At 31.5% G+C, this 66,867-nt stretch overlaps 5 protein-coding genes and 2 long non-coding RNA genes across 9 annotated transcripts; all 7 read right to left on the bottom strand.

The window, feature by feature from the left end:
• Positions 1–531: 531 nt before the first annotated feature.
• LOC111398997 (zinc finger protein GIS3-like) lies at positions 532–1,614 on the bottom strand. Its single transcript, XM_023026193.1, has one exon. The coding sequence runs from the start codon at positions 1,384–1,386 to the stop codon at positions 712–714; it is 675 nt and encodes a 224-aa protein (XP_022881961.1). The 5' UTR covers positions 1,387–1,614; the 3' UTR covers positions 532–711.
• Positions 1,615–10,286: 8,672 nt separating this feature from the next.
• Positions 10,287–21,502, bottom strand: LOC111398995 (chaperone protein dnaJ 15-like). Of its 3 annotated transcripts, none has more exons than XM_023026192.1 (12): positions 21,371–21,502; positions 20,816–21,010; positions 19,975–20,098; positions 17,930–18,012; positions 17,748–17,859; positions 17,566–17,670; positions 17,381–17,431; positions 12,201–12,290; positions 12,011–12,119; positions 11,748–11,896; positions 11,372–11,425; positions 10,287–10,812 (listed from the first exon to the last, which is right to left on the bottom strand). In XM_023026192.1, the coding sequence occupies exons 2-12, from the start codon at positions 20,926–20,928 to the stop codon at positions 10,600–10,602; spliced, it is 1,203 nt and encodes a 400-aa protein (XP_022881960.1). In that variant the 5' UTR covers positions 20,929–21,010; positions 21,371–21,502; the 3' UTR covers positions 10,287–10,599. The 3 variants fall into 3 exon arrangements, with proteins under 3 accessions (XP_022881960.1, XP_022881959.1, XP_022881958.1); XM_023026191.1 differs by having other exon boundaries at positions 20,816–21,073; positions 21,371–21,495; XM_023026190.1 differs by having other exon boundaries at positions 20,816–21,496.
• Positions 21,503–25,631: 4,129 nt separating this feature from the next.
• LOC111399274 lies at positions 25,632–26,360 on the bottom strand. The gene is made up of 3 exons (XR_002703618.1): positions 26,153–26,360; positions 25,876–26,046; positions 25,632–25,696 (listed from the first exon to the last, which is right to left on the bottom strand). It is a non-coding gene; the product is annotated as an uncharacterized LOC111399274 (long non-coding RNA).
• A 12,009-nt stretch (positions 26,361–38,369) lies between these two features.
• On the bottom strand, positions 38,370–40,191 carry LOC111398366. The gene is made up of 2 exons (XM_023025280.1): positions 39,609–40,191; positions 38,370–38,482 (listed from the first exon to the last, which is right to left on the bottom strand). The coding sequence occupies exons 1-2, from the start codon at positions 40,189–40,191 to the stop codon at positions 38,370–38,372; spliced, it is 696 nt and encodes a 231-aa protein (XP_022881048.1).
• A 54-nt stretch (positions 40,192–40,245) lies between these two features.
• Positions 40,246–42,615, bottom strand: LOC111398365. Its single transcript, XM_023025279.1, has 2 exons — positions 41,577–42,615; positions 40,246–41,450 (listed from the first exon to the last, which is right to left on the bottom strand). The coding sequence occupies exons 1-2, from the start codon at positions 42,613–42,615 to the stop codon at positions 40,246–40,248; spliced, it is 2,244 nt and encodes a 747-aa protein (XP_022881047.1).
• A 10-nt stretch (positions 42,616–42,625) lies between these two features.
• LOC111398994 lies at positions 42,626–45,272 on the bottom strand. The gene is made up of 2 exons (XR_002703495.1): positions 45,224–45,272; positions 42,626–43,806 (listed from the first exon to the last, which is right to left on the bottom strand). It is a non-coding gene; the product is annotated as an uncharacterized LOC111398994 (long non-coding RNA).
• Positions 45,273–48,348: 3,076 nt separating this feature from the next.
• LOC111398993 (zinc finger protein BRUTUS-like) lies at positions 48,349–62,948 on the bottom strand. Its single transcript, XM_023026189.1, has 14 exons — positions 62,528–62,948; positions 57,304–57,513; positions 54,631–54,825; positions 54,179–54,546; positions 53,580–53,802; positions 53,055–53,223; positions 51,715–52,941; positions 51,408–51,579; positions 51,098–51,319; positions 50,878–51,015; positions 50,031–50,265; positions 49,882–49,941; positions 48,898–48,969; positions 48,349–48,822 (listed from the first exon to the last, which is right to left on the bottom strand). Exons 1-14 carry the CDS (start codon positions 62,819–62,821, stop codon positions 48,691–48,693), a joined length of 3,717 nt encoding a protein of 1,238 aa, XP_022881957.1. The 5' UTR covers positions 62,822–62,948; the 3' UTR covers positions 48,349–48,690.
• Between the last annotated feature and the right edge of the window lie 3,919 nt (positions 62,949–66,867).

Genomic DNA, 66,867 nt, shown 5'->3' with positions numbered 1-66,867 from the left:
TTTCCAATTTTTTACCAAGTAATTTTCTTGGTTTTTGCTTATCATAGTTGTTTTAAAACTTTGCAAAACACGCGTTATTAGATTCTGTATTTCTAGCAATTAATCAAATAAAGTAACTTATATCTGGCCACCACTCATATTCTGTATTTCAAACTCCATAAGCTGCTGCTTTCTTTAGTATATGTAGAATTATTCTACGTTAGACATTTTCTTGTATAACCTAGTCATTTTTTACTCACAAATATTTGTACGTGCTGACTCAATATTTTACATTTAGTCCTTGTCTGAGTCCTTTTTTTTTTTTTTTTTTTTGGAGGGGGGGGATGATTTTTTGAATAGTTTATTGATGGAAAATGTGCGATTAAAAAATAAAGAAAATTTTTAAATTTACGTGTAATATTATTTTATTGAAAAATATGTGGTTGAAATGTTGTCAAAATACTGTTTAAAAATGTATTTTTTGTTCCAAAGTATGGAGCTCAAACAAGGGCTCGGACTTTGGAAATTGGAAATAATTGAATAGTTCCCTTGAAAAAAATATAAAATAAATGAATAACTCTGAAAATGTACAATAATTGGATAATTGATAAATTTACACGGGCTTGGGCTTTCCAGCTGGTTTACCAAGCCATGTAATACAGCTTCGGTTCATGATCCTCAAGCCATGGACCGTGGTGAATTTAGCTAAGCCAAGCCTAGCCTAACGTGATGTCACGGCGCGGCTGGCGCAAGGCTAAGATGCAAATCGAGTCCAAGTCCATCATCTAAATTGGGTCCATCTTCTGCAGTAGAGAATCTACTTAATGAAGGCCCATCTAACCTTCCGTTATGGGCCTTGATCGCCTGAGGCCCAATACCTGTCATGCTGGACTCACTTACACTGACGGTACACGATAAGTTCCCTACACCCCTCCCGGTTGACCATGTGGGGAACACGCACCCATGCGACACCTGAAAGGGCTGCGCGGCGCGTGGAACGTAATACCACGGCGGGGATGAAGGCGCAGCGGAAGGAACCACCACGGAGCCTGGCGGAGCGAGGAGGTGGGCTGGCGGAGCAAAGGCCGAGACTATGGGGTTCCGCATGTAAGACGCGGCAGCATTTCTACTGGCTTGCATTTGTGCTCGTTTCAACTGTTGCCTCTCTTTCTTATGGGCATTTTGGTGACCACCCAGTGCTTGTGAATTGGCAAACTCCCGGCAGCAGTACTGGCACTCGTATTTCCGTCCGTCGGGTGCCGGAAAACCGCCGGAATCCGGCGAGCCTGATCGTGTTTTAGTGGCGTCTACTTCTTCTTCTTCCGTTACGTTGAAACCGAAGAGCTTTAGTGGTCCATTACTTGTATTATTATTGCATGGTTTTCTTTGATACTCTAACTCTTCCATGCTATATAATTATATGTATGTATGTATTTGTGTATGAATATTGAAGAGAGAGAGAGAGAGTAATTAAGGGGTGGTTTAAGATAATTGTTGCATGTGGAGGGTATTTATACAAGTTCAAAAGAGTTTGAAGTTTTCTTGACGGTGTTGGAGTGAGAAAGAAGAGAGAGAAGGGGGGTGGCGTGAGGGGCTGCGGATATCCCAAGAAGAAGATAGTGGGTGTGAAAATGGGAACACGAACATACAACACTTGGGCACCAATAGATTGCACTTGCTTTCTTGACACCATCATATATCATTTTCTCACTAGTTGAGAATTTACTCAAGTATCATGTTTTGCACAAAAATATATTTGCCACGTAAGCAAAAATAAATAGTGTTAACAAAAAATTCATTTCCACTTCAATTTCACATGGATTTTGTCAAGCTGATGTGACAACATGAAAATATGCAATTGTTAAGAGTTTCGTTTAAATTTAGAAATCTCGTGAAATAGAGTCACTTAATTAGAAATAGGTATATTCATGTACATCATTGGGTGTGATTTTATTTTTATTTAAGAAAAAAAAAAAAAGAGATTAGTTGTGGATAGAATTTACTAGAGATCAATTATGAGACTTTGTTATCTATTCATTAGACTTTAATACGAGATTAATAGCGAGGTTTTCAACTTTTATTCACCTAGATAGTAATTTATAGAATGGAGAATCTTCGAGGTAGCCAAAATTTTGAATTTGGAAGGGTCTTGGAAATTCATTTTGCTGTTGAGCAGACCTTGATGAAGTGAAGCATTGATGCAAATTTGTAGGGTTGGTTCAACTATCAAATGATTCATTTTCTTGCAACCTTAATTTCTTGCTATTTGTTAGGAAGTGAAAACCATTTAAGAGTGTGTTTGATTAACATGGAAAATATTACCTAGAAAAGAAAATATTTTCCATCTTTTGTGGAAAATAAAAACCATCTCTACCCAAGGAAAATATTTTCCTTAAAAACAAGGAAAATTAGGCATATTTTCAAAAGTTGGAAAATGTTTTCCATGGAAAAAAATAGCAATCAAACACTCCAAGTAGAAATTTAGGTGAAAAGCTGATATTTTCCATGAAAAATAAATGTAATCAAACACACCCAAGTGAGCATTGGAATATGGAAAATATTTTGAAACAAAAAATAGGAGTGCTAGTTTAGTAGGTCAAATGAACATGATAACTGATAAAGTTGATGAAATGTGTGGATGAAAAATTGTTAGTCCCATAAAATGTGTGGTTAAAATTAATTAATAACTTTGATTTAGATTAAAATCTGAATTTTAATTTCTACCAAACATGAGTTTAGTAAGTTCAAGGTATAATATTGTAATTTATTATTGTACTTTCACGACTATCTAATCTCAATCAATAATCACCATCAATCATGTTTCATGTACAATTTTTTTTGAACATTTTGACAACATGCCACGTGATGCGTTATTATTGAACAGTTTAAAAAATAATTTATCTTTCTAACCAATAATTTTTTTTGACACATACAATATTGTCAAAAATCATTGTACAAATGGCACTGTCCAATCACCATTAACGAAGAACAATTTTTTATAATAAAAATTCAAAAAGATTAAATTATCCGCCACTTCTCTTGGTTGAGATTAAAATAGGCTTCATGTACAATTTTTTTTGAACATTTTGACAACATGCCACGTGACGCGTTGTAATTGAACAGTTTAAAAAATAATTTATCTTTTTAACCAATAATTTTTTTGACACATACAATATTGTCAAAAATCATTGTACAAATGGCACTGTCCAATTATCATTAACGAAGAACATTTTTTTATAATAAAATTTCAAAAGAATTAAATTATCCTCCACTTCTCACGGTTGAGATTAAAATAGGCTACGAAAAATATTAGTAGGAAAAACCAATATTAATTAAATTATGACGTCCTAGAAAACCAACGCGCCCTCCAAAATGATCACACTTTAAACCTAGAAATAGTTAGTACCATAATCAAAGTTTATCTGGGATTATTTTATTTAGCATTCCAATGACAAATCGACACGTAGGGACAAAAATAACAGATCTTCTCTAATTCTATACTAGTCCCATGTTCATGTAGCCATTTCAAGGCAAACGTCACGTGGCCAAATGGTATGAAATATTATCAGTGTTTTAAATGGCAACATCAAGGCGTGATGCTCGATCAAAACGTCAAGTCAAGTGGCTTGACGTCTTATTTGGTGGTCAACGATTGCCGTAGACTGCTAAGGCGCACCTAAGCGCAATTATGCTCGTATTATCATCCTTTTTTAAATTTTGTGTTGTTAAAAAATTATCAATGGCTAATTTCTTCATTTTTGCTCTAATTTAAAACAACCACTTGTATCGGAAGACACGGATTACGAATTAAATGAAGAAGAGGATATTGAATTAGAGTCCGATAAAGAGTTAAATAAGATTTAAGTTCCTATACTATGTATTTACTATTTTGTATTTAAGTTTGAAATTTAAGTTTGAAATTTATCTTTTTAAAAATTTAAAAAAAAAAAAAAAAAAAGTATAACGTTCCTATAAATCCATTTTAAATGTTTAGTAAGTATTATTTTTAATTATTAAATAATTTTTTGATTTACTAAAAATGAAAATAATATTAAAATAAGAAAACGCCTTTTTATGCATTTTTACGCCTAAATCTCGTCTAAGCTTGCGTATGCATTAAGTCTTTTAGAACACTGAGTATTATTGGTGTTTGACCTCCCAATACAGTAATATTAAATTATAGATTCGATAAAATAGATCTTATATTTCTAGTTTTTATTCGGCATTGTTCTTTTATTACAACAAAAACACACGATTGAAGTGGGAATTGGCAAATGTGGTTTGGTGATCTGCTGTGGAAAGAAAATCCATCTCATAACAATGGAAAAAACTACCCTTGTTTTATTTTTAGGAAAAATTGAGAAGTCTCGTGTAGTAAATCATAGCTACTTGTCAAATTTTTACGTTAAAATCTTCCATTTATCATTTTTATTATAGTCATCATCATGCTTTACAGCCATACAAGTCTTATTCTCTTAAATTTCTTTTCTTTAATTTTTCTCATTCAAACGCCTGCATTGTCTCAAAAGGTTCCTTTAAAAGGCTCTTTCAGTCAAATAAAATATTTTTAAAATATTATTCAAAAAAATTGAGAAGTAATTTTCTACTTTTTAAAAGCTTTCTCAAACGAGCCCTTAATGTTAGAAGTCGAGACAAGCCAACTACCATTCCCTCTCTCTAAATTTACGAAGCCCCAACTTGATTTAGCTAAAAATTAATTTTTTAGTAAAGTTTGATAAATGCTGATAAAATGTACGGTTATAAAATTGATAAAAGTTATGTATCTCATGAATATGTGATTAAAAATAAGTTCTATTAAAATTGAATTTTAGAAAATTGAGGCCAAACTGAATCTAAGGGTATAAAAAAAATCCATGCAATATGACTTTTCAAAATATTATACACATGCTAATCAAAATATACATATATAATGCAAACAAAATCTAACATTAGATGCATTGTTGGATTTGGATTAAAATTTGATTTTAATCTAAATCAAAGTCAAATAATCAATATTAACCACATTTTCATAGTCCCACAACTTTTTAACTACACATTTCAAAAATTTTGATCACAATCTACTAAAAACTTAATTTTAATCCCCACCAAACACCCTTTCGTAAGTACCTTTGACCTCTTAATCTGCAGTTTTGCATGGCCGACGAACTGCTTTACGTAATATCACAAATGTCAAAATAAGTAAATGAAAATACATGAACCTTCATCTTTAATTACTATTGACATGTTTAGTACGTTGAAATGACGAAACTCGACAACATGATCGAATCACATTTGTATCTTTTACATTTTAGTTGGCGAGTTCGACGTACCAATATGCGTATTACACGTCAATTCTACACATTTCATGAGATGAATATAGTGACATGTTTGAAAGAGGTTGAAAGTTGAGGTGTTTACAACTTAGAATGGAGCCCACCATTACGTGCTGATGATGAATTATTATTTAGGATGTTTGCGTGATTGACGTTGAAATTCATATTGTTTAAGCTTCGCTTTCTATGGGAGAGATCTCCTCGAATCTTACTGACTACAAGAGATAGAGAAATAATTGATTATATATAATTAATTATCCATGAAAGCATACTAATTAATCACAGAGTTTTTCACAACTCTTCACCACAACTCCAAGGCATGGCCCACCATGTCTCCCCTTTAAGTGTTATCTCTTTTCACTTAGTCAAATTAGTTTTCTTATATAAAACAAACAAACGTTCATTGTCTTTGGATCATACTTCATGATCTTTTCCGCCGTTGGATTAATTTATAGTTATTTTTTATTTATTGTATTTGATTGCACTAGTAATTATATCAAACTAATAGTCAGTGGTAGATAGTGATTCAAAATCAACAACCCACTTTTCAATTAATTATGAACTTTTTTCTCTCAAAAATCAGACATACATAGGCATAATTATTATATACATATGAGGAAAAAGTCAATTTGATCCACCAAATTGGGTTTTCGGTGCATTAGGGGTTGTTTGGACAAATATTCAACCTAAAAAGTAGTTTGTATAAATTTTCTTCCAAACTGTCGTTATAACGTGTTAAAAGTATGATTTGTGTGTCATGTAACCCTATCGAGTGACCTTAAAAAGTATTAAATAAATCAAAAAAGTTCATTTTCAGGGTTGATTGTAAATTAATTACAAATTTGCAAGTGCAAGAATGAAACAAAGGAGCTGAAATTGTGGACATAGATTTAGGAATGGATTAGGATCCTATAAATAGAAAAAATGTTAATGATAAGACATTGAAATCTACCCACCTTTTGACTTTGGGGCACTCACTATCTTTTTCTAGAGGCCCCCAAGAAGTTGGTTTGAAACCCAAAAAAATGTAGTGAAGCGAGCCACTTAATTTAATGCAAGTAGTTGTGCCCTTTAAGGTTGTAAGTTTACACAAAGTTGTTAAGACTTGCATTAAGTGGCTAATTGTACTCATTCTAAAACTTCATTAATACTTTAGAATTTTTTAAAATTTTGGGTTTGATTTGCTTCTCTAGGTGTACAAATAGACATATATGTTGTGCATTGTTGGCCCATGTGTTGAAGAAAAAAAAAATCCTTTTTTAGGGTTATTTTCATTAGATTGGCACACAATTTTCAAACAAAACTCCTCTTGGGAAACAGGAATTTGTTCAATCAAAATCATGTAAGTTTCAAACATGAAAGGCTCAAGTCCACAACACTAAGGAAGAGATAGAGGAGCTAAAGCACATGGTCGAAGTTAACGAATAAACTATTTCGTCTAAAAGTATAATCTATCACAAATTTATTTATTGAAATTGCATACTCAACAAGCTCCATCACCTATAGATTGACTTTATTTCTTCATCAAGAGTTTGACTAGTGAATGGAAGATAGGAAGATTTGAGCTCAATATCTTTATCGATTCTGATACCATATTGGACTACCTTGAAAAGTTCAAAACAATAAAAAAGTGCCAAATTTATTATCTAAATTTTGTATTGAACACGCTCCTGTAAGTTTAGAATTTCATGTGGAGTGTGTGGGGAATGTCCAATCAACTTTCAAAAGCTTGTTAATTAATCAAGTGAAGTCCTTAAACAATAAGTTTTCGTGTTAATGATTTCCACCACCCAATATAAAACCCTATTAAGGACATTAATCATGGTTTCTTTATTGTTGATTGAAGTGATACGGATATTATCGTTTGAGATTGCCTAAATCGTGAGCCGGCCCCACTAAGATGTGTTAATCAAGAAAATTAAACCAATGGGAGCTTATTAAACGTATTTTACATTAGATTATTTGGCATAATCCTATCATAATACAACCGCATTAACTTTCTAATCAACTTTGTTCCCTTTACTATAAGATTATTTGAGACATAATTCTATCATTCAACATTTTAATCATCTCTGTTCCCCTTTACAGCCATTACTTTGGAAGGATCCAAAAAGAAAAAAAGACAAACCCCAATGTGACTTAGATTTCAAGTTGTAATCCCTTTTTTGGATATGTTTCAGAGTACATTTAATTAATCCAAACTATGTGGGGGTGTAACTCAATAAGCCTCTCCTAGTATTCCAAGTGACACTACCTACTTCATTTTAAAACATAAAGTTGCAGGTTGAGTGGAGTTTGCTTTAAGTCATGTGAAGTGACACACACCCTAATACACATTATTAAATAATTAATTACAAATCTTGGCCTAGATTACAGTTTAGCATCATACTTAAAAAGTCTGGTTCAATTAAAAAATTAAGTAAAATCTAAATTAAAATCAACAGTTAATTTAATCGCATATTTCATTAGATTCATAACTTCTTACTTACACGTTTCATTAATTTTTATTCAAATTAAACGAGGCCATAATTCTTAAAATAAGATGTGTTCCTAAATTGAGAGATTGAAGGGGGAAAGGGGACTTGGTCAATGAATGAGACAAATTAAATGTGATTTGTGTAGCCATTAGAGTGGACACTTAGATGGCCACATTAACATCACATAACATATAGTCCAAACACATTAGTTGGAAGACACATTCACATGTATTAGGAATATTAAATTATGTATTCATTAATTTAAATTGGGAACTAAAATTTTCTTCCTCAAAACATATGTGACCATGTGGAAAGGTTTGATTTGATGTAGTAATGAAATATTTGATAAATGCACTATTTCATGTCAGCATGTATATTTTTTTTTATCTTTTTACAACTTTCTTACATTTTATAATAAGAAAATTGATGGCGATGTAAATAATGTGAGTAATTAAATTACTTTTCCTTCACAATGATGATATTAGTTTATTTTTTACCTTTTGGTTTATGAAGCCTTCTTTACTCATTCAAGTTCCAATCATTTCGTAAAAATATGACTTTTGATTAGAGCCAACTTTAATAACTTGAGAGCTTTATACAAAAATTGAAGGGATCTTGTCAACATCGAATGGAGCGTATAATATTTAACTTTTCTAAAGAAAATGAGAGTTTCAGGCAATTTTCTAACTCGTTTCGAGGTTAAATCGCCTTTTGGTGTGCCTTTTTTTCATTCAAATCCTTTAGTAAATTATGCAATAATATTAAGATCGAATATTGAAATCAATATAAGAAATTCTTTCACGTTATTTTATTTAGCCAACTTTAGAAGTGGAAATTGCTAGTGGATGGGGCTTATATGAACAATCTGCAAAGTTCCATGATCCATTTTCGAATTCCTATATCTTAATCGAAGTATAATAAAGCTCTACTATATTTATCTTATATAAGAACATGATGGTACTTCGTTTAAGGAAAGAACCTTAGATAAACAAATCTTGAAATTTTCAAGGTACTTGTGATTTGTACCAGAAAACGTTAATGTAATGCAATGCAGTTGGTCTTAAACAAATTAGTCTATTTCACGTAGTCAAGACAAGAAGATTTCCAAGAAAATAATTATATTTTTTTATGTGAATTGTTCAAGTGCATTAGGTCATCTCTATATTTAAAAACGTAGCTAAACCTTGTTGATGAAAAAATAAAACTTTAATATTACGTTTTCTTGTCTATTATTTTGCTAGTTTATTTTATTAGCCGGTCTTATGTAATTATGCCACCATTTTGGGCAACCAAGACAACTTATTTATTACTGGGCATGAAGCAAATATGTTACATTGGCCGCCACAATTCATTAATTATATTTTTCTTCATTATTATCAAATTTTAGTTGTAACCTCAATTATTGGAGGTTGGATTTTATGTCCCTTCGAAGTTTTTAGTTTCAAATTCAGTTCATAATTAACCAAAAATGAATGCAAAACACTCGCAGGGTAAATAAAATAAGAGTCATGCAACATTAATTAATTTTAGAACGGAAAAAGAAACTACTTAAAAGTGATGGTGAAGTTAAACATACTTCATTGTGAGTCAATTAAATTATTTATATATTTTTTTCAAACAACATAACATTTGAAAATAATCCAATATATTATTATAAACGTTGCTAAATTTTCATACTTTGAAAAAATTGTATAATTACGTCATTATCAAAATTTTCAAATACATTTCTTCTTGACATTTACAATTAGACTATCATTCGACCGTCAAATTTTCAATGCAATTGTGTGTTTCCAGCTGTGAGTTGAGGACTTTGGTGTTGACGTGACCCAACAAAAAATAAAGGTACGGTCATTCGTCGACCTCGATGCATTGAACTGATTATCATTTGGTAAAAATAGCAAAATTAGATATTAAAAGAAAAATGAAATTCAAGACTTGAGAGAAATCGAGAGACAAAAAGTGAAAGAAAAAGTCATTCAAATAGTGAAAAAAATAAAAATTAAAAAAAAATTAATTCGAAAATTTTTGTAGGATAACGAACCTCAAATGACCCAATGTAAGCCTGCACACGCTTCAAAGTTACTTAAAATTAACTTTATTTATTTATTTATTTATTTTTCCTTTGGAGGACAATATCAGATGCCAACCCTGGTTTTCATCCCAATTAAAACGCACTATACAGAGGTAAACTCATAAACAAGGACAATAACAATAAAAACAAATAGAGAATAGTAGGAATATTATTTACAATAATAAAAGTAATTGAACATCTAGTCAGTTACCATTAATCTCAACATTAAACAAAATTATCTGTCTAAAACATAAAGTAATTGATAATTAAAAAATAAAGATAATATTTTATCCTGACCATGAATACACATGCCCCCACTCCAAAACATCCGTATGTCGACAGATAGAAGGCGAATTAAACCGTACTTAAAAAATCAAGGAAGAAAAAGGAGTTAAAATCGCATCTAGTAACACTTGGATCACCAGCTAAAACTCAAAATATAAATTACAAATGTCCATAAAACAAATAGTGGGGAAAAAAAAAAGTAAAAAATATTATGCTTACACAACATGGTGCCTAAGTATAGAACAGGCCCAAAATAAATAAATCTAATTACAAAAATCCTCTATAGTTTCAACATTTTACAGCAGTGAAATATCATAAAACAGCCTCGAAAATAAACATACCAATCACACAATACAATGGGAACCATATGTAGCTGGTAAAATTACTTTGCCCAAAGTTTGCATGCAAGAATAAAATTTCATACCTTCGGAACAAACAGGAAATTATCTACCACTCACTTTTTATCAGATCCTTTGAGGTTGAGATTGAACCATTTCTTTTTTGAAGATTTGTCCTTCAAATCTGAACTTCCCTCTTCTTCCGGACTCTCGGATTTGAAATCACTACTTCCATTACTAAAATGTCCACTTCCACCTGTAGTAACGACTGATCTTGAAACGGTAAAAGAAGAGTGGACGCTGTCTCGTTGTTTTAGCAGCTCATCAACCTGTTTGGACGAAGAAGACAAGCAAGATAATTAAGTAAATAACAGCAGCAAATTAAGGGAACCAGCAAGGGAAGAATCAGAAATCAGATGTATAAAACAATAGGTTGAATTAGTAATTATCTCACGTATCCAAGAAGTCAATTATAAGTGAAGCTGACATGAATTTAACAATTTTACTCCAAAAAAGAGGAAGTTTGGCGACCATAAAAACAAAAAATAAAGATAGTGAACTCTTGAACATGGATTCCCTATACATTACTTTCGAACTCCTTAAAATAACATTATACAGAAGTTAGTAGTTGGCCAAATAAATTGGTATAAATAATGCGAGCATGACACATTACATTTAGCAAAATGACAGAGAATATCACAATCTAAACTTTCAACTCCAAGATGCACGGAACACTAATTGTTAATATGTTAATATTTGTAATTATTTATTTTCTTCTTTAACCTTGTACAGATTTAATGGAAAATGAAATCCAAAGAGATGGAAACTAAGATTGATGGCAAGGGTATTTTGACAGTGGGCGATTCAAAACATGAGTAGTAAACTTACAGATTGCTTTTCCTGGTTGTATCTATTGGTGACTTCTTGGAAGCGCGCCAAAGCCTGCAGATAACAACCAAACAGAATAAAAGCGCAGTAAGAAATATGTGCATGAACCTTCAATAGAAAACACCGGTAACTATTGATTAATAAATTTAAATAAATGAATTTGCCCCCTCTCTAACAGGGTAAGCATTTAGATGAAGTGGTTCCACATGGTATCACAGCAGACAAAAATTCTTAACTTGCCCCTCCATGAAAATTGTGCACGTGAGGGGATTGTTAAAGACTAAATTAAATAAACAAATGGGAAACTCCCTAACAGCGTGGGCTTTTAGATGATGTGCTTTCACAATAATTAACATGGCTGGAAAAGGCAAGAAACCTTTCTGTATTCTGTTTCGAATTGGCGTATCTCATTTCTCTTCCTCAAAATCTCAGCCTCAATATCCTTCAGCTTATGAGTTGTATCCTCATACGACTTTGTACAGAGCGCCTCAATTGTGTAGGTTGCAGGTTTGAAGAAGTTATCTCCTACATGCATCAGGCACAGGTGAGTTTAAATGATTTTAATCTGTTTTGTAATAATTACTTATACTATAAGCTCAATATTTATAATAATAAACACAATATAAAATCAATTCGGACCATAAACAGCAAATATGTGAGTGCCAGCTTTTAGTTCTGAGACCTCACAAGGTTGAAGGCCTTCCAATCTTTTGAAGAAAGCAGCGTCTGGATCCTTAGCCATTGCCAACTACATCACCACGTACACATTATTCAGTGCAAGTAAACATGTAAACCCTCTTAGTTGAAAAGGACAAGTAAACTGACATACTGCATTTACAGTAGAATCCATCCTGTACACTTGAAAATGCAAGAAATACATTCCAGCTGATGTAGCCTTGCCTGTCTTCTCACTTTCTTCCTGTATAAGTTAACAGTGTCACAGGCTCATGAAATAATATGCATCAATAAATTACACATGTAGAAGCATTCAGTGCCAGGGGAACAAAGCCATAGATATATAAACATAATGAAATATTTTACAATAGTAAGAAGATTTCACATCCAGCAAGGAAACTAAATTCAGGCCCAAATGGCGACCCAAACACTTAAAGAATCTATTGAGAACAGAAATAGTGCTAGGTTCGAGGGCGAAAATTTTCAATAGGTTCATTTGAAAAGAACTGCACATTTAGTTATATCTGTAGGCATGAATCAACTACTAGAATCACGGCATCAAATCAAAAGGTACGATTACATAAGCCTCCAAATTAGGTGGGATAGCACTGCACTGCCAGAAATCTTAATCCATAGGCATGAAGATCTCAGGCCAGCAAAATAACAAGATTCTGATACCCAGCCAACTGGAACTAGATACTCAATACTAGGCCACTACTAAATCGAATGGACTAGTAAAGAAACTAAGTTAATAGCAACCTATAGAACGCAGACATATTTGTCCAAGTATAACTGATCAAATTTGAACCTCGCAAAATGGGAAGTTTAGAAATGACGATGGGACAGCAGAATATTTTCTATTTGGTGATTAGCAAGTGATGAATTTCCTATTATTGTAAGCTTGCCCTACGGTTTTGCCTCTGTCATTATATTTTTTGCTTTAGCATACGTTTGGCAAGTGTTTATAAACGGTCAGAAGCTGGTCAAACCAACTTTTATCCACACATTTTGTAAGAGTCACAAGTAATGCACACTTATCCACCGCTTGTTCTTATCTATTTATAAACAAAACTGTTTATAAACATTTCCACAAACAAGCTTTTCATCATGAACGAACTTACAACTTATATTCAAGATGAGGTCCTTCGTGAACATTATTCTTGAGGAAATCCTTTTGTAGGTCAGACTAGGATGGGATAAATTGTTAATTAGAATAGTGAGGAAATACTTTGAAATCTAAATGCTTTAAGTAAGCTAAGATGAATGAATAGAGTGATCTTTTATTCATAGTACAGGTAAGAATAATGGTGAAGTCATAGATGATCTTGTCCCAAACAATAGGTGGTTTCGGTGTTTTATGGTAGTTTCTAATTGTTGGCATGGGTTTTTGAAGGTGGCATTTAATGGCGGGTTTGATGGGCCGGGCTTTTGTGGTGATTTTCAACGATTAAGGGTGGTGGCAAAAGGTGACGGCAGTTTTGAATAGGTTGGGATGTCTACTGCAAAAAAACATTTCCAAACATAATGCATGTGGGAATGGTCATTAAGGATAGAGCGTCAAGCTCTGATACCAATTTGAAGTAGAATGCAATCAAACTAAAACTAGAGTCATAGAAGATGAGAGGAGAGAGAAAGAGGGAGAAAGATATGAAGAGAGAGAGAGAGAGAATTGTGGTTTTCATTCAATATCAATTGTAACTATTACAATGCATAAGCTTCCGTTATATAGGGATTAAAGTTATGATGCATTGACACTCCGACATGTGACTTTTTTTAAAAAATTCTGACATGACATGTTGTCGACACGTAGATTAAATTATTTACAATTCTTCATTTATATAGTACAAATTTAATTTTATACTTATTATTAATTTTTAGTTATTATTTAATTATAATTTTGAGTAAAAATATATCGAATATTTGATAAAGAAAGAAAAATGATCATGGTAGAATATCTGAAAAGTATTTGTTTCTGACATGTATCGAATACGGACATGCTAACCAAATTGAAATGTCCATGCAACATAGTTTTAAAGTTACCTAATCCAATAAAGCATTTGGCCATAACCTTGCACCCCTCATCCCTGCCCCTGGGCAGTTTTGGATGTCCCCCTCAAAGTGAGCCCTAAGGCAATCCAGCAGAAACTAAATATCCATCATAACTGTAGTTTCATTCTTTTAACCAAATTTGCAACCTTTAGCAAGCATGTGTAACAAGTTGAACAGAGAATGAATCTTGTACAAGTCATTCCAGCAAACAACTAAGATTTGCAAGCTCCAAACTTAAGGAAATGAATGGATATGGCTGCTCTAATATTCATTCAGTCGGATTAGCACAAGAAATAATCATTGAAGTGCCAGGTTTTGAGTTAAATCTAAAGTCGGACAGCTGAAATTTTTCACAAAGATCAAATTACTCCCTCTGATCAGAATCTGCCCACTAATTATAACAATTGAGCTGGAATTTGGTGTCTCAATATGTAACTTAGGGCTAAAAAGACATAATATGAGCCACAGATCTTGATCATTCATCCTCAGATGATCTTGATTACTCAAAAGGGATGAAGTAGAAAAGAGATCCCCTTTCCCGAACCTGAAAAACTATGTATCATCAATCGTCCTTGTCGATGTCTAGATTCACCACAGCTAGCAACAGAAAAGGGGAAATCTACCATGCCTGCCTGACTACCAGCACACACTCCATCCCTCCTTCAAAACCACAAAAAGTGAAGCAGAAAAGGAAAGTGGAGGAAAAAAATAAAAAAGGAGGCCCCACGGCCCAGTGTGACAGTAACCACTTTGCAATATCTTCCCTTCTAATTTTGTTTCCTCGAAACCATGAGAGCACAATCTCTCCAATCCACAGCATGAAAAATGGTTCCGCCTCTCTTTCCCTTCCATATCAGAGCAATCCCTTGGAGAAAATACAAGAGGGATCAGGGCTTATATATGTTCTGTTGTACATAATATTTTCTTGACGTTTATCAAAGTTGAGATGTTACAAATTTTCCACAAAATTGAATTCCTGTTAAGTTTTAAGGTTCCTTGAGGGTGTTTATTGAACAGTGGCAAGTGGTGATTTTGCTTTATTTCATTCTCTTTAGCATAAATCATCAAGATCAATGGCTTGTGATTTTCCATATTTTTTCAGTTTTAAGGTAGGCATAAAAGACCAAATTACCCATCTAATATTGAATTATGATGTAACATCCAACCTGAGAGGGACTAGTAGTTAGCCCTTTTTTGCTGAAAGAATTACCCAGAGATTCAAATCAAAACTCAATGACAAACGATATTACGGAATTTCAGTGTGACGTTATTTGTTAATTGGAGTGTCTATTTATAAATGTAGTTTGATATTCAATCCAACAACACAATATCTATAAATTTATCATAGACATAGCTTAATTACTGAATGCCAATCATACACAGAGTTTTGACACTAGAACTCTATTAAGTTCATATTTACACCCCCAAAAAGAAATTTGACTTTCAAAAATGTTTAAAAGACAGCAAATAAACTGATTATGGTTTAAGGAACTTAATAGCCCAGAGAGTAAAAACTGCACAAGTTCTCACAACGTATCACTAGATTAACGCAATTAGATAGCCTCACATAGGGGGGCAATGCATGACAAATGTGAACCTATAAAATTCTGGATGATAGGTAGGAATGTTAGACCATAACCAGATCTGTGGATACCATAGAGAAAACATGAAATAAAAGCATTCAAGACTTAAAAGAATGTGATATTAGTAATGTACAAATAAAAAATAACAAGCATAAGCATGTGACACAAGAAGATGGACCAATACTCAGATTGCCTTGAGGTGATTCCACGTAAAGAAGCACCATTAATGATCAAAATTCACATTCAGATCGGGATTCAGGCTGAGGGAGAGTAGAATCAGTCCATAACACAATTGAGACGGATTTTGGTAACCAGAAAAAGGTCTCACCACTATTTCATTAATCGTTTACTGGTTTTTATCTAAGAATCACAGTCCCGGATGAACAATAAGCAATAGATTGAATAAAACAAGGTTAAGTTTAGGAAGAAAAGAAAAAAAAAGTATAGGAAAAGACTAACAGATCAAAATAACTGACATAAAGGGAACATGTGAGCAAATGAATTGTCTGAAATAAAGAACTGTAGAAGCAATTAAAATATGTTGTTATTGTCAGTATAGCAAGTTATTAACCAACATGCAAAGTAAATCAATATGTAAACCATTAAGCAATAGACCATAGGTGAGAGGAGAAGGGAGAAGAATTATTTACAAACATAGCATTCTAAAGGGCATTATAAGTAGCAGAAATGTTCATCCTCAACCTAAAATTTGAAAAGATAAAAGAATAGGAACCTAGATATCAATTTAGAAAATAAGAAAGACAACACTAAGATAGCAATGCATATGTGTGGTGTTTAAACTGAAGTTAAAGGAACACACATGCAATTTGTTGTTATCCCAATCAATACTGGCTAAATAACTAATAGTGTAAACACTTTGGGAATACCTATTCCTTGGCACGTGTAAGTTAACAAGACCTATATGTAAAAAATGTTTTAATAAGTATGCACATAAAATGTCCATAAGTCAAGGCATCCTTTTTACCAATTTGACTTTTAAGGTGGTTTTTTACAGTGTTAAAATTTGAAGGGTTTTTTGGTTGTTTTAAACAGAACTTAGCACTCTGCTCTTACAACTAAAGTACAATCCTCCAGATTCATGCAACTTTATGGCAGTAGATTTGTGGCAAGAGACTTGCACCACATAACTTTAGTCTTTTTCACTTATATTTTTCTCCAAGTTATCCAGTGATTTATCTTCATTCATTAGCATCTTTCCATATGTGGTAGATTGTTTCATTTGTTTATAGCTCGAGTTATGGATTAATGGTCTTGTTTATGCGATTACAACTTTGTTGATTTATAATTTGCTACTTTTTTGATCCATTTTATGTTTCTAGCTGTAAATTAAACTTTTAACTTTGTTAAAATGTGTTATTATTGGTTGTATAGATGATTTTTAGTTTGTTATTAATATAGTTAGTATTTTATACTTTCGAAATTATTTATTGGTTTATGTGGAGGTATAAGCTCAAAATTCCTCAACATATATGTGTCGCATCACAGAGGCAAAACATCTCAATACTAAGTGCTTGTTTGGGAAAACATATAATCACGTTATAAAAAAGGTCAAAGGCAAACTTATATTTTAACGACACTATCCTATACCCACTTATCCACCACTCATTTTTTATTACATATAATTTATGTAGCTTATAAGCGAATCCAAACAAGCACTAAAACTGTAAAGATGATAAATTACCTGCAAGGCAAGGCCATACCCACCATTTGCATCATGCTCAAAGTACAGGAGCTGAAAATCACAAATCAAAAGTTTTCAGTAATCAATTTATTTTGCATGTGCTTTGCACACCAAATTACGCAAAAGAGGCACTTTCTCCATAATTAGTTGTATAATATACTCTACAACAACAAATATGCATGCACCTTAAATTTGCTCTGTGCTGCTGAAGTAACTCTAACTACAATGCCTGCTTCAGCTTGTTCTTCATTAATAGTTACACCAAAAAAGTGAGCACATTGCTTTTCTACCTGTGACCAGAAAAAAAGGAGCAAAATCAGAACAAAGAAAAAAAGAGTCTTCTTTATCCTACAAAAGGAATGTGTACCTTTCCGCTGACTGAAGTTCCAATTGGAAGAGGTCTGACTGTAACAGTGCCATTTAAAGCATCTTCAAGAACATTAGCAGAAATTGTGGTCTTGATAGGGACACCCAGCTTGCTATCCAAATAAAAATAGGTAAACAACCTAGTTCTTGATTACAACAATACAAAAAGATCAACAAGAGTACCTGAATAAAGCAGCAAACATTGTGTTAACAGTTCCAAGGTTTGATAGATCAACTTCCACATCCATTCCTTCGGCATCAAGGGCCTTATTATTGTTGATGTCAAATGTTGAACCAATTGGGAGATGCAAAATAAAAACTAGTCAAAAGGGCAAGCAATTATTTGAAATATTAATGCACAGTCACTACCCACCCAGTTTAACTCTGGTAGACTCGAGACACGATATGCACGAATAATACATGCTAGCTAGGCACTAGACCGCATCATCAAGGCTAAAGTTAATCTAAGCCCCTGTTTGACAACCATTATTTTCAAACTCTTTTTTCTACATACTCTTTGTCAATCATACATTCATACAATAAAATATTTTGCACGTAAACCCAAAATTTTTCCTTACTTCTTAAACAAATATTCTCCTAAAAAACACTATTCAAAACTCCACAATTAATGGTTGTCAAATAGGGACTAATGCTACTAGTGAATTATTTAACAAAAACTCGACAAAACCTCCCTTTTATACAGACTAAAACCAACCTGAAAAGCAACATAAATACTCCATCACGATGTATTAAATAAGCTGGGGACAAGATGCCCCTCTAAATTCATGCTAATCAAATAAAATAGAGACAACACAGGCACGTCCAACTCCATTCACAAAAACATCCCAAAACATGCATGAACTGACATAAGAAACAACAAGCCCATTTGACTATATACATATACAAAATGACTATGATATATAATAAACACATGTACAAACAATAATGTCTACATGCTCTTATCATATAAGTTGTAGAAACTGAATAGCCCAGTTGGCTTGAATCAGAAATCAAAACATGCAAGCAAATGTGCAGGTGGCTTGAGTAAGTGCTTGTTTGGATTTGTTTATAAGTAGCTGAAATTATAATGTGATAGAAATGGGTGGATAAGTGGTTAGTAATTGTGAGTCCTTCAAAATGAGTGGAAAAAATTAAAGTTTGACCTTGACCTTTAAATTATAATTTAATTATAAGTTTTCTCAGACAAGCACTGAAACACAATAAGATGCATGCAAACGTGTGTGAAGGAAATAAAAACTGCAATTGCCAAAAACCTTTTACCGACTGATGTGGCTGCATATGATGTATAGTATCTTGTCAAATTTGGCCAACATGAGAAACTTCAACCACGAACTTGTTAAAATAATTTGACAATAGATGCACTATAACTAAATTATCAGAAAAAATAGAAATATCTACCCCTAACCCGTCAACCAATTAACATGCTTTTCTTCAGTTCAAGATAGCTTTAAATACCGACAAATGATGCACAAAACTATGATGGAAAAGTCAAGGCTCAACTCCATGATTTAACCATTACAGATCCACATAATACAGAAGCATGAGATCAGACATGCGGACGCACAGAGAGAAACAAGTGGCCAAAATTTCTTAATAACGCCTCAAAATATATTCAAATCTATATTGTCCGTAGAGGCATATAAATCCTAAAATTGGCACTAAAAACAACCACGTCATATAGGTTAATCATTGGTAGCATTATTTTAACAAAAATTATTATTTCTTTATAATTTTAAATTCGACAAAAAACTGAAGATGATCAACTTCACCGTGTTTAAACTGGGTTTCAACATCCAAGTTTTTGAACAAAATTGCAAACCATTGAAAAGAAAAATGCAACTCTTCAATCCAGATACATCCACATGTTTCATGAGAGATAGAGATAATATTTTTAGTGTTTTCCAATTTGACACTCCATGTGTGGTTTCGTTTGAACTGTAGTGGTTGTAGAACTTAAAAATATTATACACGGGCAGGCATTCTACCACAGTAATAACCTACAATCATTTTGGTCAAGGTATTTCATAAAATCAAATCCAAGTGTATTTTTGCTTAAATGGGTGGTAATTTGCCTAATTTTAGGATCTAAAAGTCGATTACTTGCCTAGTTCAATACTAGGCAGTAACATGCCATTTCAAAACCAACAGAGGAGTACTACACTACCCATATTCAAAAAGACATGGAACTGATGGAAGATAAGTATTACCACAAATCCTGCATTATCGTATTGTCTCTTTTTCTCGGGATCAGATAAAATGCTATACGAATATGCAACCTCCTTGAAAAGCTCTGAAGCTTCGGGATTACTAGCATTCTTGTCCGGGTGGTACCTGTATATAACAATTGATTATCTGATCCATGAAATCTATATGAGCTTTCCTTAAAGTTTACTGCTATGCAAATTTAGGTTGGAACGAAGAACCATTCACAGATTCCTTAAGATATGTAACAACTTTGCATCACTATGCTGTGAAACTTCCAAAGCAGATTTACCATTCTCAAAACCAGCAATTTCCACATTACCATCGACTGATTGACAAACAAATATAACTCAGATTCAAACTCTCAATATTAAGAAATCTTGAACAAAACATTCTTAATATATCTGGACAGAAACCCTTTCTTTTTCGTCCTTGTATCCTTTTGTAATTTTAAATTCAAGAAAATCATTAACAAATTAGTTAAGCACTTCACCTGCCTACTTGAACACCAATTGAGCTTAAGACCTAACTGATACTGATAGCACTCTCAAACAGAAAGATATAAATCTACACCAAATAAAATAAAAATTCTTGAATTGATCTGCGAACCTTTTAACCTTTATAGTGCTAGTAAACGCAATGAAACACAATTTGACCTTACCACCAACACCAAACTCATCTATTTAAAAAATTGCACCCACAAGCATAAACAAAACGGTGATTCTTAAAAATGAGAATCAAATAATCCAACTTCACCAACCATGAAACACATATTTACCTCAAATAACTGTACGCAATCAAAGTTTAAAAGCTGAAAAGTAAAAAATTAAAAATGTTGAAACTTACTTGAGAGCAAGCTTTCTATAAGCAGTCTTGATTTCTTGATCAGAAGAATCCCTTGACACACTCAACACCTCGTACGGATCCCGGCGCAATGCAGGCGCCGACGATCCCTCCATCTTCGACCCCCTAATTCACCTCTTCTATACTCTGTTTTCAATATTTTATTTCCCTTTCACCAAAGTGTGTTTCTTTTGCTTCCTGCAAAATTGACTTTCTTGCCTGTTAACTATATTATGTATACCAACCAGGCTAAAATCCTGTCTGCAAACAAGCAAGCACAACAAATTTTCTTCAAACAGATTTCATTAAAGAAAAAAAAATCTTCATACAAAAAACGAGCTAGATTTTGAGGCACGAATTTCAATGCATAGGATCACTTTAAATTATTTCTGGGAGTGAACGCAAAATTATTCAGTAATTAATTGGTCCCAACGGTGAAAATGAAAAGATTAATAAATAAGATCTATCACAAAGCGGATTCAAATTATATAACGCACAAATCCGCATATGCTTGGATATATAGAAACATATAATTGAATAAATTTGATAAAATTGCACTTTTATTTTCTTGATTTGCTCCTTCCTTTTTCCCCTTGCAATTTCAGCTGAGCAGAACATAAAAATAAAATAAAAACGGTGTAATATTTATGTACGGATGAGCTTCACTACTAAAAAAATAAAGGATCGTGTACGCGAGAGTTCACGGATAACTGGATAAGGAGTCAGAGATTTTAATTCCATGGGAAAATAGGGAAATTTACAAAACAACCCCTACATTTAGGGTGTATTTCTATGTTTGTAAACTCAATTTATTATTTATTTTTATTTTACTTTTATAGCAAAAATATATATATATTGTAAGGTTTAATAACTTTAAAATGCATATATTACTTATTAATATATTAATATAGAATCGTTCTATTGTACTGAATAATCATTTTCACGTAACAAAATGTCATAAAATAATTTTGAAAATTTCAAACAAAAGTATTTTTTTAGTTTCTATGTTGAGAATTAGTTTTTCATGATAACAAATCAAATGAGTTTTCAACAATCGAAAAAATAATACTCAAAAACAAGTAAAAATGAAAATGAATTTAAAATTCAAAATTGAAAACTCAAACACAAATCATACGGGCCCTTAATTTTGTATATGATGATTTATTAATTAATAATTAAATATACACTACAATTTTTGTTAACTGTAACCCATTTTAATTATAATTAAGGTTCTTAAATTTTGCTCCTTTTTTGCACTTATATCTCCAATTTTTTTTGTTTATATTTTTGTATTTAACATTTAATTAATTATTACATCCAGTATTTGATAACAATATTTTATCCAAATATGATGCCAATATGGGAGAAAAAAATTTGTCAAATTTACGTAAGTATTGTTTGTCTTGCCTATTTAAAAAATGCGAATGACATAAATCTTTTTACTTCACCATCTGGAACAAGATATATTAATTAAAATAAGGTTGAGAATAAAATATAACAGAAAAGTTGAAAATACAACCACAAAAGTTAAGGACTTTCATTTTAATTATAACTTGATGTTGTTAATAAAAATTGTGGTGTACATATATTTACCCAACAAGAAACAAGTTTTGAAAAAAAAAATAATAATAATAATATAATAAAAAAATAAGTTAGTTACATTTGCAAATTTGTCATTATAAATTGTTAAACATAACAAAACATTCATAAGTGAAAATAATAATTCACAACTCTATGCGTTATATTATGTAACACTTTACATACTGTTTGTTAATGATTTTATTATTCTTTAAGATTTACTTACCAGGTGTTATGATGTTTTATTAAATATATTAACTTTTTAGATAAAAAAATAATAGAAATTAAAATTTTGAAGAATAGTAAAAAATATGTGGAGTGTTACGTAATGTTAGGGATGGACAAAAGTCCACGTCATGAACATGACCCGAATCGAGCCGAATGGTTTGACTTGGGTTTTGTTAAGTTAAATTGGGTGATGGATATTAATATCAAGAATCAAAGGAATTATTTAGTTCGATTCTCAAGCTCTGTAAATCAGAATTGAAGAATTAGACCTCCCAAAATTTGTATTATTTTTTGTAATCGAACTTGAAAGTAAATTAGCCCATGGTTACTGTTATTTTTTACTTTTTGTTTATGTATATTTGTGAATGAATTTTATTAGATAACTTGTTGTTTCTATTTTTAAATTCAAACTATTTTTGTCATTTATTAAGATAGAATGTATCATTTGTAAAGTTCTCGTGTTGCTTCAAATACTTGGAGAATGAAAATAGTTGTTGAAATTATGTGGACATTGAAAAATTTAATAGTGATACGAAATTGAATGGTTTAATTTCAAAATTAAAGTTGAACCCGACAGTTCCATTTACAAGATATCCAATAATTCTTAGTTCGATTCGATTCTTTTTAAAAACTGGATTGTGTCCATGCCTACATATATATCGTAACATATATGGTATGATTCGTTATTTTTAATTGAGAATACTTTGGTCTCTTGAGCTATTTATCTAACTACTTATAGAAATATAAATAAAATTCACTGTAGTTGCAATAGTGTTCAGACTTCTACTGTAACTAAACAGTTATTTCACTGTAAATATCAGTCATATCCATTTTTTCTTACTCAAAAGGACGGTGAAGCCATTTCCCCATGCAAACCCAGACACTAGCTTTCTTCTTCATCATCATTATTTTCTTTTTTCACTTCTTCTTCAATTCTTCTCTAATTTTTTTTATGATTAATCTCTTCGTGCAAAATTCTCGTGAATAGAGAGGTAAATCCTGGCATGCCGTTTTTCTCAGATTATGATTTTGTTTATTCAAGATTCTACGTGTAAAATTTTTGATTTCTAGTGAATAGAGAGGTATATCCTCGGTTTTATCTGATAATTATAATTTTGTTTATTAGATTCACAATTTTGGATTTTTGTGTGAATAGAGAGATATATTCTTGGTTTAATGTAAATTAAAATACTTATTAGCTTGTTAATTCATTTATATCTCTTATGTATCTCATGCATTAGCAATCTTGGCAGAAATCGTGAAGTATAGCTTCTTGTAGCAATCTTGGTGCGGAGTCCCTGCACAAACTGTGCGGGGATTTTTTGGATTTTAACACTGAATAATTTTGAAGGTATAGGCTTATCTTATCTTAATCCCTAAATTTATGTGTTAGATGTTGATAATTGTTCCGATGATGCAGTGAATAGACTTTTGATATGTGCTGTAGAAAAGAAGACTTGAATTTTAATTATTATTTTTTTTTAGAGTCAACTAGGGAAAAAATCTGCCTTTTTATTTATTTTCAACTTTTTTTGTTGTTGGACTCTTGATATGGTTTATTCATACTTTATGCATATTAAGAATGTGTGTATTTTCAATTTGTATAGGTCTTTTTATATTGAATTTTTGGTCATAACATCAACAGAAAATAGAGAGGAAAAAACAAAAACAAAAAAATGAAATATAGATTAATTTTTTAGGCTATGATTTGGCACCTGAAGCGGGAAAATGTAGGATTAAAGAAATTAGCAAGAAATCGATGAATGATTAGGTTAAGCATATAAGTTTGGTGAAAATAATTGAATTGCTCCAAGTATAAGGAGTTTTGTTATTTTAGTTAATAGTTGCAAATAGTTTTGGTTAAGTTTTTAGCTATAGGTTTAAGCACAGCATAGTAAGGAAATTGAGCAGACCATTTGAATCTCTATCTATGCTTATAGAATTCCTGTTGCTAAACTTTTTGGTAGTAATTAATTAAAAATGAGTCAGCAGCACAATATGATTATATGTAGCGTGTTTTTTCCTCAATGTTGATGACTGTACATTTCCTTTTTTAGGAAGTTATTTCCACTTTTCATCCCTTGCTTATATAAATACTAGATCCTGGCCATGCAATGCATGGCTTGAATTTTGTTTAAGGTGATATTAGTGTGGTGATTTATATTAGTATTGAATTTTTATTGTAATTCACTATTTTTAGTTTGTTTAATTTACTATACTCTAATAAAGATTTTCATGTAGAATTTTTTTAAAGCTGTTTAGATGGAAAATAGTAGTTATACTTTTCAATAGGCAAATTCGCAGTAATAATTTTGTTTTGTGCGTGAAATAGGTTTTTTAAGTGTATATGAAAACTTGGTTATTATTATTTTCTGCAAATTATGTGAAACGTTTGTGCTGTAATTATTCTCAAAGTTTATGACATTTCCCAATGAGTAGCAAAAATAAGTGCAGCAGCATATCTGTTCATAAATATATTAAAAAGTTATATTTAAGGTATAAAATGAGAAGTATAAATATGGATTTGCTTTTATTTGTCCTAAATGAGTTGGTAAGAAGTATTTCTCTACGATTTCATTTGCAGTAGTTAATAAATAAATTATACTATTATAGATTATTTAACTTAATCTTATAAACATATAGACTGCTAAAGAAATTACTATGAGGGTTGATAAAATTTTTATAAAAATTCATATGATCAATTTTTTCAGTCGTTTTATTGAATAATGATAATACATTTAACGAATATATAGATTATTTACATAGTGATTGTATTTAAAACACGTTGAATTAAACTTGTATAGAAAGAAAATTGAAATACAAATGGGATTATAATGATCACTTTCAAAAGTTGAATTAAGCTTGTAGAGAAAGAAAATTGAAATACAAATGAGATTATAATGATCACTTTCAAAAGTTAATAGCGTTATTACAAAAGGAAGAAAATGAAACATTGATAAGAAATTGTTAAAACGGCAATTCTTTGATATACTTGATATTTGAATACATGATACTTATATGATGGGTGATGAAAAGTTTTTTCTTCTTGGTTTCAACATCAATCATGATAGGGCATACCTATTAAAGCAAGAGAAAAATTATTAGCAGAAGTAGAAAGAAACAAGACTAAAGTATATGTAGAAAAAATTGAGATTGAATTAATTAATGAATATAGACATTTATTTTGGTAATGCTTTTACCTTATTATAACTTTTGCTTTACATGATGGGGACATTATTAAAAAAAAAAAAAGTTACCTTCTTTGTTATGGTTATGATAAATATGGACGGAAAAAATATTCATTTTGACAGATATCTGTGACAATTTTTCATCTGTATAAACGTATTTTCTCAGTTGAAACTGCTTCTAATGGATATCCGAAAATGAAGCATTCAATGTATTTGAGAAGAAGAACTCCAGAGTTTGGCCTACAGAAAAAATAGTTTGAAGTTATTTTATAGTAATGCTATAAATGTAAAATAAAATTGAATAGAAAAATAAATAAATATTAAAGTAAATTGTCGAGATACTTACCCATTATTTTGACAAGGTAGATACGGTATGATTTCCAATTTCATACGTTTATTTCTATGTTTTCGTAAATTTGGCTTCCCGAAGAAAATGTCAGTAGCTATTAATAATGATTGTACTACATCCAAAACTGGGGCTGCACGTAACTTGATTGCATCTAGTGTATGAATGTTGTGGCTACAATCATATACTTGAAATTTCCACTTTTCAAAATCAACAAGAAAAATAAACCAACTGTTGCCTGGATATACGACTGGAATCAATAAATAGTTGTATATTATCCAGGGTTGAGCAAATGTAGGTAATTCTCCTTTTGTGTATTGCTCTAATGCCTGGAAATTATTCACAGAAGCGATTGCTCCTTGTTTGATCGTTGTGTACCAATGAACACATTCATTCTAGAATCGAAAGTCCATGATTGCATATTCTTTGAAAACCAGGAAAGATGTATCATGAATGAGTCTTCGCAACAGCTTTAATTCTATATCAATATGCTAGTAAAAAAAATTTAAATTAGCTATATTAATAACGAAGTAAAATTAATTAAGATTGCTAAAGTTGACTTACCACAATATTTATATCTTTAATTTGATTTATTATATTTATCAGCGAATGTCTTGCGTATTGATTGCCGATTTCATCTTTCCAGTATGCACTATATAAGAAAAAATGAAATTGTTATTAAATAAGTAAAATACGAAATAGAATATTTAAGTTAACGAAGTTAAATTTAATATCTTATTCTGATGGATTTTCTTATATCCATTCTCTAATGTTTTTGTATTTGTCGATGTTATAATCTTCTAAAGTATTCGCTGCCGTTGGTGATGGAGATTGTGTCTCTTTTTGCTTACCTTTTTTTTCTTTTGTTGATCTTTCGACGTCTTCTGTAAAGTATTCGCTGCCGTTGGTGATGGAGATTGTGTCTCTTTTTGCTTACCTTTTTTTTCTTTTGTTGATCTTTCGACGTCTTCTGCATGTTCAGATGTTGAAGGCATTTCAAATTCAGCTTGATTTGTTGGAGGGGCAAATCATGTTGTACAGAGGCTACAATTGATTCCATATGTGATTTCCAGTTAGTTAACTGATTCTGCATATTTCGATTTTGTTCATCAATGTAAGACTTCATTAAATCGAAACTGGTATCCACATAAGAATGCATGTCAGATTGTATGCCCTGAAAATGTTCCTGTTGATTTTTTTGCTGCACTTCAAAAAATTATTTTTGATTGTCAAGAAGTGTCTGACAGAGAGTTTGTTGATTTTCAAGAATCGTATGAAACTGAGCTTCTTGCTTTGTTGCTTCTTGAATCATCTGTGTTTTCAAGCTGTCGTAGAAACCAAAGACATCTTGTCTATGTACATTGAACATCTGTTCCATATCTTGTTTAGTTACATAGTCTGAAGTACCGGAAAAAGTAGATTCAATTCTATTTGAACTGTGTACAGTTGTTTCTTGTGGATGTATGTTATATGCTCGAATTTGTTCTGTTGTATTTTCCAATTCACCATTGATAATGTTGTCTAGTGTACAATGTTGGTTGTCAATTGGCAGTGAAAGAGTTGTATACCAGAATGTTTCCCTTTCTGCTTCATTAGGATTTAACGTTGCAATTACTGTAATCTATAATTGTAATATTGTAATAAAATATCAGACGTATTCTCTAAAATTTATTTATAAAGAATAAAACATATATTTAATTGTATACTGAAATGAACATACCTCTTTAGTAGCTAAAAATTCTTTAATAACATTTTCCACTAATACCATTTGAGGCTGCCATTTATGCATTCGTGGACATTTTAAACTTGTACGGATACAGTGATCAAATTGTCGTCCAATTTTAGGAAAAGTTTCGTATATCCAATACTGAAATATAAGTAAAAATGAATATTAACGTTTTTACATGATTAAATTATATCGAATAGGGAATAAATGTAAGAAAAATACCTGGAATACAAGTAGATACCCATGCAATGAATATTTACATTCTGCTTGGTTATTTTGTTGCATTCTTCGTATTCTTTCAAGCTGTGATTCTTGTAATGAATATAATAGAACAAAATATGCCTTACGTCCCCATGGATACATAAGAAATTCATCAAGCTGTTCAACCATTCCAAGAGTTTTGTAATCGACGTGTCTTCTAGTTGGTTTTAAAACACATTCGACAAACATAACTAATCCCAACTTAAATTTATCTTCTCGATCTTCACATATATGAAATACTTCAGAAAGTCTTATCATAGTTATTCGTTTTGAACCATCGAAGTATTCATCTCTAAGTCGAGTATTACTAAAATTTAGATCAACAGTAGGTTCATGACATGGCAATCCAGTTATGAGACAAAATTCTTGTAGGCCAAAACGAGCTACACGATCGTCTAGTTGTACCCAAACTTCGTTATTTTTACCACAGTTTATAAGTCTCATTATGAACTCATGTGTTAACTTGCTGCTAAATTTGTCGTTTTGCTTCTTATTCATACTTCCACAAATGAATCCATGGAATGGACTACACAATAAAGAGGCTTGATCATCTGCATTTATAAGTTCTACAAAATCTTTAAAATATTGATGATTTGCAAATTGAGTAATTGTAGCAGAGAACCATTGATTTGGAGATAATATGTATTCTAGTGACATCTGCAAAAAGTAATAAAAAATTGTTTAGTAGTGAACAAATTTATTCATATACTAATTTAACATATTTTTTTAGAAACTGAGTAATTTTGTTCATGATGATGAATAACATTTTAGAAACTGCAATTTCATGAAAAAAAAATTAGTATTATATCTATACTATTTGAACCATTGTGTTTTGTGTTTGATGTGAAACTGTATATATATATTGTGATGGAAAGGATAATTGGTTACAATTGTATGAAACTTTATGATATTTTTACAATTTCATATTAGAAATATAATAGTACAATATATAAATCGAAACAACATAATTTGTACCATGATTGATATGTAGTTTGAATGAATAAAATTTGTTAACTTTAATATTTATGCAATATATTTAAAGAAAAAATTATACGAAAGTTAAAATAAATCAAATGATAGTTAATAACTATATGTGTATAAAACATAGAAAAACGAAAATTTTGATTAAGTTCATTATGTTCACATTTAGATAAAATGAATTTATATGTATAATTTAAATAAATAAAAATGAAGATATGTATGTTTGTGAAAGGGTTTATAATTAAAAAAATAATGGTATAATGTAATTGAGAATTATAGTAATTAAAAAATTAATTAATTAAAAGAAATTTTTTTTGATGTTAATAGATAATTGAAATTTTTTACATTAGACGTGGTAGTTGATCGTAGAAAAGAAATTATATTAAATGTGTTAAATTTGTATTTTTTTTGAAGTACTAAATTCGAGAAACTAAATTTGTATTTTTTTGTGAAAGGGTTTTTAACAAAAAAAATTATGGTATAATGTAATTGAGAATTATAGTAATTAAAAAATTAATTAAGTAAAAGAAACATTTTTTGATGTTAATAGATAATTGAAATTTTTTACATTAGACGTGGTAGTTGATCGTAGAAAAGAAATTATATTAAATGTGTTAAATTTGTATTTTTTTGAAGTACTAAATTCGAGAAATTAAATGTTATAATTAAAAGATTAAAAATAAATATTTAACAAGGAATGTTAAAATATATTTACCCCTCGCATTTTATTTTATTCTTGAATATGGAAATTTGATATTAAAATTCTAAATATAAAAAATGTATTTTTGAGTCGAGTTTAGGAAACGAATATTATTATTTAATGAAAGTAAAATTTTATTCTTGAATATGGAAATTTGATATTAAAATTCTAAATATAAAAAATGTATTTTTGAGTCGAATTTTGGAAAAGAATATAATTATTTAATGAAATTAAAAGGGTTACGAAAAATTTTAGGATGATTGGTTATATAATAATTTGTATTTATTGTAAAATATTTTTAATTTTATAAATAATGAAAGATGAGTTTTATATTATAATTTGTATTTATTGTAAAATGTTTTTAATTTTATAAATAATAAATTTTTGGGTATAATGTATTTTTTTTTTATTGTAACGTTTTGGAGACACTCCGCGCAGAGCGGAGCATAAAGGCGCTAAGATCGCCCTGCACAGTCGAAGCGATCTCTGCGTAGTCCGGAGCGTGGTCACTCCGAGCAGCTTGAAGTGATTCTGCCGAAGGAGTCGTGCTTTCTAAATTCAAATTTTTCATGTTTTTCGAGATATTAACAAACTTGAAGTTCAATAAAGGAGCTGTTCAACAGCTACTGATAGATTCAATATTTTTTGGCCAAATGAAAATGATTGAGATTTGCATGAATAAGTTTTAGGTTTCATTTTAGCTTTGATATTCGTATTATTGAAGAATTTGTTGGCTGATGAATTTGTATCCAAAATATTCTTTGAATTCCTCTACACTTTTTCTTATCCCAAGACATGGTGGAAGTGATGGATTGCATGCGTTCATTCGTTTGACTATACAGTGACAGACATGGTATGTTATACTATTCATGTATATAATGTAGATTAAATACTTGCAGTAAAGAAAAGTGACACATAATTTTGCATGATTTTCCTAATATAATAGAATTGATAAACCACATATTCTCTATACGATAAATATATTCGAAATTTATTTTCATTGGAAAGAAGATTACTTTTCTTCCTGATGGTTTAACTTAGTTTCCTTTTGAGAACTTTGAAAATTGAAAGAAAATGTTTTTGAGACATGTGAAATGGTAGTGAAAGGATGGTTAAATAGTTGAATATGGGTAGTTAAATGTGGGTAGGTAGTATTTTGAATATTGGTTAGTAAATGTGGATAGGTAGGTTTGGATAGTAGTTTGAATGTGGGTAGATACACGTTGTTAACTACAATGTGTGTAGTTGAAATGTACAAATGTTTCATTTGCTATTTGTTTTTTTCTCATTTTTTATTTTAATTAGAGAGAATATTTTTTTTTTGTTGGTGTTTTTTACTTATGAATTATTTTCTGTTTGTTCTGGATTTTGTAAAATCGTATTTTTTTTCGTTTATTTATATATGTAGAAGAGAAAGTTTGCATGAAAAGTAAAATTATATGTAATTGTTGATGTAAGTTTATGAAAATATTTATTGAATGAAATAATTAACGGTATAAATTAAAAAATTTGTTTAAAAGTTCATTTAAAAGCGAGGTAGTAGACTTTGTTGAATAATTACAAAATGAAAAATGTGAGTATATTGAACTTATGTTTTAAGATATGTAAAATTGAAGAGGAAACTATGTTTAAGTAATAGATAAATTGAAATATGTATTTAAAAAGGCTGTTTTTTATTCATAGTAAAATGATAGGATATAAGTGGTTAAACTGTTGAAGGTAGTACGTATCTTGTTGGGAATTATCATGTTACATAATTCTTTCTATGTGAAATCATTTAGATCAATGAAATTAATTCTTCCTTTATCATATGTTATAATTATTAAGTTTATAAAAAAAGAAAATACTTTATTGTAACATAGTGTTTTCTTGATGAATTAAATATTTATATTTTAAAGAAAGCAGAGGTGAATTTAGTTTTTTACAAGCATACAATTAAAAGAAAATGAATAAATTTATATATTTTTTTATTTTGTTAAATTATTTAGTTTTTTTAAATAAAAGAGAGAGTTTGCACAAAGAGTACAGTTATATAAACGATATAATTAATTACCAATTAACTATATAAATGAAACAGTTTGTTTAAAAGATTATTTAAAAGCTAGGTAAACTTTATTGGAACAAAGAAAAAAAGACATTAATTTAAAAAATTAGAAAATGGAAAATGCAAGTATATTGAACTTGTGTTTTGATTACATATTCGATTAAGCAAAATTGAGGAGGAGATAATATTTAACTAATAGATAAAGTAAAATATACGTATTTTACACAACTATTCTTTATCGATAGCAAAAGAAGTTTTATATATTAGTGTCAACCACGGGTCGAGTACAATTCTGTGATTTCACAGTATTTACGTTTTTAACAACAAAAACTAACCAAAATATCTAAAGCAACCTGTTCTATTTAGAAACCAAAATCATATAACTGAATCTAAGACTCATTATTCTACTGGAGATTTATAGATTATAGGTTGCTTGTAGAATCACAGAAGTGTCTACTGTTAGATTGTCTATTATCCCAAAACAAAACGAACGTGAGTTGAGGTTTTATCCAGAGCTAAGGGCATCAGCATCTTCAACGTGTTTATCAGTCTTCATTTTCTTCTTGGAACGAGTTTCGATTTTTTGGTCTCGAGTTTGAAAGAGAGCCCTCTTTGCATTTGGTGCAAGCACTTCGTCGGCGTTTGTAGAATCTTGATTATCTGTCATGCACATCTTCTCTTTACTTTTCGTAGATATTTAGTTTGAACTATCATCAGTTGTTACAAGAGAAGAATCAAATTCTATGATTGTACTTGAAAAATCAATGTCAGTTGTTGTTGAAGAGTTGAATATGAAGATAATTTCATATCGATATTCAGGTGGATTTTGGCTTCTTGGTGTTACTTTTAGGTAAAAAAGCTGATCTTCTTCGTTGTTAGTTCTTATGAGATCTTTTAGTTGTGTATCCACGTCCTGAAATATTAAAATTATACTCATTTAATATGATGAAGTAAATGCAAATAATTATTCCATTGCGCTTTGACCCAATAAAATTTTTTCTGCATACGAAATGAGAAATATATAGTAATAAGAAAGAGCGTAAATTTTTTTAGTATTGGTCAAAAAACATTAATAATATATATATATATATAATTAAACGTTTTTGAAATTACTCCTGAATGGACTCCCTATAAGTCAGTAATTGGCGTGAATTTATTTTCATTTGGAGGTGAAATTTTGGGTGGCGTCACTGCAATAAATGGCTTATCTTGGATTAATTTGTCAAGCTTTTCTTTGTTTGTTTCAATCTTGTATAAATAAAGCAAACCATGAAGTGTGAGATTTACTACCGATATTTATAAAGTTAGAAAAATAGAAGAAATTTGTTAGTTCTATTCGATAACCATTCTTTGTAATCTGTGACAGCTACAATTGCAGGATTAATGAAAAAAGTGTTGTTCACTTTTGTAGAGAGCGTAAGTCCTAAAAAAATAAAAAATTTCAATCATAAAGTTAGTGTTCATTTTACTTAAAATATAAATGTAAAGAAAATATTTTTTTTATTCTGTTTACCATTGTACGAAGAAACTTTTAAATTAGTCACCCAGATGATTGGTTTGCTTCCAATGTTATCTATTATAGTAACGCACTCATTTTCAACAAAAGTGTCCCACATCGTTAATATGATCGTCTGGAAAGACTTATCTATCAGCACAACATCTTGAAGACAGGCTTGTGTGCCAAATTGAGTTTGAATAATTCTTTTTTGACGAACTTCTATAACGACGCCTATAACACCTGCAAAAAAGAAGTTGTGTTGATATCATATTTTGTATATGATAAAATGAATATAAATAGAACGATTAAAAATTTTTAACTAAATTTATATTGGCTATAAGTTAATGTGTTTGTGATCATACTTATCTCTTCATTACTATCCATGTATCGTTCAAGTTTGTTGAATGCTGTGAGTTCATATCTCGAGAAGAGAAGGTTTAAATTATCCTCCTTAAGTTCTTCTATCTTTGTCTTTGCTGTTATGGTCCAAATTTTGTCTTCAAGCGAGCCTATGAACTCATTTCTGTTGTCTTTTACAGTTGCATTTGATAACATGTATGTTTTCCCTAGTGTTAGCTCATCTGCAAGGGCCGTAATATTTGTATCATAGATTATGACAGTAACTTTGTTACCCTGTTCAAATGTAAAAATGAGTTCTATATAAATATATTACGAAAACAAATATTTATAATAGAAATAAGACGATTCGTAAATATATATTTACCTCTAAATCCATTAAGAGAAGGTTTTGGTAGCGGCTAATGTTATTTCGAGCAGTTTTAGGTGCTTGTTTTTCTGCAACTATGATTTTTGCAGTCCAATTCTTCTCAAAAGTGGAAATCTGTGGGATAAGTTTATAAAATGCGGCCACTCTTGATATCCTATGATTATGTGAAGAAGAAATTATTACACAAATAGTTACAGTTGTTAATATTACGTTAAATTTATCGTAAAAAAATGATATCAAATTTTTAATTCTAAAAGTTTTTTATGAAATAATCTAATGTTCTTCTTTTGGATTAATAAAAGATAATTATAGTAAAACGATAGTAACATGTAAAACTTACCAATAAGAAAACAAAAACGAAAACGGAGTTTTTAAACTTTTGCAGTTGTAGTTGAAGAGTATGATGTTTACGATACTGTTGTAGAATTTTGATGCTGAAGGGAAAAGTAAAAGTAACATAAAATTATTTAGTCGAAAGCATATATTAATAGATAGAACATGAGTAGAAGAATCTTTGTTTTAATATCCAATCATACACTTGGTCTGTAAAATATCTTTTTGTATGGATGAGAATTAAAGTGAAAGAAAAAGTTAATGATGGTTTATATGAAAAAGTTTTGCGTGGAAAGTTGGCACTATTTTTTTTCATTTGTATAATATGTATTTCACATGTATATATATATGTAATTGATGATGGTTTATACGTTTAAAAGTTGTGCGTGGAAAGTAACGTACTATTTTTTGTCATTTGTAAAATATCTATTTCATGTAGATAGATACTTAGAATTGAAAAGGCTTTTATAAAAAGTTGGTAGGTTTCTGTGTTAGTTTTTTACTGGTTCACGTGTTGATTTTGAAAAATATTACTTTATAATTTGCTAAAATTTAATATATTATGTTAGATTTACAAATTGGAAGAAGGATTGTTAATCCATATGTTTCAAATACGAGTGCTTCATGCATAATACATTTAGTAAGTAACTTTATTTATTAAGTAATTTTATCTATTCACGAATTTGTGGGGAGCTTAACTTATATTATCATAGGTGTTATCAGGTTAAATGTTACTATCGTTGTTGTTTGTCTTTTTTTCTTTATTTTCTGTTGGATTTATGTATTTTGAAAAACTATTGTGTTCACTTATTACATTAGTAAGAAGAAAATTCAATTTATGGTCGAAAAATGTATGAATTGTATGAAAAACATTAGTTTTTAATTAAGTGAAAGAGTAAATAGAAAACTTCGAATCCAGGACATTGGAAAATATAATAAAGGATACTAAGGTTGAACCATCATTTATTATAAACAAAAATTTGTATTTCAGGTACTTGAATACATCACCATGGATGTACTTCCCCTTAGTTTCCTCTTCATCATCAGCTAACTTCTCATTGTCGGTTTACCTTACCACAAAAAAGACGATAAATAGATTAGATATAGGACGTCCAATGTTCATGCATTAATTGCCATAATGCATTCATTTAGGAAGGACCACAGTTAAAATAACATAGACAAAATGATGCAAAAAGTCAAAAAGTACATATTTGATATAATTGACTGAATTTCTTATCTAAAGTTATATTAACTGAAGACATGAACGAATGAAGATAGCAGATCTTATCCCTTGTTTGCGACAACATCAAGCATGACATGAAGATTATATGAAACGTAAAGTAGTCCAAACTATTATAGAAAAGAGTTAGAAGATATTTAGAAAATTTATATGTATGGTTTAATATCTATTGCAATAATCAACTTCTTATTTGTCAAAGAATATAAGTCATTTCTAACCTGAAGAAACCTAGAAAGGTAAAAAAAATGTCAATGCCGAATTAGATATAATAGTGACAAGGCAAGGCGAAAAATAGCCAAATTGATCTTCAAACATACTGAACCAGCGATCACTAAATTTCACTAATACTGTGTCTAATATTCTACAAATAATAAATTGAAATTACATAATATTTCAAAGAGAAATGCCGTACGCGAATTATACTTACAAATGTTTCAATTCCTATAAATTATTTTGAATTAATTTCAACAATTCAAAAGAAGAAGAGAAATTAGGGCTAGCTAATGTTTTTTTTTTTTTTTAAGATGGAATTATGAATTAAAGTTTTCGGTAGCAGATTGTCTTTGGCTAGAGAAGAATATATATCGTATAAAAAAAATTATTAGACCCTTAGTATAAGAATTACTTTGCCAGATGGATTTGGAGATACGATGGAAAACACTTAAAATGCTTCCTAGATGAACAGTAGACGTAAGATTCCATTTTTTAAAAGAGTAGGAATGTAAAGAATAAGCATCTTGAAAATTTATCTTTTCATATGTTCATCATTCGATTAATAAAAATTGAAAATATCATATACTAAGAAACATAACAATATAGCATAATGCAAGGAAACATATCATCATATAATTCAATCTAAATTCCATCTTTGCATATTTATCAGCATTGAAAGTGAATATATTTTCGACCATATAAGATTAATCGTCTTTAGATATAGGATGACTGTAATCCTACTCTGAAAAAATAACATTGTTGGTTAGAATTTAGATTAATAATAAAATTAGTAAAAAAATTTTTATTAAGTTTCCCATAAAGTCAATTCATGCATTGATAAAGAAATATGTAATGTATATATAATAAAAATAGTTGCTCACAAAATTTTTTGTTCACCGAACAAAGTTAAATGATTAAATAGGAAAGCGTTAATGTACACACACCAGTTTTGTATATTCTATCAAGAAGAATAATGTTAAATTCACTCAAATATTTCCTAACGTTGCACGAAGTAAAGGGAAAGCATAAAATGTTCATTAAATTCTAAAAGAGCATCAAACCATCTCTATGTAAAACTTAATTAGAACAAGGAATATTATTGGACTATCGAAATTAAAAGAAACTGATGTATTATTGATCTTATTGTATAAAATCAATAGAATTCAAATATATAACATTAGCATATTTTTAGTTCAAGATGATTTGTTGAAATTGAACATTTCATGATTCACTTGCATAAATGAGATTTATTAACCAATTGAAATATAGTTTAAACAAAAGGGAAAAATATAAAATATGATTAGAATGTAACGTACCAAATAGGTCATGACATTGCCAAGAGTTGGGTTTTATGGTCAAATTTATGAAAACACCTTGCCCTATAACTACCACAAGCATTGCATGGCTCTGATTTATCTGAGCTTCAGTAGTAAGCTTCTGTACCAAGTTCTCACCTATTTTCATATTCCCAAATTTTACAATTTGATTTCCAAGCTGTAAGCCATCTGCTGCTGCTGAAGATCCTTTTGTAATTTCATCAACCATTGCGAAAGGTCTGCTAGAGCGAACAACTACCCCCATGTCCATACTATTATTACCTCCAGCAACAGGATTGCTAAAAGACGTAGGTGTGCTTAAATTAACACCATGTTGAGCATTTAATCCTGCAACCACACCTAGAGAAATTAAGATAATGCTTTAAGTAGCTTGCATAAAGTAGTGTATTAGACTAATTCATTATAAAAGCAAAAAATCAAATTATAAATAGCTGATGACAAAGTCATAAATCGTATTTTACACATCATTTGTAAGCAATTAAAGTGCAATTCCATTAGTGTACAAGTGGAACCAACAAGAAGCAGAAGCAGCAAAATGATTTCAATAAACCATGAGCTTCAAAAGGAAAATCAAGCATTAGTCTCCCTATTGATAGAATTACAGTAGCATAAAATTGTCCAAGAATCAGAACGTATGATGCACAAAGGGCAGACAAATTATATTTAAGACTTAAATTTAGGGAACTTATAATATTCATAGAGAAACTAATTTTTAACAAATCTATCTCACAAACTAATTGACATCAATTAGATTATTAAAAGAAAATCAAAAGGATTAGAAATCCAGTTGAATCAATCAAGATTTAGAACACCATAACAAATCAACATAATTGAATTAAATCCTCATCAACAACTCAAAAGGTTTCCGAAAACTAAACTAAAAAAGAAAATTATTGGCTACAACGTTCTTCCTCTTCTTTTTCGTTATTAATATGTGCTTCTTTATCAAATAAGTTTGACAGCCTTCGATTCTTCTGCCATTTACTATAGTGACCATTGTCGTCCTATACTCTTCATTATCACCTTCCTCCGCTAACTCGAAAAGAAAAAAAGAAGAAGAAGAAGAGTTAGGCCCTTACCGTAAACAAAAGTTGAATAATAGAAAAAGCCTCCTTCTTCCATTGCCAAGAATATAGACAGTGTATTTCAAGTGTACTTCAAATGGATCTCTCCTTTAGTCGTTGGGTTACAAAATCTGAAAGTTTGAGAACAATGGCAAGAGTTTTGAGAAAGCAAGCTAGAGTTTTGCTTAGGGTTAAGAAAGGAGATTCTGTTTCATTTATTCAAAAAAATGTGAACTGTAGAAAAAACGGTTGTGGAACAGTGGGTGTAAACGACTGTGATATAAATGAACAGTAATATAAACCCCCTCTTTTAAGAGGTAGTAGAAATAGTATTAATTACATATATTTTAAATGTGAAAGACTATAAAATATAGGAGGGGAAACAACTTGAAGTTGATAATAAGGGAATCTGAAATTGAGTTTCCATAAAATCCATAATTATACTAATTTTTTTTTTTTGACAAAGTTGAACATTGTAATAATTGGCATAAGAGCACATTTTAACTTATGGAAGAATAATTATGTGACAATGTGAAACTCTTAAGGTAAATATATTCTAAAAATAGAGAAATTACTTTTTATTTTGAAACTTTACTAAAGTAAATTAGTTATCAATCTGGCAAACTATTAAACTAACACTAAAAAATTTGAATCATACCTTTTGCAAACGCAGGTTGTAATTGAAGCTGTCATTAGTGATTCCATTGTACAAATGTAACAAAGAATTAAAAAGAACTTTTCATTCCCAATAATGAAACCTGTGAAATTTTTTTATAGCAAATGCAAAGAATAAAAAAAATAGTAACGATATAATTTTTCATGTATTTAAAATTGAGGAAACTATTGTACGAGAACATATTATAAAAATTTCTCGAAGAAAAAAATATACCTATTCAAACATTTTAGGTATATGAATGTATAAATGAAAGAATTTCCTTGTACACAACATTTTTAGTACATGTATTATTTGAGTTGTCCATGTTTGATGGTTTCAATAAAACTTTTAGAGATGTGCTCGTTGTTGCTCTTGATAATGCTACATATAGCTGACCATGGCAGAAAACTGGTTCTGGAAGATATACACCGACAAAATTAAGTGTTTGACCTTGTGCTTTATTTATTGTCATTGCAAAACACGGTCTAATTGGAAATTGAGTTCTCTTAAATTGAATTGAGCAAAATTAAGTGTTTGACCTTGTGCTTTATTTATTGTCATTGCAAAACACGGTCTAATTGAAAATTGAGTTCTCTTAAATTGAATTGAGTTTCGATCAATTTGAAGAGGTATAAAAGGGATCCTTGGTAAGAAAGCGTATTTCCCACAATACTCACCAATTGTAATTTCAACAAGAATTACGTTTTTCTCAAATTTTCGACAAGTAAGGCGTGTTCCATTGCATAATCCTTCGGAAGGATTAATATTCCGTAATAACATTACAGGACAATTTACCTTAAGTTTCAATTCATGCGGTGGAATACCATTTGGTGTCAAAGTATTCAAGAAATCTTCTTGCAAGCTTTGTTCCGATTTGTCAGTTGCTTCATTAAAACTATAGTATGTGGAAAAATCACCGGGAATTTGTTCGAGTAAAATCTTGTTAATATAATCAACACATTCATTCGTAGGTGTAAGAATAACTCTATTTATCATATTATGTAAATTGTCAACATATGCCTGTATATTTGGAAAAACATGATGTATCAAAATTTTTAAAGATGTGTTTTCATCTTCAAATGGTAGAATTATACTATTCGAAAGCATAATGCACTTACAAGTACGTTCTTCTTCTGTTCCATTTCCAATTCTGAGTAAGTAAGTGCAGAACATAGGATCTGATTTTGCCCTCATATTCTCAACCAATGGTAAACGTAAATAGGAAGGCCATAGGTCTGAAAAGACCAAGCTAGCTTTCATTACATCATCTTTTTTCCCTCTCGATACCACTGGAAGAACTTGTCGAAAATCTCCTCAAAAAACTATCACTTTCCCACCGAAAGGCAAGTTACAATCAGTAATATCTCTAAACATTCTGTCTACAGCTTCAATAGCGCAACGATTTACCATAGGCGCTTCATCCCAAATTATTAACCTAGACATTTTCAACATTATTCCTAAAGCTGATTGCTTGCTAACAGAACAATTCACTTCATCAATTGTTTCTAAAGGAATTTTAAATCTTAAATGAGCTGTGCGACCTCCAGGTAACAGAGACGCAGCTACTCCAAAGGACGCTGTTGTCAAAGCAATGAAATGTTGACCTCTTACAGCTGTTAGAAGTGCTTTGTATAAAAAAGTCTTCCCCGTTCCCCCTGGACCATCAATGAAGAAAGTACCACTTGAGTCATTTTTTACTTTTTCCATAACTTTATCATATGCAAATCGTTGTTCTTTATTGAATTTCTCTACACAATTAAAGCCTCGTTGAATATTAAAATTCATTGTTTCCTCTGCAATCATTCTTGCCAATCTTTGAGTCTCATCTATATTTACAAAGAATGAAACTATTCCATAATCATTTACATTTTTTCCTGACGATTCTAATATAGAATTGATGTCTTCCAAAGCTTGTATTTCAGCATCTTTAACACATATGTTTCGATGTACATAATCATCAATCATATAGGCTTTATATCTATCCCACAATAACTTTGGATGATTAGGGTTGCAAAGTGTAAGAAGTTTAGCAAAAAGACGTTTTAAAGAACTGGGCATTTTGTAAATAATGGCTTCAGATAGACATTCTTCACAATGATTGTCTCCTTTTAACAAACCATGTAAAAGTACTGCTTCTCGATATGTATTGACTGTTACTCCATTTAAAGTTTTAAAACTGTCATATGATGTTGGACCTTTAATATGATTCAAAAGAACACGAAGGAAATATTGTTCTCCTTCGGATGGATTAACTGTCACGATTCGCCCTAGAACAATGTGTTGTTTTCTGGGAGTCCAAGTTTTTCCAGTTGCATTCCACACAAAATGTGTTGGAAAATCTCGATACAATAGCGTTCGAGCAAATTCATTTACTTCATTCATCTGAAAAAATTCAGTTAGCATTGTTCTTCTTGTATACTCATTTCCAATAATAACAGATAAATCATCTTTACTATTATAAGTTACGTGCTGATGATCTTTAATATGAAGTTGTAAAGCGTAAACAGTAGGATAAATTTCTGACAAATTAAAAGAAAAAATTTTCCACATAGTTTCAGGTGGAGATATCCATCTAGCTGATTGATAAGCAAAAATTTCATCAATTTCCTTATCTGTTTCATTTCTGCCTACAAAACAATTAATACGATCATGTCCTTTATACACATATTTGTACAAATATTTTACTACTTTAATAGAAGAACATACTTCAACGTTAATATGACAGTCAAATTTTGTACTTAAATAAGGATTATATGGTACAACCCACCGATTATCTAACATTTGGCCTCTTACTTTAATAGAAATATCATTACCACGACGTCTATACAAGGGATATGAATTATCACCAAATATAGTACTGTTACAATAATCTTTAGGATATTTATTTTTACAACCACTACTTGACAACATACATACGTTTTTTGGATTAAGGTTTCCACAAGGGCCATGCATATTGTGTTTTACAATTACAGAATGAAGATGCAAGTATTTATTCTTATCGGGAATTTCACATGACACTATCATATCAACTTGTTCAGCACAACAAATTTTATGGGCAGAATTGAAAATCAACAATAAATGGGCATGAGGGAGCCCTCTTTTTTGAAATTCAATCATGTATCTATGAGCAACAACTGAACCAAAAATATTTTCTTTGTATGAATCGTTCTTTAACTCTTCCAATTTTGCTCTAAATATACGTGCAATTAAATCTGGCCGATTTTGAATTTCGTCATTGTGTTTGAGTTCTTGCATAATTTCTGGCCAATTTGGATTACATGTTATAGTTAGAAATATATCTGGTTTTTCATAACGTTGGACGATAGACATTGCATCTAAATATCTTTTAAGCATATCTCTATGCCCACATGTGAAAGTTTGTGGTAGAACAATCTTCTTTCCAATTTTTGACCCTCTTGTTTCCCCATTTTGAACACTATCCACAATACCTTGATAAAGTTCAGCACAAATTTGTTTCTGATTGCTACGAAAATAGTCTAATCTGGTAGTTTCAATTTTAACATACATATCTACAACATATTGTTGAAAAAGTCTACCAGTATGAAGCAACTCAGACTTACCAGAAGGCCTAATTTGTAACTTGTAAGAATAGTATTCGCGGCAAGAAACCTGTGATCGTTTCCTCATTCCATTGAATACTGCATAAGGATAAAAAAAATGCATCTTACACCCATTTGGAACATTTAATTTATATGAATTAGTAAACATATAAAAAAGTTTAATAGCAAACCTTGAGCCTCTTTTGCAATGATTTCAGTTGTAAAATTTACTGTGCTAGGAAAAGCTACGCAATCGGGTAAATTCTGAGTTTCAAAATATGTTTTTTTGTATCTCTGAATACCTTCATGCCAACCAGGTTCTCCAAATGGGAAAAGTAAAGGGTATTGCAAAGGATCATAACAACCATAATAATAGTGAACCTTATGTGAATCACCAGAATGACCATATATAGTAATATCACGAACACGAATATTTGCATTGTCATCATCCTCAACCCATACAGCGGCTACTTGAGATGCTGAAGGAGTATTGAAGACTCTTTAATCAAGTCCAGGATCGCATCTTATTTGTATTCGATGGTCGTGCAAATTGGTCATATTACTTAAAGACCTAAAGAATCTACTATACGGATTTACTTTCAAAATTTCAATCAAAATGATCAAATTAGATTCAACAAAATTTTCTGAAATTTTCATACGATTTTCAACTTCGTTATTCGTATCATAAAAATATAATTGCATATAAGAAGGCTAATTATTTTTCGGCAGAATTTGATTTACATAATGATATACTTGTCCCTGAATTCTGAATGTGTAAATACCTTTATATGCTTTAAAAAGGTCTGTATCGCACTTTACACCAAATGAAGTGAATGCAAAATGGTTATTATATCCACGTGAAATTTTCTTAAACTCCATGCATTCAGGTTCTTTAGAAGTAAATAAATTATACAATTCAGTTGGCGTATCAGGCATATAAAGTTTAACTTTTCCATCAGAGCAACAGAACCCTTTAGTTTCTCTATAAAATTTTCGCTCACCACAATGTTCACAATAGTTCCATGTCGGTAATACATATGCATTAGTAGGTATGTTTAATATGTTAGAAATCTCTTGTACTTTAGAATGAACAATATTAGTACGTGCTTGATTTGAAGTAGAAGCTTGAAAATTAGGATGCAACTTGAAATTATTTATTCTTTTACGACGATCAACGCGTGGACTTTGAATTCGATTCCTCCTATTCGCCTGTCTTTGGTTTTGTTGTTAGCGAATAAAAGCAGTATACGATTCAGTTGCATTTTGAGAAGTACTATCAATGTTCGAAGAATCCATGGGGAAAAGATCTTCACCTCTACTTTAACGAAAGCAAAGAATTTTCATTTTAGTGAATGAAATAATTAAAAAATTAATAATACTACTAAGTTTCCACAATAGGAAAAATATTCGATAGAAACAAGTGAACCAAACTCTCACAACATTAAAAACATGCATAAAGCTGAAGTTTAATAAAAAAATTGTTTACTTCAAAGCAATAGCAATAAATATAAACATTGTTGACTGAACTATTGATGAAATAAAATTTTAATAAGACTTATATGGTGTAAAAGCAGGAATAAAAGATTAACATTTTTATATGATTCTTGTAAAATTAATAGTTTTTTAAAAAAAAAAACATAAATACTATTGTAATATTGTAAAAGTTTTTGCTATACTACTACCGAAGAGTAAGAAAATAAAGACTTCTAAAAAGAAAATATTTTTCATCTATAAATTTAGTGGTTTTGCTTCCACCCAACCAACCTACATATGCAATCTATTTCTAAAGTTATAATGTAAGTAATTTATCAACAATCATAAACTTAATAAATTCATAAGTGGACGACTGGAAATGCACAAAAGAATTCGGGCAGCAAGTAATAAAAGATTTCCATCTATGAATTTCTGCCTTAATAAGCTCTAACAAAGTATCTTTTTCAATGAAAAAGTATGGTACTCTAGCTTCTCTCTTGGAACATTCGAAATTCTAATTCAAAACAACCTACAGAATAAATTTCCCTATAAATACACTTCCATTATAACTATTTAACTTAGACAAGACTTCTATCTACCACGGTCATCTATCAATTTATAAAAAATCAAGGCATGGCACTAAATACTAAACGGCGCCTTCAATTCAAAATTTATTCATCTTTAAAGTTAATATAAATCTACATGTCCCCAACACATATATTTTAAAGAATTTTTAAAGTTCATACAAAGTTAGGCGTTTTCAACTTAAATAATTTTCATATTAGATAAGAATAAGAAAAAAATATCTCTAGTCTACATACTAAAGGAAGAAACTGGTTACGTGTGAAATTGTGCCAAACATAAACAATAACTTGGGCAATCTCCTCTCTTATAGTAAAGGCAGGTACTATTTTATTATTATATACTAATTAAATAAAATATATTCTATACGAAGAAAAGTAATCCCCTCTCCTCACACACGTAAACATGTATGTATGTAAATGTGTATGTACACATCTATATAATTTTCACCCTCTATTAACATTTTTTTTTTGCGTTCAGTGCAATTTCATTTTCTTCTACAGTGAATGAAAAATGGAGTGAAATAGTGATTTGAAATTGTTGAAGTTGGCTATGAATGATGATAGTTGATTCCTCACCAGCTTCGAAACTGCGAAAATTCATGACCTTCAACCTCATGAACCATGAATATGTAAACGTAGATATATTTTCATGCATGTACAGAAACGAGAACATACCTTATATGGAGCTAAAGGAAGACGAACCCAGCTAGATTTTCATCTACAAACAAAGGAAAACTACGTACCTTAAATAAATAGTAAGAAAATAAAAAAAGAAATACACAAAAAAGAAAAATTATAAGAAGAACATATCCAAAATAATTGTTGCAACTTCTAGAATTTTCTTCTCCACTATTGATGACGAGAAAATACGAATTTGGCTAAAGGCAAAAGCGAATAATGGTAGAAGGACGACCTTTTTTTTTTTTTTAGAGAAAACAAGATTTTGGGGAGAATTCGTTCTGCAAAACAATGGCTAGAATTTAGAAAGAGAAGGATTGAATTGATAGAGGAGTATTGTGCGAAATTTATGTGGTAAGAAAAAAAAATAAACAGCACACGACATTTTACTTCAAATGTGGGTCCCATTCATTAATGTTTGGACAACTATATTTTTTAATTCCCATATTACCCTTAACATTAATATAGGTATGGAAATTAGTGTGTAGTTAGAAAGTGAAGGGTAATTGTGCCAAATTGTTTAATAAATAGAGGGTATAATGTTACTTTTGATATCTCAATTATGTGGGAAAAAGGACAATCATCTAATAACTTTGCTATATACCTCGGGAATGCACGTTTTCAAATTTCAAGAAGTCAAGAAAATCAACTACACTTCAATAAGTCGAAAAAATCAACTACATTAATTATTCCTCACGAGAGGAGGTGGATGTGAGACAATACAAAAGCAAGAAGACGCAGACTATGCGGTCTCAAAAAGAAAACGTGGCTCATTTTGGGGACCAACCAACTGTAGCAAAACCAGATATGTAAATCGAGCAAGTGTGAAAACCAGTGTGACATGAATGAATAGTAAAGAAAGCCTCTCTTTTAAGAGAGTAAAGAAATATTCTCATTTTTGATGAATTTTGGTGATATTAGTTATCTTAATCACTTTGAGCATGCAAACACCTAGAACCACGGCTTCTTGTAGCAATCTTGGTGCGGGGACTTCCCCGCATGGAATTGGTGTGGTGCGGGACATCCCTGCACGGAATTGGTGTGGACTCTGCACGACCGCGTGCGAGATTCCCATAAAATTATAAATTATCTTTTACTTATATCCCCACAATTTTAAATCTAATTTTTACTAATTGTCAGAGAAAATTCATGCCAAAAAATTTAATTCAAACTTCAAAAGCATGTTAAGATTATGACAAGAAAACTAAAATCTCTACATCACGCTAATAAAGACACATTAAATACAATAATCGTACAACGCACGTGGCATCGACTAGTATAATAACAAATGTGTAAGTATTTCTATTTTCCTACAAAATGTGTGTGTGTGTGTGTGTGTGTGTTTTTTTTCCTTCTTCACCAAAGGCACTAACTAAAATAATGTGCTCAAAATGTACACTTGTAAAATATGATATACAAATTGTAAATCCACCCAACATGTTGGGTGTTTGTTGTATATTTCTCTTATAAATAAGCTATGTGTTTGAACTCTTTCTTTCTTTATTTAGTTGTTTATTATTATTCTATATTTTGCTATAGTATTTTAGATTATTATATTCATGCAAATTTATTGAAGCAGCATTAATTTAGTACTAACCTTTTGAAATTTTCATTTTTAGCTCGAGTATAGATCTATTGACTTTTACATTTTAGGAATGAAAGCACATCAATTTCAAATGAATGGACCAGGTCGAATTAGAAATTTCAATTTTCAATTTTTTATATCTTGCATGTGTCTTTTTCCCATTTTGGTCCTTTAACTTTTTATTCTTTCTTCTTATTTTTGATCAAGATGATTCCTATAAAATATTGTAAACGAGAAAGGAGACGTACAAAGTAGAAGAAATGAAGGGTATTGGGTAGAGAGAAGAGAGCCGGGTATTGAGAGAGTTCAAGAACGAGAGAAAGAAGCAACTACAATTGTAGGAGAGTGCATACACTATGCACGTATAGTGAGGGGGAGAAAAAAACTGAGAAACTCTTTTTTCTAATTAAGAGATTCAATCAATTATCTTTCTCAATATTCAATCATAGGATGAGATGTTCAAGCTCTCGTCCCTTACATATATGGCTATCTTTCAAACTTCACAAATTCAAACAACCTAGAACCTAGAGAAAAAGAAATCAACAAGTGATTCCCATATAACTAGCGAGCGAAACGGGACATTTTAAACCACGAAATCTAAGTAGTGTAACAATAATATAAGCATCATATTGTTAGGTAAAGCAAATATGAATGATGCACCCTACATGGTGAAAATCTCATAGTCAAAAGCATCAACATCTTACGCTCTGATTCGAATAATATAGTACATTTTAAAATCCTTCTATAATCACCTGATAAGACTAAATACTCATAGCTAACGAATTGAAAGTGAGGGCAGTGGTCAACTGTCCCATTAGACAATGAATTTGCCCACTACAATTAAAGTGTGAAAATAAAACATAATAAGTAAAATATATCTCTTATATTTGGCCCGAGTTAGTAAACCAGAAGCTAGGAGTTGCTCGCTTAGTAGAATTAAGAATGCTGCAATATACCAAATGTGAACTTGATGTTACGTTCTTGGCCATTGAAATAAATGTAGTTAACGTGTAAAATTAATTCTAACCAGAAATATTGATATTAGTTCAACCCTAAATTATAGCCATCTATCTGACTAAATTAAATCCAAAATAATAACAAGATTTGAAAATTAACAGACTGTTAACTGTACTGCAATCACAAATGGAATAGTTTTACATTCAATTCCATCCAATTATCTTCAAGAATAATATTGTACATAATACTCTTCTCATGTGACAACTTATTATTTGAGACATTAATTTCCTATAATTCTGTTATCAAATAAGAGGTTAATGCTTCAAATAACAAACTTTCTTATAAAATAATTACCGTAGTCGCGAACTATGAATATTACTCTGTCCACATAAGCTTTCTTCTCACCTTTTGGTAGCTAACTAGACTCGAACTTCATAAAAACTGGAATATATATTTCAAGATTTTACCATTTTTGTAATTTTTATTGTGAATTGAAGCAAAACTTTCTTCTGCAAACATATTCCGAAATCTGGATAAAAAAGTAACAAATCCAGAATTTTTGGTTGCTCCTCATCAAAGAGAAACTCAGGACTCATTGCAGATTCCACTATTTGGCTTTCCAGTTGCATCACCTTTGATTAAACATAAATCAGCAATTAGACACAAGTGCAACTGAATGGAAACTGGTCTCTCTTCTCTATTTAGCAATTGGAGATAAACTCTTATCTATGTTCTAGTCTACATATGATGCCAAAATTTTGGGAAAATATCGAATATTTACAAGATGAAAGGGAGTAGAGTAGATAAGATTTGAACTTTCTTTGCTTCCTCAACAGTCCAGGCCTATGCAATCCCAGATGTCGAACATCCATCAACAAACACCAGTCACCAGATGATTGCTGCAATTCCCATCAATAGGAAACTATGTCGAACAATTAGGATCTCTATCAACCTTGATTACTCTGGTATTATAAGACCCACAAAAGCCACACTTGTGATACAGCCAATGAAATGGTGCCCTTCCCTTCTTGTCACAATCATTGCATAAGATATCCTACACATGCCAAACTATGTTCATCGACCACTAACGAGCAGAAAGAAACATTGGTAATGTGAAATCGATGCTTACCTGACAGCGGTTCCTATATTCTTCAGGAAGCACCTCGGAAGCCATTAAAGCGTCAAGCATGCCAAAGTAGACCTGGATATGAGAAGCAGAATACAATTTTCAAGTTAACTTGTATACATAAAAAAGAAAACTTGCATAGGATGCGAACAAGAATAAAACAAACAACAAATTTAAGCTGTTTTTCAAATATTTTTAAGATTGCTACACGAGTCTTTTAATCATTCTGTTTGATTCACCAACTTAAAGATGTGAACAGAATATAATTTATCTTGGAAGAATAATAGAGTTCGGAAACAAGTTTGCACATCTACCAGAGAAAATCCAATCAACTCTGAACTTGCTTTATGATAGTAGAGAATAGATTGGTTTAACTGGCCCTCACATCATTGATATCATTCTAGATTTCAAGAAAGAAACAAAATCAATTGCTACCTGAAGAGACAGGAGAGAAACAGTAGACACTAGAACTTTCTGTGACCTTTTTGTATTTGACTCTACCAAACCCTCCCTCACAACCCAACACGAGAAACGAAAAAAGAAAAAGTTGTTCATCATCATACGCATGATCCTAAATGACTAACTGCAATACCTCAAAGAAAGAAGGAACGCAAAGGCATAAAAATATTTCAATTGTGATACATGTACATAATGGTTTATATAATGATTTACATACACTGACACACNAAGGAACGCAAAGGCATAAAAATATTTCAATTGTGATACATGTACATAATGGTTTATATAATGATTTACATACACTGACACACGTGATGTTGTGAGATATGATTGGGTGAGAACTTCTTCCAAAAAACAAAATAAAAAACTTCTCCTTTCTTTTTAAATCATCATTTACATATAAATCATTATATAATTCCTTATGTACAAATAGCATTATTCAAAATATATATGATCAGTTTATTCTCTCTTCAATTTCATCAACAATCAACTTCAATTAAGTAAAAGAAAGTAAAAAGGTATACTTACCGACATATCTCCCATCGACTTGCTACAAATGGGACAGATGTAGTGCGTGCAAGCATATGCCTGGGAAAATGGAAGAGGGGGGTAAATGCCAGCACCATGTTATATAGTTCACAAACACAGCCAAACAAATTCTGCAGAACAGAACAGACCTGGAAGCAAGCAGAATGCATATAATGGCCACAACGAAGAGCCCTTACAGCTGTACTTGATGTGAACAAGAAATCACAGCATATGGGGCAATTAGTTTCAAGGCCTTTCTCCCTGCACTTGTGCTCCACCACTTTCATTCCCAAGCAACAATTGCATGTCATGCAATGGAAAAAATCTATACCAAGTCCCTTTCCAACACGACATAGATTGCAAAATGGGCAATGATAAACTTCCCTGAAGAAATAATTCGAGAGAGAATATGGAAAAAGTCAGATCACAAGCTAAAATTACACGAAATGCATGTCCAGAGTATGTGCATATATATATGTATCATACATCTCTAGAAGATATGCATTATACCAACCACTGGCTACGAACAGAGGTTATCAACAGGAAATTTAAGGGAACTGCTAGTGTAAAAGCACAAACCTCCTGAGAAATGTTTGCCAGGAATGAGAAGGAAGATAACAATACCACAATGTTACTGGCACTCAGAAGAATCAGGAAAATATTCATCACTTTGCAGTAATCTAAACAGTAAGCTTACTCCAGAAGTTTCTTAAAATCTAAACAGAAAAAAGACAAACGATGTATTTCTTTTCTTTGAAATGCATTGGTGAATGGCTGAATGCAGTTAAAATGAAAGAAGATGATCTGTCTCAGCATATGGCCATTTTGCAATCGTGAATAATGGAAGTAAATCTCAGTCTGCTTCATTCAAGGCCCTTGATTTTCCAAAGCAACATCACTTAATGATTTTTCAATTTCAAGTATTGAGATAATTTAAAGTAAGAAACCTATTGATGCCATGACACTGCCAACATAACAAACTTAATGAAAGCTGACCTTTCATCATCAAAAAATTTGCAGCTACTGCAATAGTATTTTGCCATCAGAAGCCCATTGCAAGATGAGGTTGTGCAAACTGGCCCAACTGGTTGAATTTTTAGGCAATTCATACACATCATCTCAGACGTTGCCTTCCTGTAAATAAACAATTGAATATCAAAGAACAACTTTTTTATTTATTGTTTTCATATGATAAAATCATTTCTTCCAATGTCACCTGTCCATAGAATGGTCACTGACTTCATCATGGCAGAATCTGCATGCAAATAACTTGCCACAGCAAGCAGCACGCAGCTTGCAGTTTCTTTTGTAATGCTCACATCCAAAGACTTGTTTCTCTGAATCACGAAATGATGGGGAACATCCAAGTAAATCTTCACCATCTTTAGTTTCACTGGTTCTTGATTGTGAAAACTTCTGCTGAGAAGCTATCCAACGACTAGATAACAGAAGCACCAACCAAAGTAAAAAAACAGGACATTAATGAAAGATAGGGATCTAAAAGATCAAGTTGTTAAAAAAGGAACCTGGTCATCAGATTTTGAATAAGATAGGCTTTTCTTCTTGGATCAAGAGTTGTATCACGAGAGACCTTTCTTATCTCCAACTCAAGCTCATTTTGATTCATCCGGAAAATATCTTTCCACCCAGGCTTAAAAGTATAGTCATTTTGGTCCATTGATTCATGTAACTCATATTCTGAACATGGAAAAATTGAAGTTCAAGAAGAAACACCCAAGCAAATTCTAAAATATATCTTTCTTTCTAAAAGTCTAAAACACAGAATAAATAGTGGAAAGTTAAAAGGAAGGATATATTAAGCATCATAAGTACCTCTGGAGATAATATTTTCAGATGTGGATGTCTGGGAAGATGCAGCTGGAGTCCCTTCCCACCATTCATTAAGCCACTCACTGAACATTGTGTTTTTGGTTGCTTGTTTCCACGTGTCCATCATTTTATTTTGCTCTTCCTGGGTAAGAGCTGATGTAACCCATGGTAGCATTGACTGCAGCACTTCTGCTCCTGTTGTACCGATTATGCGGCCAACAAGTTTGTCTTGCTCATCCACAGAAAAATGTCTGTCAAACAATGGCCAAAGTTCAACTTCTTCCCGCACAACATGATGATCTAAAGTTACTTTAATGGATTTGCACATGCCCTGTATCTTTGTAGCTAGCTCATTATATTTTCTCGAACTATCAATGCAATCAGTCGAACTGGGGATACTTGCATTTGAATCTCCAGTCAAATTTCTTCCATTCAAGTTTTCAAAAAGTTGAGAAAGCTCAGCTAGTGCAGATGAGATATCCTCAAATAGTTCCTCTTCCTGCTTGTGGTCTAATGTATAAGAATGACTAACATTATGAAGGGTTTCTTTTGCTTCCAAGGCAGGGAATACAATATCATCCTCGGCATTACTGTGAGCTCTATATAAGCCCCATAAAAGACGAAATCTACCACTAAACTGTCTAAGGAAAGTCTCATCACAATCACTAAGTTTACCAGACTCAGCATCCAGGAATTCTAAATCTTTTCTAATGGCTTTGTGAAATTTGAAAATGTTGTCAATGGGTCGCGTTGTGAGCCCGCTGGTACTGGAGTTGATCTCTGTTTCCCAATTGAAAAGACTGGAGATGACGGAAGGGGCACTAGGACCAAAAGATAACGAGCGCAATGATTTCGCTGTAGCAAGGGAATTTGTTCCTAGACTATTGCTACTCACCCCTAAACCGGGAACACAACAAGACTGGTTATCAAGAGATGCTTTCTGGAACTCTATCCCTGAAGAATTGCAAGAACTACTTTCTCCTAGATGGGCTGAGTTTGCAGGCTCAACTGTGTTTTCAAAATAACTTGCTGGTCCGCAAGTTGAATTTTCAACAGAGGTACTTGAACAGGCACAAGACTGACAAGATCTATTTAAAATTTCTTGGGGTTCTGTCAGCACTTTTGCAGCACAATACCCAATTGCACTAGAAGACAAACAGGTGCCCCTTGGGCAACCTTTGCATGCCCAACCAGAGAACAGAGTAACCAATGCACTGTCTGATGCTGGAGCTGCATTAGATAACAGAATTAGAAACAGAGCATGTACATTACCTTTTGCCCACGCTAATAGTAATCGAGAATAAAGTGACAAAATTTGAGAAAATGGGAAGCAGGAAGAGAACCTGCCATATGTATGTTGTAAAGAAAAGTCCTAGCTTCCACTTCACTCAATGATCTGATCAACCAAGGTAAGACACATTCAATCAATCTCAGTGGCATCACACACAAGCTCTGATACAGAAGTTCTCGCTGCCGTTCGGGGTTGAAATGCTTCCGTGCAAGGGGAAGAACCTAGAATTTAGGGTAATCAGTAAACATCTAAAGACTATCCCCCCGTTTGGCCCACATTAGTTTTCATTCTATTACATTCCATTTTTCTCTCTCCTATTTTCAACCACACAATCTTCTATAAAATAATATTATACGTAAATCGAAAAATTTTCCTTCTTTTTCAACCACTCATTTTTCAAAAGAACACTATTCCACCCATTTTCATTTCCACAAAATGGGGGCCAAACAGGGGCTATCTTATTAAATGGTCCAGGAACAGAAGTGCCCCCATTTACTGGATCTTTGTGCTTGCATATACATCTTTATCTTATGAAGGCTGAATCTAACAGAAATAAAGCATCAACAAAATCTCTTACCTGGATTTCCTCATTACGAAAGTGCTTTTTTATGGTCTCCATTATATGATCAGCTTGTGAGCATAATCTAGAATAAAATTCAGCAGATGAATTGCCTCCAGCACTTTCAATACTTTCTATGAAGCATCTGAACTTGTCAAATTCACTCTCTTCTTCCGCGTGCTCTTGGACGAAAGACATTTCTCCATCAACGGCTGGGAATATAACATTGTCCTCAGCAATGCTGAAGAAAAATGATACAAGTGAAGCTCATCGAAGAACAAAAGTAACAGAAGCAAGGCACTCTACTGTGAAACATTAATTTGGAGTTTAATACTGGCCAGTAAAGTATATTACGAGGAAAGCTCTGACAACCATGCCAGTTTAGAACATTATTATTTTCAGTTTCTCCATTTCACTGAAGCAGTTAACAAGAAGAATAGCTTGTAAGGTAGAACGTTAGAACTTGAAGCAGGCTTTTGAAAACATTGCTTGTAAAAAATGCCAGTCGCAAGGCTGCAAGTTACCAACAGCAATACGAAATAGTCCAAAACCTGGAACAACTAGTTTTATTCTGAGTTCATAATTAAGAAATGCCACAGCACAAGCACGAAGAATACCTGTGGAAAATGCAGACCTCGGCAATGAATTGAAGCCTCTTATTAAAGGCAGATAGATCAGAAAAATCTCCAGTCAACTTTATATTTCTAGCTGCTTCAGCAATGTCACTCAGTTCCTTTTCAATAGCCTTATGCCAATGCAATATATCATCTACTGGATGGACTAGGGCAGACATCATAACATTACAATCTGACAGCAGCCAATCACTTTCAGCAGTCCTCGAAGATTCACATGTGCAGTTCCCATTCTTAGTTGGAAGAATGAAGCCCCTAGCCAAAGAATATGGAGCACTACAGTTTCTGGAATCATCTTCATAACGTTTACGTTTGCTGTTTATCTTTACCCCATCCATCCAGGTAAATATTATCTTCATTGTAGAGAATATATAAGTCAGAATAATGTAATTAGCAAGACCTTCATTTTTTTGTGGTTTGCAATTAAGGTATCTAACCTGTTGAAGAAGTTTTTCTTCGGGGATTATTTTGTGCAAGCATTTACGCATATCCTGCCGCTCATCAGGTGAAATTGACAGTGAAAGCCACGGAAGGAATTCTGCCATCATATTTACAGGAATGCTGCACAAAAATTGCCATACCAATGATGCCTGCTCCTCAAATGAGAACTTTTCAATAAGCAAGGGGATAACCTGCCATAAAAGCAGATACTTGCCTCAGATAAAAAACAAGAGCATTTTGGAGAGAATATAAATGGAAAATTAAAGATCTGTGTTTGAAGTGGTAAAGAACTAAACATATTTAATCCCATTAGCTGCCATCTAGTATTACAAAGTAAGATTTATGCAGAGCATTATTTCCAAAGTATGTCAGCTAAATTGCAAATTTAACATGCTAAAATATATCTGACAGCATATATATTGCTAATAATGACACCCTTTTCTGAGCAACAGTGACAACCAGACATATAACAAAATAAGAATTCAAGTTGTCTCCTTCAAGATAACAAAACTATGTGTAATTATATACGCACAGCAGTAATAGGAAGGTTTCTCACTTATAAACATATTCTACAGGAAATATTTTCATTTTCTCACTGTTTTCTTTTGGGGTTTCCTAGTAAAAAAGAACTCAAAACATCATGTAGAGACAAACAAAAAACGAAGGTTAAGGATCAGCGACAACGAACCAAGGAGATAAAAAAACTAAGAAGCTCAGATGCCCAAAGTTTGCAGCCACCATTACATAACAATAAAAGACAACATCTAACCCCAGGCAAATCTCAAGCAGAAATGTGATTTTAGAATTCCAAAGCTAATGAAGGTAAAATCCAAGAGTAAAATGGGCCAGCAGTTTTGAGGGGCATCGGTCCCATACAAGTTGCAACAAGATGATGAATACACTCTGATGACATTTTGACCCATCACGTTAAAATCATTTCTGAAGTATTTTTGCATGATAACGGCTCCAGGCAAGGGAAAATGATCGTTGTGTATAAATGTACTAACATTTTGGTTCATAATCACATGATTTCACAAAATCTCTAACGTATAAAACACCAATATGACTTCTAATTTAAGACTCCGTCTGATAAATCTGTTTATGATCAGCAACTTTCTATAATTAGAGCTTCCTGTGCTACCTTTAGTGAGACAGATTAACAATTCCTAATACCAAGGTGAATAAGGCCTGCTACTTCTTTCAGTATAGCTCTAGTTATGAGTGTAGGTGTAACATCCCAAATTTTTACTACTCGTTGTTAGGTTTAAATTTAGGACTTAAGTGCACTATTAGTAAAGTTTAACGACCTTATTAATAATTGGCCTAGTCTAATTACCTTATTGGTTATTGACAAATAGTTTGAGGACTTAAGTGAAAAGTTATTTGGAAGATTAGATTATGCCTTTGTTTGAGCCTCATTCTTCTAAAATTCATTTTTTTAAAACTCATTTTCAACCACACATTCTTTAATAAAAATATTATTATACGCAAACCCAAAACTTTTCTTTAATTTTTTATCACACTTTCTCCATCAATCTACTATTCAAAATGCATTCTTCCCCATAATGGGACTCAAACAAGGGCTAAATTATGTGAAAAACATATGTAAATATGCAAATTAGTCTTAATTAAATATGATTTATTGACCACATGCATTATTCACATCATATTTTAAGACAATGTAATTGAATTGATCACGTAAATCGAGGACATGATAAAAAATTTACACTATAAATAGGATACAAATCCAACACCATGCTATCCTCAACAACTATTTACACTTCCTCTCTATCACTATAAATTTATCTCTCCATCTCTCTTTCTCTTGTCACTATAAATATAGTCGTACACTTATACAATAACACGTGAATAATCAACCCTACAAGCGGCTCAAGGATCTCTTTCCAACAATAACTCTTTTTATCATTTTGAATTGTCGAGTGAAAATGTAAGTTGTGATTTATGTTTATGGCTGCTAATGTGTATATATGTAATATTTCTACGACCATGTTATGTTTTGGTCCATGTTACGTATGTTTTATTAAGGATGGGCTGGAGTTTAGTAGCGCTACACACGAGAATTTAGCATCATATAAGTTCGGTCTAATTTTCATGTCTCCCTATGCAAGTTTTAAATTTTTCATAGAAATACATATATGAATTCATTATCCACGCACGCTTATTGAGAATTATTCTCAACCCATTATGTCTCTACTTTCAGATAATTGATGATTTGAGGCAGTCGATACGAAGATGGCTTATGGTGGCAGAAGTTTTAATAATAAAATTATTACACTATCAAACTATTATTATTTTCATTTGACTTTAAATATTTTAAAAATATTTCTCATTACAAGTTAATTTATTAAACACATTGCATTATTTGAATTTTAGTAAGTTCTTTAATAATTTATATAATTGTGTTGAATATCACTTAAATTCGATTAAGTTTATGATTTAGTGACACTCGAATTGTTAAGGATTCGAATCGTCACACTAGGTAGGCTATTAATCCTATTGAAGGATGGATAAGGCAGCATGTAAGAAAACTGGGCATGCGTTGTTGTTACCCACTGGAATTCAATTTAGTACACCATTTTACGATGACCATACCATAGGCAGTCAACTGTCATGATTACAAAAAGAAAAAGAAAAGATAAAAACTAAACCTGCTCCTCTTCCTTGGCCATATGCTGACTGATTGATGTTTGAAGGGCTCCCGTACAGGAGGCCAGCTCTCTCCTGTAGCTTCCTTCATTTTGTGTATCAGAGTCCAACCATGCGAATAGCTGATCAAAAAGCACACTTTCTCCCTCATGCTCAAGGGAGTAAGTTCGTGCCACATTTTTTACACGGATATCAAGTGCAGGAAAGATAACCTGCCATCAAGAATGTAAAACAGTCATGATAATTAGTACCTGTTTTTCTCGTTACTTTAATTTAGGGACAGATGGAGAAAATGCTCGTCACGTACTCTACATATGTACAAACCTTTCAGCATATGAATGCATGCAAGGTACATTATGTTCAAAAGCAACTCCTAACATAAGGCAGAACTTATTGAGGAAAACTTTAAAGCTGTGATGGTAATTCCATGCACTGCCCAAAGCAAATGCGTATGAGAATTCCATGCAGATCATGTTCCGCTAGCAAACACTTGCAGCATTTTAATTTTTATTGCACAAGACTAAATTTTATGCCCATTTAACTTGAGGTCAGCTAAATGAATCCTTTTCAACACTTCTGATTCAATACCACCACATACTCAAAAGACCAATGACATCAAGTCTTTTAAAACCACATGAAAATATGTTGATTTTGATCTACTCTCTCTTACAGCATGTGCTAAGAGGATTGCAATGTTTTTGTGAATATAAGTTTTTTCTGAACTTTAAGCAAGACGTGTCTCAGCCATCTAAGTAATCATTTCCGTAATTCTTCTAAACTGTGACACCTAACTTGCTGGTGAATATCCTCGATTCTCATTTTAATATTCTAGTATGGCTAAACATCTATATAAACATTCTCTTATTTTGTACTTTTATTTTAGATATTTAATGACCTAACACCGTCTAGTACCATATAGCATAGTTGATATAATACCATTAGCACTTCTCCATTATCAATCCACGTGAATTTTAAGTATCATACCCTTCCAATCCTACTTCCTTACTTTAATCTAAAGGCCTAAATAGTCACTCAGGACAACATATTCCTTAGTTGCAAATCAACTATAATTCGTATTCCTACTATGACAAAGACTCTAGAAATTCCTTCTTAATTCTAACAAACCAGAAAATTTTAACTACAAAGTGCTTATCCGAAATTCTACTTACGACGTTTCCTTCCTGGTCACACCAACTTAAACTAGATTGTCAATGAATAAAACAGACTAAGGAACCTCATCTTGTAACTGTTTTATGTTCATGCATATCTAAATACAAAACAGAGCACATTTCAAATGGAACCTTCATGCAAGTCTATTGTAAAAGAAAATTATATACAACTACCCTCGTTAGAAATCACATTTGGCTCCAAATTCAAAATTCGAAATTGATGTCCCTCAATGGCACACACATAACCCATTAGAAGTAACAGGGGATGTATGATGAGTAATAAATTCAAAACTCAAAGTCACTATAACTTTCCATAAAGCCTTATTTTGTTGATGAGATTATGAAGGATTGATAGCCAGTCCTGCAGCATCATACATCTGGTTAGATGTTGCTATTTAAATTATTGATTTTGCATATTTCCATTTAATTTAGCAGGGACTAGAATTATCAAATTGATTGACTAAATTATCTCAGGGAAGAGAAGGCTTCACTATCAAGCATTGGGATAATGGCAACAAGCTTCGGATCTATGTTTTGATTTATTAAAAAAAAAAAAAAAAGGTTTTCATATCAGGTTGATGGGAGTGTTGGGTATATGAAACTTTAAAAGATGGCAGAAAAAGTTAACAAGTTATTTTCGTTGAAATTTCCTGTTCACTATATTTCACAATCAAAATATGTATTCTGATTGTGTAAGTTTTGGTTTTATTGGCAGGAATAGAAAAACAAACATCACTTGAGGAACATCATACGGGATAATAATGTTGTTGATGGATAGTTGCATCGCATAGATCAATTTTAAGTTTTTACAAAATAGAAGAACTATTATTTGGGATTTGTGAACTAATAATATGGGTAACAATTTGTTGATGGATGGATGGTGATTTTTCTGGTCATTTTATGTTGGCAGCCAGAGTTGGTGGGATGATAACATTGTGATGTTTGATAGGGTGGTAATACAGTGGCCAATGAATAGTGGCAGTGAGTAGGACACTAGGACCGATAAGGAAAGTGTTCTTCCCTCTTGTGTTATATGTTTGGGCAAAAAAAGAAAAGTTGGAAGGCTAATTCTGGAGATGGAAACTTTCCACTTTTAGTCCCATGATTTATATTGAGAAAGTAAACAGGGTTTATTTACAATACCGAGACGACATAACTTTTCATTATGCGTCTTCAGATTATTTATTGTGCCTGATTCCATCCATGATCCAAATAAGTCCCAAACTAAAAACACAACTTTTAGTGGGGGAGCAAGACAACTAGCTACTCTTATCCCAACCAATAGCTTGCCCGCCAGTATAACTTCATTCTTTAATTAAACTTTTTGTCCTGATAAAGAATCTAATTACCATTTGTTGGCTAATTATGGATCAAAAATAGAAAGAGAATGATTGGCACATTTTCAGAACTATAGGATGAACAATGGACTTCGTGGAGAGTACAATAAGGTCAAAATGAAAATAAACCAAGCTGAATATAAAATATATCTCTTAGATGGGGGATTTGATTAATAAATGATTAAATTAAACTTAGAATCTAAATAAAAAGGATAACTATCAAAATATAAATTCGTATGTGTATATATTGAGGAAGATCAAATGAACACTGATGCTCATCTTATATTAAGCACCGGTGACATGCACCTCAACATTTGAATTAAGTTTAAAATCTACCAATGAATTTATTTGACACGTCACTGATATTTAACATAAGATGAGCATCAGTGCTCACTAAATCATTCATGTGCATATATGAATGATCTAGTGAGCATATATATGGATGGGGATGAAATTCATGATATAATAACTTTTTAACCATTTAAAGAGATATAATCTACGTTAAAGAAAGTGGACAAAAAAATCAATGACGTGTGTTTGGCTCATGATATTGAAATTTCTATAATGAAATGTATATCATATCTTAAAAATGAAAATATCCCAAAAATTATAATATCTTGTTCCAACTGCCTCGCTGAATTCCAAATATATATACAAACTCTAGGCCCCAAATAAAATTTTAGTTGTAAGTTTGGAAGTTCACAGCCTAAAAATACTTCGTAAAAGAAGCATTCTTCATAACTAATAGAATATTGGAAATCCTAATAGAAATCCATGTAAATTTCAAGACCGAGTTAATTTGTTCAATAAGATGATCATCAGCATGGTGACAAGAAAGGTAAATGGATTCGTACCCTAAAATGAAAATGCAAGATGATCACATTTCAAAAGAAATCTCGTGGTATTTAAAGCTTATTGCCATAAAGAATGTTACATTCCAACATGTAAGATAAAGTCTGTAGTCTTCATGTCATCAAATGCAGGATACTCGACAAAGTAACATGTATGATACAGTCTTTACTCTTCATGTCATGATATCCGGGATACACGACAAAGTCACATGAAAGATAAGTCTTTAATTTTCATGTCATCAAATGTGAAATACACAACAAAGTCACGTGTAAGATACAGTCTCTACTCTTCATGTCATCATATACGAAATACAGGATAAAGTCAAGTGTAAGATACAGCTTTTATTCTTCATGTCATCAAATGCGAAATACAGGATAAAGTGTAAGATACAGACTTTACTCTTCATGTCATCAAATGCGAAATACATGATAACGTCACATGTAAGATACAGTTACTCTTCATGACATCAAATGCGAAATACAGGATAAAGTCACGTGTAAGATGCATTCTTTACTCTTTGTCATCAAATGCAGGATACAAGAGTAACTAATTGATAAAAACTCTTAAGTACCAAATTTCACAAATATAGCCGCAGATCAAGCCTATTTTTCGAAAATAGATTTTGTAAAAGTGATATTTTTTTTTTTTTTATTTATTTTTTTTGGAATGTGTGGTAAAAAATTAAGGAAAATTTTTGGGTTTACGTGCAAATATTTTATTGGAAGACCTTTACTCTTCATGTCATCAAATGCGAAATACATGATAACGTCACATGTAAGATACAGTTACTCTTCATGACATCAAATGCGAAATACAGGATAAAGTCACGTGTAAGATGCATTCTTTACTCTTTGTCATCAAATGCAGGATAAAAGAGTAACTAATTGATAAAAACTCTTAAGTACCAAATTTCACAAATATAGCCGCAGATCAAGCCTATTTTTCGAAAATAGATTTTGTAAAAGTGATATTTTTTATTTTTTTTATTTATTTTTTTTGGAATGTGTGGTAAAAAATTAAGGAAAATTTTTGGGTTTACGTGCAAATATTTTATTGGAAGAATGCGTGGTTGAAATTGAGTTTTGGAGGGGGGGGAGGGGGGAGGATGAGTTTTAAAGAATGTGAATCAGGGGTATAATTAATATTTGACATGATACTTGAATTGGTGATATTCTCTTACTTAGGAGGTGTCATATGTACTGCTTATATCATCTTTAAACACTTCTGCACTGCAAATTACTTTCTAAATTTTTTTATTGCGTGGTGTCCATCTTTCTTCTAGATGTATATATTGGATTTCTCATGAATAACACAGAACTGAACCAGAATGCAGAGAGATTTCATTATCCTATTCGAAGAAGCACGAAAAGTTCGTTTCCCCACTCTTCTTGAGTTCTCCACAATTTTATAAACTAGTTCTTGCGAGAAATCCACAAGTACATAGATTAAACTGAATAGATATTAATGGCAAGCAGAAAATACAGTGACCAACATAACTTTGCTATATAATTCCACCTAGCCCACCCCTCAAAAAACAATAAATACGATTCTGAGATAATAATTAGCTGACACTTGTAGACGTGGTTAATCAAAGTAAGTTGCCTGCAATCTTCTCAATCGGATTTGGACGAAGAAATAACTCATCAAGAAATCAATTAAATCCGAACATGAGAATTTTGTGGCTATGAATTTCAGCCAAACAGTTTAAATCCTTCAATTACTCAGAAATCTCACCAAATTTTAGATACAATAACAGATCAATTAAGCTTAACAAATATCAATCACGTTCTAATTCTAGCACACAAGGAAGATTTTTTTACATACAATCACAGAAATATACAATAATTCAGAGAGAGACCCAGACTTGCCTCATCTTCCGCATTACAGTGGTGCTTGTAAATCGAACGCAAGAAATGGCACTTCTCCATGAACTGATTTGTGTCGCCACAGCTTCTATTGGTAGCGAGGGCCATGGCGGCACGGTGAAGTCCATCGAGCTCCGCCCGAATCGCCTTGTGAAAATACAAGAAAATACGAATCGGCGACGAACTCCTCAGCCCAGTCGCCGAATGCCCATTCTGATCCACAACCGCCGGCAACCCAGGCCCAGGCCCCGCCGCCATCACCGTTACGCCGCCGTTTTGTATCCCCGGCGTCGCCATATTTATACACCCAAAAAAACCGAAGAACAAATATTTCCCCTTTTCTTTATCGGTAAAATCTGGAAATTTTGGGATTCTCTCTCTAAGTATATGGATTTACATGACAATAAAAGAAGTGAAAATGAGAACGAAATTGTGGTGGTTCGGTGATGGATAAAGAGGGGGCAATTTGTAATCGGACACGTGGAGGGAAGATTTGAGACTGATGACGTGGCAATAATAGCCACGTCAGCATGGGTGCTAGGTTTGTCGGAAGCGCAGGGCACGCTGAGGGAACTGGGGGGTGCGTGGGTGAATGAGGAAACCGTATTTGTCACATAAAACGGTCAAACAATTGTACCGATTAAATTATCGATGTCTGGTGCACATAATTTTATATACATAAGGGTATTAATACACTTACATGGTACATAAAATTATGTCTATCAAACTTTATACAATTAGTAATTGTCATTACTTATAAGCTTATTGTTTAAAGGACGACATTGTGTGCACAACACCACTCATAGCCTCTCACATGAGGGCGCCTCGCGCTAAGGCCCTGTTTAAATAATGGTCAAAGGATTTTTGAGGAAAAATAGTAAAGAAATCAAAGATATTATTACGTCAAAATTGATCGAAAAGTCGCAGTCTGATGGAGCTTAACCATGTGTAAATCGAATGATTTAATGTATGTTTGGTACTAATTCTTAAAATAAATTTTTTGATTGTTAGACATAAAAGTGGTTTCCACTTACTAGTAAAGAAGTGAAAAATGACAACTAGCCATGTTAAATAACGATCAAATTTTTTATTCTAAAGCCTAAAAAATAAAAACAAAACAAGGGCTCAGTAAAGTTGCTCATCAAATGTTGTAATTAAAAGTAAGAAAAAATCAAATGTGTGTTTAAGCCACATTATTTTGAAAGAATGTATTTTAGAATAGAAGATTACTGGAGAATGTGTAGTTAAAAAATAAAAAAAAATTGAATTTGTATGTAATATTATTTTTTTGAAAAATATATGATCAAAATGATGTCAAATTACTGTTTAAGATTTTTTTTTTAATTTAAAAAATGAGGCTCAAACAAGGTTTAAATGTCCTCATACAAAATTATTTTATTGCGAGATGTGTGATTGAAAATATATATTTTTTTAAAATAAAATAAAATATGCCAAACAAATGCTAAATGACTAACCACAACAATTTCGTTCCCATTTCTATCAGTACTTAGTAACTGTGGACAAATGATCTTATATATATATATATATTTATTTTTTTTTTCTTTTTTTTTATAGACATTGTATGATCTATAACTTATTACTCACTTATTATTCACACATTTATATTTGGTATAAATTTTTTAAAATCTGTAAATTGTCAATCCTACGAAAGGTTTGGTAAAAATTATATAAAAGTTACTAGTCATACAAAATATGTGAATAAAAATAATATTTGACCAACTTATAATATTGACAAAGCACTCACAAATAATAAGATTTACTATTTATAAATAATTAAAAGCAATACCAAACAAACATCATGTTATCATTAGTAGTACTCGTTGTCAATACCGGATCAATTGAGAGTCCAATTCGACTTGATAAAAAGAGAGTTGTTTGTCAAAGAGCCAATGGGGTAGCTCGAAATTTCAATCAAAAACGCCGTCAAAGCAAGTCACTAATATAACATTTCAATTTTGCCTAAGTTCATATAAGTTAATTAAAAAAAATTATCACATCAACCATCAAAAGTATTGATTGGATAGATTCGTACATTTTGTTTATATATATGTTATACAAGGTTGATTTTAGTCTAAATGAGTTAATTCGATCATGCCCTTGTTTGAGTCTCATTATTTTATAAAAATGGACTTTGAAATAGTGAATTTTTTGAAAATGTGTGAAATTTTTTTTTAGCTTTATGATTAATATTATTTTATTAATAGAATCGGTGATTAAAAATTAGTTTAGAGAAAAATGTAGAATTGGAAAATGGGGATCAAACAAGGGTAAAAACCATGGATTTCAATATGCGATATGTAGGTGCAAAAATCATTGATTTTATGTTTAAATAAAATAAGATTACTAGTGAGAAATACAGATTTCAAGATGTTACACTTCGATAAGAAAATAAAAAACAATTTATTCAATTATTTTAACAAATAAAGTAAAGAATAAAAAGATTTCAAGTTTGTTGTTAGGTTGAATACAAAAATTATTGATAATATAATAATTTATTCATGAAAACAAAAGTTGTACATTTTAGAATAAGTGGAACAATAAAGCTCTTTTGTCACACAATGTTTGATATTTTGATTGACATACACGCATATGCGCGTGGAACCCGTATGAATAAAAAAATAAAAAAAAAATGCTCCTTTCATTGTGAGTGTACTGTCAAGAAGCGTGTCTAACCCTCCTTGACAGCATAGCACAATTGTAAAAAGAAAAAAAAAAACTATAAAGCTTTATTATTATTATATACCCATGTTCTAAAAAAGGTGCTTAAGCGGCACCAATGTGCAAAGTGCGGATAAAATGCTTTGCCTTGGCAATAAGCGCGAATTAAGTAAGTTGACCGTCTAGGTGCTTTCTTATTATTTTCTTCCTTTATAAAAAACTTTTCATTTGACTTAGTTTATTATTTTTTCTTTTTTTTAAAAAAGGTTTTTATTTGATTTTAGTTTCAAATTTTTAGATGATCTTATGTGTACAAATTAAAAATGATTTTATCTGATAAAGACGAGTGGGGGAATCGAAAGCAAGCGACCAGAAAGGACAGAATACTAGACTCGCCCTTGGACGCATGGGTTGATTACCCACCAGGCGATTCATATCCATATTCTGTTTATGCCGCAGCAGCTTATTCGGAAAATGAAATTCTTGTCACCCCAAATGCTACAACCTCTTTGCTAAACAAAATGACTTGCGACCTGGGGCGATTGATCGATTCCCCCATTGACTTGAATTTAGATAAGATTTGAGTTATGGTGCTATCTATATTATTAATATAATCATGATTTTGAGATTTATTATTTGATTGAAAACTTCGAAAGTATATATAAAATTTCTATAAATCTGTTAAATAATACATATCTAACTGAAAGTTAAAATTTCGCAAAATATTCTAGCTTTTGTATTTTAAAGACTCAAAAATTGTATAATTGATTAGTTGTAGGAATCATTAAGTAATTACAGTATTTTATAATTTTAGATGTTTATTTTAATTATTAAATTATTTTTGCAATGATCAAGTATTTGAAATAATAATAGAAATATATAACGCTTTTTTACACCTATATATCTCCTTGGCTCGTAAAGTTTGAAATTTGACCTCCATAGCTAGTTATTTTTTATGTTTTTAGACATTTTTATATAATAAGATAATTTAAAATTTAAAATACTTTATATATGGAGAAATAACCTCGTTTAATCAGGATTAAAATCAAAATTAAAATTTTGATATAAATTGATGAAATGTGTAATTAAAAATTTGTAAATTAGGCCTGGACACGGTTCAAATTGGATTGGTTTTGATCTCAACCCGAAACCAAAACTAAGTCGATTTGGGTGAATTTCAATCCAAATCGACTCAATTCAACTTTTAAATCAAACCAACCCAAATCAATTTGGTTTAAATTGGATTGATTTGATTAATCGGCTTAGACCTTGGCTCAAATTAAATTAAAAAATGGTGAATTTTGAATTGCTCAATCTTCATAGTTAATAAACAAATGAATAAAACTTAAACTACTATAATATTAGCCTACAACACTTAAAATTGAAATTTGAAAGAATACAAATACATAATTCACAACCTATAATTACTCAAATCTATAATCTGTAATTAAAATATAGATTCAATTTTGTAATTAACACAAATGCACAACCTCCAATGAAAACAAACTCATAACTTATGATGCCCGGGGCATAGTCTAGTGGTGCAAAGGATAGTAGTGAGGTTATTTCACGCCTTGCTGGCAGTCGCAGTGTCAGAGTTTGATTCCTAAAACATGGAATTCGACTCCTTGTAAGCGCAGTGTACATGTAGTTCTTGTTCTCTA

Source organism: Olea europaea, chromosome 8, assembly GCF_002742605.1.
Source record: "Olea europaea var. sylvestris chromosome 8, O_europaea_v1, whole genome shotgun sequence".
Lineage (NCBI taxonomy): Eukaryota > Viridiplantae > Streptophyta > Magnoliopsida > Lamiales > Oleaceae > Olea > Olea europaea.
The sequence above is the reverse complement of the archived record's forward strand: the minus strand, read 5'-3'. Positions and strand labels throughout refer to the sequence as shown.

Bases quoted from the DNA above. Each gene is read 5' to 3' on its own strand.
- LOC111398997 (XM_023026193.1), bottom strand. From the start codon at position 1,386: ATGGAAGAGTTAGAGTATCAAAGAAAACCATGCAATAATAATACAAGT.
- LOC111398995 (XM_023026192.1), bottom strand. From the start codon at position 20,928: ATGGAGGGATCGTCGGCGCCTGCATTGCGCCGGGATCCGTACGAGGTG. The intron at 18,013-19,974 runs GTAATACTTATC...AACAATAATAAG, and splicing joins ACGATAATGCAGGATTTGTG to GCCCTTGATGCCGAAGGAAT. The intron at 17,860-17,929 runs GTACTCTTGTTG...TTATTTGGATAG, and splicing joins ATGTTTGCTGCTTTATTCAG to CAAGCTGGGTGTCCCTATCA.
- LOC111398366 (XM_023025280.1), bottom strand. From the start codon at position 40,191: ATGAAAGCTAGCTTGGTCTTTTCAGACCTATGGCCTTCCTATTTACGT. The intron at 38,483-39,608 runs GTGAGTATTGTG...TAAATGAAACAG, and splicing joins TCTTGTTGAAATTACAATTG to AATCTCCTTTCTTAACCCTA.
- LOC111398365 (XM_023025279.1), bottom strand. From the start codon at position 42,615: ATGCATTTTTTTTATCCTTATGCAGTATTCAATGGAATGAGGAAACGA. The intron at 41,451-41,576 runs GTATTAATTGTT...TTAATTTGTCAG, and splicing joins TGTGTATAAAGGACATGATC to AAATTTATCCTACTGTTTAC.
- LOC111398993 (XM_023026189.1), bottom strand. From the start codon at position 62,821: ATGGCGACGCCGGGGATACAAAACGGCGGCGTAACGGTGATGGCGGCG. The intron at 52,942-53,054 runs GTTCTCTTCCTG...TATCTAATGCAG, and splicing joins TTACAACATACATATGGCAG to CTCCAGCATCAGACAGTGCA. The intron at 51,016-51,097 runs GTGACATTGGAA...GTTTATTTACAG, and splicing joins AGTGACCATTCTATGGACAG to GAAGGCAACGTCTGAGATGA.